We start from the raw sequence: 72,089 nt of genomic DNA on the forward strand, positions 1-72,089 counted from the left end.
TATATTTCAAATGTAGGTGTTTCCTGCCTTTTAAGTAACGACTGAGGACAACCTTTCTTATCTTAATAGATAATATTCGCTTGTCATTGGTTAAAATTTGTTTTCGGTTAAGGACACGTGTATGACAGCTACAACAGAAAAAACAAATTTTATATTTAGAACAAAGAGCAGAAAATAACATTTGTCTAAATATACTTTTTAGTATTTTATTTTTTCAAGATGTTGGAACATTAATGAATACACTGTCATAGCCTACTATAAAAAACAGGTTTTACAGGTACATTGGGAGGCTTCAAGACGTCATCAACACTATCTTTTATGTCCAGTAAAGGAAAGAGGCAGTAAGCTGAGTTTATCTTAGATCCCTTTAAATGGCCGCGTATCGTAAAGAAACATTGGGATGTTTGAAAATACCATTAACATCATGAGTGTGTAATTGATGAGTTAGTATGAATTCCTCTTTAGAAACGATATTTACCAAATTAAACAGAACTCTAATTAATTTCAATTTTAATGTTAAAGAATAATCCTTTAAACGAAACGTGTGTTGTTACCTCATAGTTATTATCCTTGATTTATATTGTTTTTGTAAGCTTAAATTATAGTTTCTTTCGATGGATTCCCATTTCTTGCAATGTTTTAGATTTTTGCATAAAACGAGCTTTTGTACATTTTTAAAAACCAATTTAAGACATACATAACAAAATATAGACCGATAGTAACACAGCAACACACATTCATTCAAAAATAATATACAGGTTTTAATATGATTTAAAGAAACGATATTTGAGCTAAACCACGTCCTTACTATCCACATTACCAGGTTTGGTCTCACTCTATCTGATGAGTATGCAGCATAGTTTCTTTGGCACAAGGCTCCATAGTAATTATATCATATCCACTCCTCCATGCTCAAGGACAATGGTTTTTCAACGCCTTTTAATAGCTCATTAGTAGAGAATTACATTATCAGTGTGTTAAAGTATGGAATAAAATAAATACCTGTTTCATTCTCCAACTAGTTAAGGGATGCGAGGGTTAACTGGAAGGTATGACTGGAAGCTTTATCTTACTGAATATTTTCCTTGTTTCCACAAAAAGATCCTTTATAGTTGTGATGTAAATTGTTGAATTGGACACTTGAATGGCTATTACGACTGTCTTTTGTGTCGATGAATTCCAATTCCTTACAAGGCTCCATAATTTGCCTAACTCAATTGGGGTATGACGTAGTTGCGAGTCTTATTCTCGATGTTGTTGGTAGCCCATGTTGATCCATATCACCTTATTTTTTAAATTTCATTGAGTGAAATGAACTTTCCCATCTTATAAAATTTTAATCACCTGAGTATATCTTTATTATTTGAATGAATGAATATTTCAACTTTACGTAGGGTGTGGTAGGTTCATCACTTGCTGATTTGCCTTTTCAAACTCGTTTTGATATAACGAATTCAGCCCTTAGTTAGATTACATAAACCTTGATAGGGCTTGAAAAAACTTTGAATTTCTTTATTCCTAGAAACGTGAGAATGTATGAAATTTACGTTGGGACAAGTGCAAACCATCACTCCGTGAAAGATCTCGTCAAAATGTACATCGTTTTCAATGTCTCGAACAGTTATTTTCCACCGTCCCGTTTCGTCAAAATCGTGATTTTGCGCTACTTTAAGAATGTCATGTCGAGACCTAATGTGTCGAATTAGATCAAAATTTTCAGCGTACATCTCAAAGTATTGAAGTAAGTAGCTATTATGCATATAAATAGGAAAATCCTTTGGTGGCGGGAAATCGCTAAAGGCGCTCATTTCTTTGCTATTATTTGTTATGGTAGACTTCATCACAGAGCCGACACCTTCAACACCATCCTCTCTGTAGCACCAAAGTCCCCCTATCTGGTCTGTCTTTTCAAAGCACATCGGAAGAAGATCTTCTTGGAAGCTTTGATAGATGCGAGTCCACTGGATTCAGCTCCAGCTATACAGATTCTTTTTGTTGCTTCTATAATTTACAAAGATGTAACTTCGCTTTTAGATGATTCTATCCTGTAACACAAGTAACCTATAAGATAAGTTAATATTTACTCTGTGCTATAAATAACGATAACGTTTCACATAAGCAGTAAAATGAAACGAAAAAGCAGCATTAAATATTTATTTCCTGGATATATTCTCAAACCCAAGTATTCGGACTATTAAGAAATTTTTCTCGATGGACTGTAATATATATCATCTGTTTTGTTATTCGATTTTTTATTATCCTTATTGATATTTGGTAGTTATTTCGTTATTTATTTAGCAAAATGCCGAATATAAATGATGTAGAAAATGTTTAGCTTCTGTGTTTCGTAATTGTTTTCTTATAATTACTTATTTTATATTTTTTAATAAATTTAGTTTATGAATTTAGCGGGGTTGCCAGATTGGGGAAAAAATTCTTATTTATAGGAAAAGAGAAACCAATATTTTTAAATGGGAATTCAGCTTAAAATGGAGAAATTGTTTTTTTGTGATTAAACTCTAAGAGACATTTTAATCATCTAATTTACTTTCTTACAATAAGTGATGTAGCAGTCAGTTGCATAGATTTAGTTTTAACTGTCACCGCGATGTTAGAAGTACAATAACCCTATTAAAACTGAATCATTAACATTGCATCACAAGTGTCTGTTGTGTTAACGCACTTAAAAAGCGTTATTCAACTGCATGAAATACAGTAAACAAACTTTCTACATAAAATTTAGTTTCTTCTTAAAATGTAATAAGTTGCTGTAGCATTTTCTTGTGAAGCATTATTTTTTATATATAAAAATACATCATTTTGTGTGTTTGATTATTGTAAGCTTAAAATCTTATAAATGTATGCAACAAATCTGTTTTGCATTAAAACTATAACTCTTGTTCCCTTCTTAGTTCTAGAAAAGGTACACTAATTTTTTGCCTTTTCAGACAGTCTCCGACATGAAATGAAAGTAGTTACTGAAAAATACGAACTTAAGAAGGAAGACTCAAAAAGTGGCGTTTCTCGAGCTTTTGTAACATTAGGCCTTAATTTAAAATTTGTTTGCGGACACCTAAACTTATCGAATTTTTTTTTGGTTTTAGAAAATTCGTGTGCATGAAAATTTGCCTTTCAAATTTAAATTTTTTACTTCATATAAACGTAATTTTATGAAAAATATTTTATTTTATAAATCGTATTTGTAATGTTTTAATGAAATTTTGAAAACGGCTAGCGAACACCTGGTATATTCGTTGATCTCTGTCTGAAACACAAGGGGCCTCGAAAGACCAATGAAGATTAAATACAGCGTAAAGTACTATTTGGAGGAGGCTGCAGGAGCTTCCAGCCAACAACAGGAATGCTGCACATGTTAAAGGACAACGATATATTCTCTACAATAAACAGAAATGGCCTGGAGTCTCTACTTTTAGAAACCAAAGTTTATAGAATCCCTACTCAAATATACATATATATGTAATAACTTTCCACTGATAATTTTAATTATATACTTCTATTTTATGTACATTTAAGTAGTAGTTTTTAGAAGTTTTTCGATTTTCATATTTTAACAATACCTTATGTTCATCTTTTTTTTATCTGTTTATTAAACAGCTGAAGATGGATTATGTATGATTTGAAATGACCAATAAACTTATGTTTAGATGTATTAAAAAAGAACTACACTGGATCTCACATCGCGAACACAGCTTAAAATAGTGAATTTTTTATTGACCGCTACGAGAATTTTGAGAGAAGCATCTGATGACTTTGGAATTTTGTTATTATTGTTAACACGTTGTAATATACAAAACTACCATTATTTACACGAAAATGAGTATGTTTGCCTTTAATATATAATGTTTGAGTGGCATTTGTTCGCAAAACAGACAAGTCTTAATGAGAGAGAGTTTGATGAGCTAGCTATGAAACTACCGAAAGGACAGAACGTCAATTTGCCAAAAAAAGTGTCAAAGATATACCTCGAAATATATCTTTGACAAGCGACAAATGAGCATAAAGTAAAAGTAACGATAGACTTACCCGGACGTTTGAGGATAAACCTAACAGAGCATACGAGTGAATGACTGTTTACACTGACTGCTAACAACGAAGAGAGTGAAGAAAACGAAGGTCACAACAAACACGTTAATCTAATACACGTACTTTGATAGAACGAGGTTGAACATAGTCGTCACAAAATCAGCTAATCTTATTTTAATATATGAATGAAGTTGCATTGTTTTTCTTAAATTTTCGGATTACTGCATTGCAATAGATGCCTTAATGTTTAATAACCATCAGCAACAGGTAGATGTTAATAATCATATAAAAATCAAAAACATCAGTCGTATGTTTTGTGTTAAAATAAAACTAAAATTACATTTTCACATGGCCCGGCATGGCCTAGCGCGTAAGGCGTGCGACTCGTAATCCGAGGGTCGCGTGGGGGGTGTATAATGTGACGGTCAATCCCACTATTCGTTGGTAAAGAGTAGCTCAAGAGTTGGCGGTGGGTGGTGATGACTAACTGCCTTCCCTCTTGTCTTACACTGCTAAATTAGAGACGGCTATTAGCCCTCGAGTAGCTTTGTGCGAAATTCAAACAAACAACAAAAAAAACATTTTCACACGGTCGGTTATTGTACTCTTTAAGTCATACTCGCTGTTCAAACTATATCATATTGTGGCTGGCCTCTGATATTTGTAATTCTCAAATTATTTAGTGGTGGGTGGGCATAGCACTGGTAGAGCATTATGTAGATTTGCGCTTAAAAACAAACAAATAAATTTTTAAATTTCTGTGAAATGCTTGTTTTTACTTCATTTTGGTGTCTAAAAACGATAAAAAATTTAGAGAAATAATTAAAATATCATCATGCTAGTGATATGATAGTTTGCTGCTTTAGCAGTACTCTTGTGTATTAATTAAATAGAAACTTGTGTAGAATCACCAAGTGAACGTAATGAAATCTTTGAAATTAAAAGAACAATGTGTGTCATTGTCGATATGTGAATGTGTGCTCGCTCACCTGGAAACCTAATACTGGTGTTGGCTAATTGTGAAGTTGTATTTTTACATTTATATGATTACAACGTGTATTTTTATACAGGAGTGCAAAACTGGAAAGTTTATAGCATTATCGTTAAAAACTATTACTCTTGTAAAATAAAGAAACAAGCAAGAGAACACATTAGGTTAATTATTTATCTTTCTGTGGCTTATAAATAACGAAATAACATAACACCTTCTTAATATAAATTCCAACAGCCTCTAAACATCGAAAACCAGACTTAAAGTTGTTGTTTTGGATATAAGTCAGATAAAGTCCCGATCCGATCAAGTCCTGAATTAAGTTTAAAATATTTATAAATTATTCTGTCGTAAGATAAACTACGACAAATGATCTATCTTTTGAGAAGTTGTGAGTTATGATTAAGCAGTGGTTTATTTTACAAACAGTGTACCTAACGAACAACTGATAACATGGTGTAAAAGTATGCTCTTTATTTAAGCTTGAATAAAACAAGACAGTTATTATCCAATTCATTCCACATGGTATTGCTACAGAGACTTGTACGAAAGGATTAGTGCAAACCTACAACATAGGCATTCGCTCCAGATTTTAGAGGTGTAAGTCTTTAAATTCACCACTGACCCACAGAGGTGCACGCAAGATCCAAGAACTTTTTACATAAAATGAGTGAACCAAAACTGACAATATTTTAAAACTGTTTTTAACTATCTTGGTTCGTCAGCTAATGTCACTTATTTCAACCAAGATTCTGAATTATGTTAAAACAGAAAAATTATTTTTAAAGTCTATCGGCAGTGACATACAGAAAACGATGCTCGGTTGGGACAAGAAAATATTGACAATTTAAATTTAGTTACAGCTTTGTCGTAATTCTTTATCACATAATCAGGCCCTCGATTCGTAATCAGAGGTTCGAGGGTTCGATTCCCCGTCAAACCAATCATGCTCCCCCTTTCACTTATGGATACGTTATAATGTTATGGTCAATCCCACTATTCTTTGGTAAAAGAGTAGTCCCAGAGTTGGCGGTGGGTGGTGATGAGTCGCCGCATCCCCTCTAGTCTTACATTGGTAAATGAGAGATGATTAGCGCAAATAGTTCTCGTGTAGGTTTCGCTAAATTCAAAGTAAACAAACATCACAGAACGGCTATGCTAAAACTGGATTGAGAATTGCTTCCTCAAAAAACAAATTCTCAAAGATATGTTTATGACATGGTTTATTTACAATTAGAAGTTGGTGTTTTAAGTAGAATTAAGTAAAATAACAATAAATAAATCATTGTCAATCAAAATAAAACTAGTGTCGTTTCAATCACTTCCTTGATTTGTTGGATTAGTCCTACGGGCTAGGAACGTCGTCTGTTCTATGGTGACTTAAACTTATCACCAATCAGATCAGTTTGTTTCTTGTACTTCGTTAGAATGTCTTCTTTGTGTCTTATGTGAGCTCCGAAATGAGGAAATTTCTGTACATACAAAACCAGCGTTAAACACTATATCTTTTAGGATAGCACATCACAAATTATCTAACTTTACATACAATAACACTGTGAGTGAAGAGGCTCAAACCCGTGACTAAACATCAGACAAGTATCTGAACCGGCTACAAAGAATGCAATTTGAAGAAACTTCATGGTGTTCTCGAAAAAAACCGCGCGTTTGCAGTTATGTAATATAACATATCTAATAGTGTACCTTGATATCACCTGAATTGAAGTTCAAGTAATTTTATTTTAGTTTATATATGATATAAATACAATCGTAAGGTTAATAAATTCCCATGATATTTATAATACACGAAACTGGGTAAACAAGTTTCAGTACTGCAGTGTTTCTGAATGTCCCAGATTTTGATGAAAAGGCATAAACTCCAAAAAGGATGAACGGGAAATGTTAAAATCTGCATAGAGTTCTGACTTGGTGTGGACAAAAAATAACTTTTAAGTTTTCATTTTATTAGTTGATGAGTGGTGTGAGCCAAAGTTCTGTAGCATGCCAATTTTCAAAGGTAATACATCAGACGAAATTCACAAACAGCTTATACTGAACATGTACAAGTATAATTATTCACAAGTGGGCTGCTTTTGGCGGTACGTGTGTAACGGCAGCTGCACCAACGGCGAGCGGCAACACATGCAAAGATTCCTTTAAGCAGGTGTTTGTGCTTTGTGATTGCTTTATTAATTATATTATTCACAGGTACATTCTGAATTATTTTCGTTCTTTTATTTTAGAAATTAATCCTAGTCATAATGCCCAAAGCTGGTAAAAGAAAGTTCACATTCAACAGTGAATTTGAAAAGAATATAAAAAGTCTTAAAAGTTTAAACATACAGCTAGTCTTTCAGTCGCTATTAAAAGATCGAGAGTTCATGTGTTCTTAAAAAAATTTGTGTCTGAAGAGAGTGACTTGTGAATAGTTGCCAAAAAAGCAGTCTTTGCTTATTACAGTGCTGTCCATAACATAAGCTTTAAAACAGCTGATTGTTTTTCCAAAATGAGAGCAAAGTTACTTGAACCAAAGTTCAGTTCTGCCAGAACGAAGAATGAATTATTATTTGAAGCAATTGTTCCTTTAGCAACAGATGATTGAAGAGAGACTTAATGGATGTCTAATTCGTTTCACTTACAGCAGATGTTTCAAATCGAAAAGATGCCAAAATAATATCTGTCAGGTGTGATATTTTTTGCCAGTGGACGGAGTGAAAGTAAAATTTTTAGACTTTCATTGGCATGAGAAGTTTTGACGAATTAATTTGTGTCCGCTTTAAAAAAAGATGGATTATCAAAAAAAATGTTGCTTATTGTTGTGGACTGCAAAATACATTTTAGAGATGTGGTGAGAAAGGAGAAAAACATTGTATATAGTAGATTGAAGAAGGAACTTGGCAGAAATATTGTGGGTGTTGGTTGTGGTGCTCATATTGTACATAACTGTCTCCGAGCTGCTGTTGATGTCCTTCCTATTGAAGTGGAATGCTTGATGGTCAAATGTTACGAGTATTTCAATATTTACACTGTGAACGTTAATACCTAAATTGAGTACTAGAAGGCTCTCCAATATAGAAATATGTAACTTTTGTCTTTGTTACCAGCTGTTGAGAGATTTATCCAAATTTATGAAGGATTGAAGTAATATTTTTGTTCATAAAAATAGTGGTCTTTTTTTATGAAAAGATTTCTTGAGAGTAAATGTGGAGAAATGTATCCATGGTTTGTTCATAGACAACTATAATGCACAAGAAAATTATTTTGACCATGGAGAAAACAAAATCAACTAAAAGTGATATTGTTTCAGAACTTAGTAAGTTGAAAACCAACCTGAAAAAAAGAAGAGATTATTACTTTATTCCCCTTGGTGCAAAAAAAAAACAAAAAACAATCAGTGTGCTAGAGGAAGAGGGAGGATGACAGGCAGAGTTGATTAGGAAGGAATTTACCAGTTCTTACGATTGCTGCCTGTCTTATATTGAACTGTGAGAAAACAGTTTTGGTGATGGGAAATACTTTGTTTAGATAAAACACAGTGTTTTAGTGTGGTCTGAAAGAATCAATAAAACGCTTGGAAATGCTGTAACCAATGTTGATGATCTGTTTGATGAAGTTGTTCTTGTCAAATCTTTCTTGTCATCAAAATGTGACGAATGGAAAGCAAAAGAAATAGGTTGCGAAGAAAAATGGTTAGAACTTTTCAACCACTTCAATGGTCAAAGTATTTCTGTACATAATCTCAGGAAAGTTATGGAGTACATTTTTTATTTACCAGGAACGTCGGACCCTGTTGAAAGAGAATTTTCAGTGATGAATAGCATTTGGTCTCAAGAAAGAGGTCTAATGAATGAATCACCAGTAAAAGTAATGTTGCCTTGTAAACTCAATATTGACTTGAGTTGGAGTGAGTTCTTTGAAAAGTAAGAACTAATAGGTTTTTGCAGAAAGTTCATTGAAGTGAAAAGATGTGAATCTTTACAAAAAAGTGTTTTGTGAAACATTTATGAAATTTTGATGTTCCTTGCCTTGCTGAATTCAAATAAATATTAGAGATATAAACTACCAGTATTTCTATTTATGTGTGGGCCAGGCATGGCCAAGTGTGTTAAGGCGTTCGACTCGTAATACGAGGGTTTAGGGTTCAAATACCTGTCGCACCAAACATGCTCACCCTTTAAGCCGTGGGTCAATCCCACTATTTGTTAGTAAAGAGTTGTGATGACCAGCTGCCTTTCCTCTCGTCTTACTCTGCTAAATTAGGGACGGCTAGCACAGATAGTTTTCGAGTAGCTTTGCGCGAAATTCAAAATAAACAAATAAATCCTCTTTTTGTGGCAGCATTAAAGCTAAAGTGAAGTTAGGTTATAAAAGCACTTCCTTATTATACCAGTGCTGGTATCTATAATAAAAATTGAAAACTGTCCCGGTTTGAGGTTTGGAAATTAAGGTAAGCCTACATGTAGGGCAAATTATTATTTTTTATTTTATAAGACAAACAATCGGAAAATGTTTTATCCACCCTAGTAAAATAGACCTAAGTAGAAAGAGTAATGATTTCTGAAGATAAGGATAAAAAAACATAAAACTTCTTACTTGGATCACTGTCGCTCCGCAATGAAGAAACTGTAGACCTACTTCAGCAAAATCTATACCCCCTGTAGCTAAGATTGAAACTCAGGTAAAGCCTTAGCTATAGCCGACAGTATTCGAAGAGCAATCGGGCGAATGGTATTTTCTAATACACCCCCATAGGATGTCTTATTTTCTATTCCCATGACTGGCCATCCAGTACCATCTCCTGTCAGACCATAAAGACCTGGCACAGTAGTTATTACTGTTACCCCGTCTGCTTTGCATAAAAAGAGAGAGAAGGAGAATAAAATAAGTTTTCTATCCAGTGTAGAAGTTACCTGAGTTCCGTCAAGGAGTCCCCAGTTTTAAAAACTCATACGACTGTACAGTAGTTCATTGTCTACCTGACAGTCATCACTAGAAACATTATCTACTCCGTAGAGTAGAACACGACATGACATACGAACTTCAAAAGTAAAAAATAAACATATTTGTTACCGTTAATTGTAGGTTTATTTACTCTTCAAACTAAACACTTTTGAAAACCCTGCGGAGGTACATATAGTGCACACAAAGAATGTAAAAAAAAAAGATATTTATTATACTGAAGAGAAGCAGTCTTTTTCGTATTCAATACCGAGCTTATGTATTACAGCTGTAAATTGGTGTACAATAAATTTATTAATTTATTTTCTTACACAATATGACGAAATACGTCTTTAAAATTGTATAAATATTATTGTATTGTTAAGGATATGAAATAATTAGTAAGTACATATTAACATATGTCATTAGAAAAATATCTTTTGACAATGATGAGATGTTATTAATCTGTGAGAAAATTTGATTTATCTTTCTCTGCAATCGTTTGTTTTTTTAATAAATATATGATGCTGAAACTCAGTGCGTTGTATATGATGCTTAGTATTCCAATGACAATACAACACTTCAAAACTGAACATTGATAATTTGATATTACTGGATTTAACTCTGCATTTTTTTTTCTGCACATGTTTAGTTAGATAATGATGGATTGTGACCTTCTATATTTTCATGTCTATTCAAAATCCTAGTGTGGTGTATCACAAATCTAGGCTACTTATAGTAATAGTCATTCTCGTCATAAATAATTAGTAGACTAGTTTGTATACGTCTCAATACCACCACAATATTTAGGTATCATTTACACTAGAAGGAAGAATGGCCATATGAGTACAAGCTCTATGAAATGCCATGTAGTTTGGAACTTTAGTCCATGACTGATCATTTATGAGGAATATTAAATTAATGTAAAACACATGTATAAAAACAAGCAGAAATAATATTTCTGTACATAACGAGAAGAAACCAGATGGTAACATATGGTAGTCTCAAATAGTACATTCCTATCTTTTCTTATATCAAGCTTTTATGGTCCAAAACTTTTAAAATTAAACTGAAATGAACGAATTTTAGTAATTGACTTGTATAGTCATAGTTTCCATTAATTACCTCTATAAACGAACGCATTACGTCACAACACTTACATAAGAACAACCTCATTGAAAAGTTTGAAGAAAGGGTTCAGGTTCACGTTTCACCATCAATGAAATCATTGGCAGATAAATATGCTTCACTTCGTCACCACAGTGAAGTACATGTGCAGACAGGAATTTTGTGCCAGTGTGTCTACTACTACTGTGTTACTGAGGCACTAAGGCGCTTGAGAAAAACCCACAACTCTATTTCCATGTGCTGCTACACAAGCAGCCAGTTAGAAACAAATTATTTTGCAGAACCGTGATGCACTGTGGGTTTGTTCCAAAGCTTACTGACAATCAAATCCCTGATATTAACTTGTTCTTTAATAAAGTGCTGTGGATTTTAGACCACTGAACCATACAAATTGTCACAGTGCTGTCCCTAAATCCAACCATTTTAGAAGGCAAACCACTTGAAACATTTGACGAAATATCCAGTTCCACTTTCAGCATCCCAAGAAACATTAGCAGGTTAACTTGATTTATTTCGCCACTATTGATAAAATATGGATCATTGTCTTCAGCATTTCTAGATCTATATAACTGAGATATTGTCACTACTTAAAATACACCATTCTTATCTTCATGAGTTTGGAGACCTGCATTCTCTGCTGCTGTGATATGTAAAGTTATATGTTATTTTTGCATTGCCTGTTCATTGGAACTGCTAGACTTAGTAACACAGGGTTGACCATGTGCTTTATTGGCCTGGAAGGTCCTAAGATCTGTAAGATAACGCTGAGATGATGACTACCTTACCTGGTAAAGTTGTGGATCATTGAGAGAGAATTAAGGATTCAATGACACAAGAAAGGAACATTATCTTACACTGTCCTTTATACAGTTTTCGTTTCATTAACTGGTACCCTCAACTAGTCTTTTAAGTTGTCTAGTAGGCTAGTTCCCCTATAAAAAGTTATGTCATAAGCTTGATATGTCCACAGGAAATTTAAATTCGTTTTAATATACTGCTTGAAAAATATATCTTATTATATATTTGTCCTAACTAAATTTATGTATGAAAAACATATTTGTTAGTCTTTTACTGTATTTTTTGAGCTTGCGTGAAAAGTTTGAAGCAACTGAATCGAAACTCAACTCACTCAAGGAAAATACAACTCAAGGTACCATATATAAAGCTGTCACGTGAAACTATGCATTCCTCATTAATTCTCGAAACAAACACCAAGATGGATCTTTTGCGGTTCGTTTTGTCAGTGGGTACCTTCATCTTGTGTATTCAAGTAGTCACGCGCTTCTGATAGAGAATAAGTTAGTCAGGGCAGTGCAGATTCTGGAGGATGTCCAAACCTAGAGGAGGGTGGTGTCACCAAGAGTCATCAGTCGACTTTGGCGACGCTTCCAGGAAAGGAAGTATTAGGGCAGGAGTCAAGGTAAAGGCCGTCATCGCTGCATAACAGTCAGAAGAGGCCGCTACATTATGAGAACCGCTATCCAGGACAGGTTAGCTACTCCTCGGTCACTGCGAAATGACCTTCAGCTTTCCACTGGAACCCGTGTGTCGACCCAAACAGTTCGAAATTGTCTGCAGGAAAGACGCCTTAGGATAAGACGACCGGCAAAAGGGTTTTTCTGACAGCGCGACACCGTGCAGAGAGGTTGTAGTTTGCTCGTCAGGACCTAGACTGGGAACTTCGTCAATGGTCCACCGTGGTGTGGACAGACGCGAAAAGGTTCATTATGTCTTGTGATGGTGAACGTGCTAGAGCGAGGAGACGCCGAGAAGAGCGATTTTCCTCCAGTAACATTATGCAAGTCAACCCTTATGGAGGAGGTTCTGTGATTATCTGGGCAGCCATATTCTTGGTTGACAGCCCGGACTTACTCATACTCGACAGGTGTATTCTAAACGCACGACGATATAGAGACGAAATTCGAGAAACACTTGTGAGGCCTTTTGCCGTTGCTGTCGGCGACGGGTTCATTTTCACGCAGGTTAACGAGCGAGCCCACGTCGCCAGGCTGTGCATCGACTTCCTTAACGAGGAAGGAATAAGACTTTTGTGTGGCCCGCCAGATCTCCATATTTAAATCAAATTGAATATTTCCAGGACATGTTGTCGAGGCATGTTAGTGGACTGCCATACCCCAAAAGAACTTCGATAGACTGATTTTAAGTGTGCCAAATCGGTGTCAGCAGCGTATCACAGCCCCAGGAGGTCACACTAGATATTGAATGTTTCAGAAATTTCTTAAATAAACACATGTAAACTGTTTAAAGTATTGTTTCATATGGGGTATCAGTTTTGGTAATATTGGTTATTTTTTAAACATTTTATTTCTCCATATTATACCGTTCATCACACATTAAAAAACGAATACAGATGGATCATAAATGAGGGAAATTACTATAAACATAAAAGTATTATCGCATTTTGAACACTGAGATTAATTATATAAGAAATCGCACTTGTTTTTTTAAATTTTGTGAGCAGTGTATAAGGTACTCAGTTTCCTGTAATAATACAACAAATACAGTTGTTGTGTGAAGACGTTGTATTAATTTTTATTTTTGCTAATAATATCAATTGAAGCATTTGAGAAACCTTTAAAATTTATCTGAGATATTAATATACTTTAAAACGTCGTTAGAATGTGTTTCTGTTTCACCATATACAAAAGTTATTAAATTATCTCAGTTTATTAACGGATATAGTGTGAAGATCATAAAATGTGGGCATATAATAAAAATATCTTCCCATTCTTATGGAACGGAACTTATTAAGGGAGAATAGTAACAGCTTTTGATTAGCGGTTAGAAGTTGCTAGAAAATGTGTTTTTGTTAATATCATTGTTTAAAACCTTTCATCTTTCTTCTTTCAAGTTGGGATGGTCACTATATTGTGGTTGTATTTGATTAGTGTTTAATAATTTAGTCAAGTGGTACATTATGTATTCCCCAGTAAATCGATGGGTTTCGATACCTATGATGGGCAGAGTACAGGTAGTCCATTGTGTTGCTTTTTGCTTATTTCAAATCAAACAAGCCCCCATGACAAAGTAGTATGTCTGTGGACTCTCACCCCTATAAACTGGGTTTCGATATCCGAGATGATCAACTCACAGTTAATCGATTGTGTAGCTTTGTGTTTAATTCTAAACATATAACCAAACAAATGCATTTATCAAGTTGAAGTAGTTTATTTATGTGATTAAAATGATGAAAATAGGTAAGATATGTATATTGTAGAAATTTACGTATATTATCTCCTACCCCAAGTATTATTCATTTGTAATATAATGGAAGGGAAATATGCTCGTTTAAACTCACCTTCGCTAACAGCTTTCGCGATAGAGACAGTATTAGTGACGATCGCTTTGAGTTACGCAAAAATGAATTTGAAAAGTTCTTGAACCCACGAACATATATTTCGAATAGATTCATGATCCTAAAACAATAACAATATTACTTTTATGTAGGTTTGTATAGGAAAGGTTTTATATTGTATTTTCACACCGTAGCAATATAATCGTAATGAAACAACTTATCACATTTAGAAGGTGTTTAAATATGTGTAATCAGAGTTGTGTAAATAATCGTAATTATATTAACTGATATTAAGAAGGTTGAGAAGGCATGTGTCACAATGGAAATGGTTTATTTTGGATAGAACCAATTTGTCTTTCTTAATGGTAACTTTCCATTCCTTGTTATCACCAAGTAAGGATGAAGCCTGACAAGCTGTTGGCAGGCGTTGTTAACTACGATACCACTAAAATCCTTAACCAAAAAATTAAACAGTGCTCTGAAGGGAAAGGAAGGTTTTTAGTTTACCGTATTCTACTACAAAAAAGTATGTTTAGTTTTAGTAATTTGGAAGAACTCAAAAATATGTTCTACAGCGAGTGGACAAAAGAAGTCACTCCTATCCCGAAAATGTTGTTAATTGGTGATATCTTTTATTAAATAACAGAATAAGTACACTGCCAGCCGAAATCTTAAGGGCAATGAACATAAAGAAAAAATATGTATTATGCGTTGTGAGACTCAACCCCTTGAAAGATGAAAATAAAATATGGTAAATAAAAAAAAATTAGCATTTAATAGGGAAGATGTGAACACTATGAAATGAGCTTAAATACTAGCTGGTCAAAAGTTTGAGACCATACCAAAAAGAAGTCCTAAACAGGAGAGGAAATGCCCAAAAAGAGTTCTGAGTAGTGAGTTGTACGGCAGTCATTGCGAATAACTGCAAATATTCGCTTTGACATGGTCGATATAAACGTTTGAAGAAGGCTGGCTGGAATGTTATTCCAGTGGTGAAGATGGCTTCACGAAGATCATGCACTGTTTGGAATTGACGTCCATTTCTATAGACTTCCCTTGCCACCCACCCCCCAAACATTTTCAGTGGTGTACAGTTCTGTCGAACTCGCCGGATGGTCCAAAAGAATCACGTTATTCGTCATGATAAAGTCCTTTGTTCCAGGAAATTGTGGATTGTAGCGTTGTCCTGCTGAAAGATCCAGTCATTTCCACACAAGTGATTGCCTTCAGTCAATAAGTATGCGCTCTCCAACATGCCAATGTAGCTAGCTGCTGTTTAACGCACCTGTATAACCTGGGGCTCTATTGTTCCATGGAAGGAGAAAGCACTCCAGATCATGATGGAATCTCCTCCACTGTGTTGTGTAGAAAATGGGTCCGGTGGGATATTTTTATCATGCCAGTAACGTTAGAAGCCATCTGGACCAAACAGGTTATTTTTCGTCTCATCAGAGAACAAAACATTCGTCCACTTTTCTACGTCCCATGTTTAGTGCTTCTGAGCAAAGTTTAACCGAGTTGTTTCGTGGTGTGGAAGGATGCGTCACCTTGGAAGATTTTTATGGTTTTAAAGTCTTTCTATCGTAGATGCCGTCTTATTTTCTTGAGATGCATTCTGCGTCCGTATGGGCCTTAATCTGGTTCGACGATCTAATGGTGTTTTGCCGAAGAACCCGTCGAATCTTCATGCTCAACGCCGGCGAAATTTTCTTGGGCTGACCGCTTGAAATTTTCGTTCCGTATCTTTCAGGGTCTTTTTATAAATTTGCAACAGCAGTTTTACTACGCTCAGTATCACCAGCAACGGCACGTTGATAAAAGATTTTGCTTTCACAGCTCGACAATGCTGTTACGTTCAAACTTTGTCAACGTTTTAGCTTTTGCATGTTTTTAACCAATGTAACACAGGAAATGCCAGTGGGAAATGTTGACAACGTTAATGCTTGAATACAAATGACTAAATTTCGTAACGTGTTTACCGATTAACGCTTCGTTTCAGTTTGGTCTTAAACTTTTGACCAGCTAGTATTTAGGCTAATTTCATAGTGTTCACATTTTTTCCATTAAATTCTAAAAAGTGTTTTATTTTTATTTTCCCTTTTCTTATTTTCATCTTTCGAAGCTTTACTCAAGTATGTGGTTGTGTCTAACAACGCAAAATGCATGGTTTTTCTTTATATTCATTGGACTTAAGATTTTGTCCAGAAGTGTATGTAAAACTATATCTTTTTTAGAACGTACTCAACGGAATTTTTTCAAATATGATATCAAATCTCAATTTTAACACTGGCTTTGGTAAATACCTGAATTTTCGTAATTTTAGTTACATTTTCTGATAAAAGGTGTCATGCACCTGCCGTAGGTTTTATATCTTTTTATTCCAGTTAGACTACAAAATGATCAGGTGATATTTATGGGCGTGTGCTTCGGGTTCTTGAATATTTCACGTTATAAGAATCAAAGTTAAGAATATTAACAAACCTTAAAAAAGGCTGTTTTGCTTTCTATAAGTTGGTAAAATACTTTTACTCAATTTATAAATAAATGAAACCGAAAACATTGAAATCACCTGCTTTACAGTTCCTTTAGAATATAGTACGTGAAGTGTGGAGTTTAGTATAGATTGTGAAAACACCTACTTAATTGAAGATATAATGTAGAAACGATCTATTAGTTAAGTATATTTCATGTTTTCCTTGTTTTAATGAGTTTCGCGGAGAGCTACTCGAGTGAAAGCAGTTACTACCCACCGCCAACTCTTGAGCCAATTAGGGATATAGTGTAGAGACGACATATTAGTTAAGTATATTGTAATAAAAAGTTAATTTCAGAATATATTGTGAAGACGATACACTAGTTTGGGATATAATGCGAAAAAGATGCATAAGTTAAGATGTAGCGTGGAAACGATACTTAAGGAAATAGTGTGGAAATTAGATATTAAATAAAAATATAGTGTGAAAATTATATATTATTTGAGTGTATAATGGGTAAACGGCATATATATATATACATACATATAACGTATGTGTTTAATGTGAAAACAATATAAAAAGGGAATGCGAAATCGTACTATAGTTAAGTAATAACATTGAACAAAAATAAATTAAACGTTGTTAAAATAGTTTTTAACTTTCATAAACGATCGATCACTTTCTTGATTGAAAATACTTAATTAAATAATATGCTATCAAATATCTGTAAATTAGATATATTGATGACTAGTAAAATGTCACTTCATAATACTTAGTAATGCGTGGTTAATTGATAATAACAGTTGACTAGTAATTAACTGGAATAAAAGCATGATTTTGGCTCTTGCCAGACATCATAATTAGATTTATAATTTACAATGTTGTGCATGAACCAACGTTTACTTCAGGATAGCATTTTGTTATCACAATGAATTAGACGTATTTTACCATTACTAAACATCTGATTTTGGTATAAAACCTGGTTGGTGTTGTCATCTTATATAATTACTTCTTTCAGATTTTAGAGGTGTAAGTCTTTAAATTCACCACTGACCCACTGAGGTGCACGCAAAATCCAAGAACTTTTTACATAAAATATGTGAACCAAAACTGACAATATTTCAAAACTGTTTTTAACTATCTTGGTTCGTCAGCTAGTGTCACTTATTTCAACCACGATTCTGAATTATGTTAAAACAGAAAAAAATATTTTTAAAGTCTATCGGCAGTGACATGCAGAAAACGATGCTCGGGTGGGACAAGAAAATATTGACATTTTACATTTAGTTACAGCTTTGTCGTAATTCTTTATCATATAACACGCCCTCGATTCGTAATCAGAGGGTCGAGGGTTCGATTCCCCGTCAAACCAATCATGCTCGTCCTTTCACTTATGGATACGTTTTTATGTAAAGGTCAATCCCACTATTCTTTAGTAAAAGAGTAGTCCCAGAGTTGGCGGTGGGTGGTGATGAGTCGCCGCATCCCCTCTAGTCTTACATTGGTAAATGAGAGATGATTAGCGCAAATAATTCTCGTGTAGGTTTCGCGAAATTCAAAGTAAACAAACATCACAGAACGGCTATGTTAAAACTGGATTTAGAATTTCTTCCTCAAAAAAGAAATTCTCAAAGATATGTTTGTGACATGGTTTATTTACAATTAGAAGTTGGTGTTTTAAGTAGAATTAAGTAAAATAACAATAAATAAACCATTGCCAATCAAAATAAAAGTAGTCTCGTTTCAATCACTACCTTGATTTGTTGGATTAGTCCTACGGGCTAGGAACGTCGTCTGTTCTTGGGTGACTTAAAGTTATCACCAATCAGATCAGTTTGTTTCTTGTATTTCGTTAGAATGTCTTCTTTGTGTCTCATGTGAGCTCCGAAATGAGGAAATTTCTGTACATATAAAACCAGTGTTAAACACTATATCTTTAAGTATAGCACATCACAACTTATCTAACTTTACATACAATAACACTGAGAGTGAAGAGGCTCAAACCCGTGAGTAAACATCAGACAAGTATCTGAACAGGCTACAACGAATGCAATTTGAAGAAACTTCATGGTGTTATCCAAAAAAACGGCGCGTTTGCAGTTATGTAATATAACATATCTAACAGTGTACCTTGATACCACCTGAATTAAAGTTCAAGTAATTTTATTTTAGTTTATATATGATATAAATACAATCGTAAGGTTAATAAGTTCCCATGATATTTATAATACACGAAACTGGGTGAACAAGTTTCAGTACTGCAGTGTTTCTCAGTGAAGGTAGTTACTTGCGTGCCACTTATTATTTTTTTTAATGAGTGAAGGAATATGTTAAGGGACGATATGTAATACACTGTGTACTCACTAAAATGCTATATGTGTTGTATTAATTACTTATTTTCATTAAAAACATTGGTACATTTCGGCCATTATTGTCCCTAAGTATTATGCTATATTAATATGACAAAATAGCGTTTCTTGCGCCTGTCCAAGCATGAGAACCTTGAAGTCGAAATTGGTAAGGTAAACAACGACCTCAGAAACATTTCCAAAAAAAAGAATAGGATCAGTGAAAATTAATTTTAGCAAGTTAGGCTTAGCGTTGATGAGACTAGCGGTCTCATCCATAAGAGGTATCCAATCAGCCACAATAGTGTAGCGAATGTTGTCCGGGTAGCCACGAGTTATCATGTCTATTTTCTTCTTGGTATCACTTAACATTTGTTTTACTGAGGGAAGACACACTTTCTTATTCATTAACAAAACAAACCATCGAGCTTGAATTTCAGCTATGGGGAACAAAGAACCTACAGGTTGAGCCAGAGCTATCATGCCAAGAGTGGGGAGTTTTAATCTGATGGGAACTACATACGTATACAATTCCAGTTTTTGTTTTCTAATAGAAACTATTTTCTGGTCTAAAAATGGAAACTTGATATCGCAACCAGTAGCTAAAATTACGATGTCGACTTCATACTCTGTTTCTTCTCCTTCAAAAAACTACTCTATTCTCCGTGAATTTTCGAATGTTTCCCTTCATTATGACAGCCCCACTCTGAATCACGTGTTGCAGCTCATAGTTGATTGTGGAACGTTGTTCCAGAATGGAACGTTTGCATCTAAGACAGTATGAAGAATGGACAGTTTCTTTGCCAACAAACGTATCAACAATGTAACGCAGTAGCTTATATGGTGTATAAAACGAAATCAAATTCCACCACCGTCGAAAAAGCGAAGCATCCAATTGTTTACCACCAGGACTAGTTCTGGGAATAATCCAACATCCACTCCTCACACTTAGATATACCTTGAGGTGAGAAAAATAGATCTTATTCAAGTATTCAGTGCAATTCTTAAAGTTTATAGAGTCACTAGTCTTATAGATATAAGATTCTAGATTCAAATGTGATGTCGTAAAAATAAACCCAAAAAATTTTGTTCCATAAATAAAATAGCTTGGACATCAAAACTAGATTTCAGTGAGTACGTTGTACGCAAGACAACATTTTCCGTATTTTTAAACATGCGTAAATTTAAGAGTACAGTATATCTTTATACTATAAACACTTATGTAACTGTTAATCAATAATTATTAATTAAACTTCTGAGTGAAAGCCAAAAAGAATGCCAGTGTCTTCTGCTGTTACCTTTTAAATAAAGGCTAATTTTCCAAACTACATGCTAAAATTGATTAAACTGCATAGTATTTTCTAAAAAAAACCTCTTTACTTACAATGAATTTCCAGTTAAAAGCAAGTGTATGATAGCTACAATTTCATATCTGGAACGAAGAGCAAAACATTATATTTCTCTAAATATACTTTTATCTTCTCAAGATGTTGGTATCCTAACGAATAGAATGCAACAGTCTACTACAAAAAAACAGGTTTTACAGGTACATTGATAGGTTTCAAGTTGTCATTTACAATGCATCTTTTATGTCCAATGGTGGAAAGTGGCAGAACCTGAGTTTATTTGAAATCCCTTTATATGGCTGGGTATTTTAAAGAAGCATTGGTATGTCTGAAAATACCATTAACAGCATGGGGGTGCAATTGATATGTTAGTATGCTTTCCTCGTTGGAAACGATATTTACCAAATTAAAGAGAACTCAAATTAATTTCAATTTTAATGTTAGAGAATAGTCCATTTAAATCAAACGTCAGTTGTTAACTCATATTTATCATGCTTCCTTTATATTATTTTGGTATACTTAAATCATAGTTTTCTTCAATGGATTCCAATTTCTTGTAAGTTTTCAGAATTGTTAGCATAAAGTGCCTATGTGCATCTCTTAAAAACAAACCCAAGCCATATATAAGAAAATATAGACCTATAGTAACAGAGCAACATACATTCTTTCAATGATAACATAGAGGTTTGAGTATGTTTTAATAAAACAATATTCGAGCTTCACCAAGTCGTTACTATTCAAGTCACCAGGTCTGGTCTTCCTCGATCTGATGACTATACAGTGTATTTTTTTTGGAATGAGGCTCCGTAGTAACTATATCACGTCAACTACTCCATGCTCAAGGACGATGGTTTTTCTACGCCCGTTTCAAGAGCTCATTTATACAGAAATACATTATTGTTGAATCCCGCGACTTTACCAGTATATTAAAGAAAGAAATAGCATCAATATCTGTTTCATTCTCCAAATAATTAAGAGTTCTAATGGTTGTCAATGAGGTATGACTGGATTTATCTTAATGAATATTTTCTTCGTTTTCAGACAGAGAACCTATTTAAATGTGAGGTATATTGTTGAATTAGGTACTTGAATGAATATTACGACTGACGTTAGATTGATGAATTCTAATTCCTTTAGTTGTAAGCAAAATTAAAAAACTATAAAGCCATGTAGTTTCTGAAAGTACGAAGTACGAAATTACAACAGGGTGCTACAAATTAAAGTGTGCAACAATAACACAAAGCTACAATACGGAGTGTATTCTCTTAAAAAGAGAAATAGCTCAGCGGTTATTGTGCTTGGCTGCGTATATAGGGTCTAAGGTCCGAGAGGTATTACCATTGAACAAATACCGCACTTACAGCTGTGGATATGTTATTAAAATGTCAGGCTATACATGAAGCCTTGGAGTATCTAACCTGGATATTTTCCGATGTGATTATAAAGTGACGGGCTATACCTAAAACCTAGATACTGCTAGCCTTAACATTTAGCTCAAGTGCTAATAGCGAGTCATTGAGGTTAGAAACTACATTTCCTGACTAAAACACGAATATGGATTTGAAACATAGAAAGACTCAATTTTCAATATCTGTAACACGAAAGAACCAGCAGGGTTGAAACAAAACTATAGTACATTGTAGTTCGCGTTGTTTTACTCTCGTATACATATATAGATTAAGAGAATACAGTGATTAAAAGAGTAAATTATGCCTAACCTGTTTAGCTATCTCACTTAGCTCCACAATCACGTCTTCTGCAGAGTTTCCTGCACCAACAATCACTGCCTTCTTGGCATCATACCCATCTGGTTTCTTGTAACTATGAGTGTGTAACACTTTGTTTTTGAATTTTTCTATTTCTAGAAACGTGGGGATGTACGGAAATACGTGGTGACCAGTGCAAACCATAACTCCGTCAAATATCTCATTAAAATGAACTTTGTTTTCAATCCTTCTAATAGTTATTTTCTACCGTCTCTTTTCGTCAAAATCGTGATTTTGCTCTACTTTAAAAATTTCATGTCGAAACCTAATGTGTCGAACGAGATCAAATTTCTCAGCGTACATCTCAAAGTATTTAAGTAAGTAGCTATTATGCATATGAGTAGGAAAATCCTTTGGTGGCGGAAAATCTCTAAAGGCGCTCATTTCTTTGTTATTATTTGTTATGGTAGACTTCATCACAGAGCCCACACCTTCAACATCATCCTCTCTGTAGCACCAAAGTCCCCTAACTGGTCTGTCTTTTCAAAGCACTCCGGAAGCAGATCTTCTTCTAGGCAAGCTTTGATGGATGTGAGTCTACTTGATCTAGCTCCAGCTATAGAGATCCTTTTTGTTGCTTCCATTATTTAGAAAGATGAAATTTCACTATTAGATGATTCTAACGTGTAACCTATAAGATAAGTTTTATATTTATTCTGTGCTATAAATAACGATCACGTATCACACAAGCTGTAAAATGAAACGTTAAAAACAGTATTAAATATTTATTTCCTGGATATTATCTCAAAATCCAAGTATTCGGACTATTAAACGATTTTTGTCGATCGACTGTAATATATATAATTATTTTGTTATTCGATTATTTATTATTTTTATTGACACTTGGTAGTTATTTCATTATTTCTTGTCGAAACTGCCGAAAATAAATTATGTTGAAAATGTTTAGCTTCAGTGTTTCGTCTTTATTTTTTCGTATAATTGCTTATTTTAGATTCTAAACTAAATTTAGTTTATGATTGTAGTGAAGTTTCCAGATTGGGGAAAAAAATCTTATTTATAGGAAGAGTAAAACCAATATTTGAAAATGGGGATTCAGCTTAAAATGGGGAAATTGGTTTTCTGTGATTAAACTCTTGAAAGAGATTTTAATTACTTTACCTACTTTCTAACAATACGTGACGTAGCAGTCTGTTGTATAGACTAGTTGTATATAATGAAAGTAGTTACTGGAAACTACGAAATAAAGAAGGAAGACTCAAAAATCGAACTTTAGTATTTTTAGGCCTTAATTTAAATTTATCGGACACTTAAACTTATCGAAATTTTTTTGTTTTGAGAAAATTCGTGAAAATTTGTCTTCCAATTTTAAAATTTTTAATTCATATAAAGGTTATTTTATGAAAAATATTTTTATTCCATAAATCGTATTATTTTTTTAATGTTTCAATGAAATTTTGCGAGTGGCTCGCGGATAACCGGTATATTCGTCGATCTCTGTCTGAGACTCGAGAGGCCTCAATTGACAAATGAAAAGGAAATACAGCGTAAAGTACTATTTGGAGGAGGCTGCAGGAGCTTCCAGCAAACAACAGGAATGCTGCACATGTTCAAAGACAACGATATATTCTCTACAATTAACAGGAATGGCCTGGAGTCTTTACTGCTAGAAACACCAGTAAAACATACATATATATACGAAATAACTTTCCACTAATAATCATATTTATTTACTCCTATTTTATGTATTTTTGCAGTAATAGTTTACAACAAAATGTTTTTCTATTTTCATATTTGAACGATACCTTACATTCAAACTCTTTATCTGTTCATTAAACATGTCCAATAAACTTACGTTTAGTTGTATTAAAGTTCAACAACACTGGAGCTCTAATAGTGAAAACAGCTTAAAAAGTGAAATTTTTTTGACCGCGAGGAGAATTTCGAGAGAAGCATCTGATGACCTTGGAATTTAGTTCTCATTATTGACACGTTGTAATATACGGAGCTACCAATATTTACACAAAGATGAGCAGGTCTTGCCTTTAAATATATAAAGTTTGAGTGACATTTATTCGCAAACAGACAAGTCTTAATGAGAGAGAGTTTGATGAACCAGCTATAAAACTACCGAAAGGACAGAACGTCAATTTGCCTAAAAACAGTGTCTATGATACATTTTGAAAAGGTAATTATGAGCGATACTTGAGCATAAAGTAAAAGTAACGATAGACTTACCCGGCCGTTTGAGGATAAACCTAATAGAGAATACGAATGAACGACTGTTTACCCTGCCTGATAAGAACGAAAAGACTGAAGGAAACCTAGGTCACAAGTTACACGTTATTCTGACACACATACTTTGATAGAACGAGGCTGAGTATAGTCGTCACAAAAAGAGCTAATCTTATTGTAATATATGAATGGAGTTCATTTTTCATGGTTATATGGAGAAACAAAACTAAAATTACACTTTGATACGGTCGGTTATTGCACTCTTAAAGTCGTACACGCTGCTCGAACTATCACATACAGAGGCTGGTAACTGATGTTTGTAATTCTTAAATTAATTCGTTGTGGGTAGGCATAGCAGGGATAACTTATTATGTAGGTTTGCGCTTAAAAACAAACAATTAGATTCTTAAATTTTGAATTTCTATGAAATGCTTGTTTTTACTTCATTTTGGTGACTAAAAACGTTAAAAATTTAGAGAAATAATTAAAATATCGTCATGCTAGTGATATTATTGTTTGCTGCTTTAGCAGTACGCTTGTGTATTAATTAAGTAGAAACTTGTTTAGCATCACCAAGTGAACGTAATGAAGACTTTGAAATTAAAAGAACAATGCGTGTGACTCTGTCGATATGTGAATGTGTGCTCGCTCACCTGGAAACCTAATACTGGTGTTGGCTAATTGTGAAGTTGTACTTTTACATTTATATGATTACAACGTGTATTTTTGTACAGGAGTGCAAAACTGGAAAGTTTATAGCATTATCGTTAAAACTGTTACTCTTGTAAAATAAAGAAACAAGCAAAAGAACACATTAGGTTAATTCTTTATCTTTCTGTGGCTTATAAATCATGAAATAAAAAACACCTTCTTAATATAAATTCCAACAGCCTCTAAACATTGAAAACCAGACTTAAAGTTGTTGTTTTGGATCTAAGTCACATAAAGTCCCGATCCGATCGTTGGCCGTCCCGATCAAGTCCTGAATTAAAGTTTAAAACATATATAAATTATTCTGTCGTGAGATAAACTGCGACAAATGATCTATCTTTTGAGAAATTGTGAGTTATGATTAAGCAGTGGTTTAGTTTACAAACAGTGTACCTAAAGAACAACTGATAACATGGTGTAAAACTATGCTTTGTATTTAAGCTTGAATAAAACAAGCCAATTAGTATCCAATTCATTCAACACGGTGTTGCTACAGAGAGTTGTAGAAGCGTACGAGAGTTGCATACATGAAAGGTGTCGTCATAATGCCTTTAGAATATTAAAACGTAATTTGTTCGTGCAAACCTACAACATAGGCATTCGTTACAGATTTTAGAGGTGTAAGTCTTTAAATTCACCACTGACCCACAGAGGTGCACGCAAGATCCAAGAACTTTTTACATAAAATAAGTGAACCAAAACTGAAAATTATTTTAAAACTGTTTTTAACTACCTTGATTCGTCAGCTAGTGTCACTTATTTCAACCAAGATTCTGAATTATGTTAAAACAGGAAAAAAAATATTTTTTAAGTCTACCGGCAGTGACATACAGAAAACGATGCTCGGTTAGGACAAGAAAATATTGACATTTTACCTTTAGTTACAGCTTTGTCGTAATTCTTTATCACATAATCACGCCCTCGGTTTTTAATCAGAGGGTCGAGGGTTCGATTCCCCGTCAAACCTATCATGCGCGCCCTTTCACTTATGGATACGTTATAATGTAATGGTCAATCCCACTATTCTTTGGTAAAAAAGTAGTCCCAGAGTTGGCGGTGGGTGGTGATGAGTCGACACATCCCCTCAAGTCTTACATTGGTAAATAAGAGATGATTAGCGCAAATAGTTCTCGTGTAGGTTTCGCAAAATTCAAAATAAACAAACATCATACAACGGCTATGTTAAAACTGGATTTAGAAGTGCTTCCTCAAAAAACAAATTCTCAAAGATATGTTTATGACATGATTTATTTACAATTAGAAGTTGGTGTTTTAAGTAGAATTAAGTAAAATAACAGCAAATAAACCATTGTCACTCAAAATAAAAGTAGTCTCGTTTCAATGATTACCTTGATTTGTTGGATTGGTCCTTCGAACTGGGAACGTCGTCTGTTCTGTGGTGGCTTAAACTGATCACCAAAAAGATCAGTTTGTTTCTTATATTTCGTTAGAATGTCTTCTTTGTGTCTCATGTAAGCTCCGAAATGAGGAAATGTCTGTACATATAAAACAAGCGTTAAACACTATATCTTTTAGGATAACACATCACAAATTATCTAACTTTAAAGAAGAGGCTGAAACCCGTGACTAAACATCACACAAGTATCTGAACAGGCTACAACGAATGCTATTTGAAGAAACTTCATAGTGTTCTTCAAAAAAAACGTGCGTTTCCATCTATATAATATAACGTATCGAACAGTGTACCTTGATACCACCTGAATTAAAGTTCAAGTAATTTTATTTTATTTTATATATCATATAAATAGAATCGTAAGGTTAATAAATTCCCATGATATTTATAATACACGAAACTGGGTGAACAAGTTTCAGTACTGCAGTGTTTCTCAGTAAAGGTAGTTACTTGCGTGCCACTTATTATTTTTTTTAATGAGTGAAGGAATATGTTAAGGGACGATATATGTAATACACTGTATACTCACTTAAATGCTATATGTGTTGTAGTAATTACTTATTTTCATTAAAAAAATTTATTAAAACGAGCCATTTTGCAATATCGCACATTTGATTGTATGTCATCGTCAGCGCCCCTCCCTTTAGGACACGCTGTTCTAACACTTTGTACGTCACATTTTGACATTAAAAGAAGTATTTTATAAGTGTTTGATGCTTGGATATTTTGAAACAAGTTGAAGAACTTTCTTCCACTTTTTATAACCACAAGTATACAAAGAATCTCCTAGAAGTCAGAATCTGAATAAACTGTTCATGCTCTTTAGTTTTATTCGCTTTGTCATAAGATTTTCAATCGTTGAAAACAAGATAAAAGCATTTAAAAAATTGACGACATTAAAAAGACTCTCGACTCTAACACAAGAAATGAACCTACTTACCGTGTCAAGTTAGTCAGTCCTTTCTCAGAAACTTAAGAGGTATTTATGTTTTACTTAACGTAAAGGTTAGCATGGTTTGGGTTTGGACCCTTAATAAGGATTTTGTGAGAGTTAAGAATGAAATATGTTAACCTTGAATGTAGCGTCAGGTAGAATACTTATAGGCTTTCCTCTTTGGTGACGAGGAGTTGATGGAGACTGAAAGTTCCATTTCATCCTAGTTTCCAAACGTTTTAAGTACATGTTCGCTTTTAGTCCTGTGACATAGTCATCAATGATGGTGAAGTTCTGGTTCTATAAAGCGCTGTAGACCTTTTTTTTTTTTCAAGCCACAAAAACAAACAACATTGTAAAACTGTAAGTACTTATCACATTGGAATATCACATAATATCAATACATTTCAAGAAATATTTTTGATCATCAGAATAATACCTTATGAATTACAATATGTTTTAACATTATTAAGCAAGCGAATCCATATTTCTCATTCTGATCACTAATTAAGGTTCTTGTAGGTAGGCTTACCATACGTTCCGGTGTACAGTCCGGTTTACTAATTTCTTGTGGTAAACACTGAATTGTCTCGGAATGTCCCAATTTTTGATAAAAAGGCATAAACTCCAAAAAGCATGAACGGAAAATGTTAAAATCTGCATAGAGTTCTGACTTGGGGTTGACAAAAAATAACTTTTAAGTTTTCATTTTATTAGTTGATGAGTGGCGTGAGCCATAGTGCTGTAGCATGCCAATTTTTAAAGGTATTACATCAGACGATATTCACAAACAGCTTATACTGAACATGTACAAGTATAATTATTCACAAGTGGGCTGCTTTTGGCGGTACGTGTATAACGGCAGCTGCACCAACGGCGAGCGGCAACATATGCAAAGATTCCTTTGAGCAGGTGTTTGTGCTTTGTGATTTCTTTATTAATTATATTAGTCATTGGTACCTTCTGAATTATTTTCGTTCTTTTATTTTAGAAATTAATCCTAGTCATTATGTCCAAAGCTGGTAAAAGAAAGTTCACATCCAACAGTGAATTGGAAAAATAATATAAAAAGTCTTAAAAAGTTTAAACATACAGCTAGTCTTTCAGTCGCTGTTAAAAGCTCAAGAGTTCATGTGTTCTTAAAAGAAATTTGTGCCTGAAAAGAGTGACTTGTGAATAGTTGCCAAAGAAGCAGCCTTTGCTTATCACAGTGCTGTCCATAACATAAGCTTTAAAACAGCTGATTGCTCTTCCAAACTGATAGCAAAGTTACTTGAACCAAAGTTCAGATCTGCCAGAACGAAGAATGAACTAGTATTTAAAGCAATTGTTCCTTTAGCAACAGAGGATTGAAGAGAGACTTAATGGATGTCCAATTCGTTTCACTTACAGCAGATGTTTCAAATCGAAAAGATGCCAAAATAATATCTGTCAGTTGCGATATTTTTTTCCCAGTGGACGGAGTGAAAGTAAAACTTTCAGTGACATGAGAAGTTTTGATAAATTGCTTGGTGTCCACTTTAAAAAAAAACATGGTTTATCCAAAAAAATGTTGCTTATTGTTGTGAACTGCAAAACAAGTTTTGGAGATGTGGAAAGAAAGGGGAAAAACATTGTATCTTGTAGATTGAAGTAACTTGGCAGAAATATTGTGGGTGTTGGTTGTGGTGCTCATATTGTACATAACTGTCTCTGAGCTGCAATTGATGCCCTTCCTATTGAAATGGAAAGCTTGATGGTCAAATATTTTTAAATAAATTTAGTTTATGAATTTAGCGGGGTTGCCAGATTGGGGAAAAAATTCTTATTTATAGGAAAAGAGAAACCAATATTTTTAAATGGGAATTCAGCTTAAAATGGAGAAATTGTTTTTTTGTGATTAAACTCTAAGAGACATTTTAATCACCTAATTTACTTTCTTACAATAAGTGATGTAGCAGTCAGTTGGATAGATTTAGTTTTAACTGTCACCGCGGTGTTAGAAGTACAATAACCCTATTAAAACTGAATAATTAACATTGCATCACAAGTGTCTGTTGTGTTAACGCACTTAAAAAGCGTTATTAAACTGCATGAAATACGGTAAACGAACTTTCTACATAAAATTTATTTCTTCTTAAAATGTAATAAGTTGCTGTAGCATTTTCTTGTGAAGCATTATTTTTTTATAAATAAAAATACATCATTTTGTGTGTTTGATTATTGTAAGCTTAAAATCTTATAAATGTATGCAACAAATCTGTTTTGCATTAAAACTATAACTCTTGTTCCCTTCTTAGTTCTAGAAAAGGTACACTAATTTTTTGCCTTTTCAGACAGTCTCCGACATGAAATGAAAGTAGTTACTGAAAAATACGAACTTAAGAAGGAAGACTCAAAAAGTGGCGTTTCTCGAGCTTTTGTAACATTAGGCCTTAATTTAAAATTTTTTGCGGACCCCAAAACTTATCGATATTTTTTCTTTACCAAAAACCACCTGCTACTACAGAGCTAAGTCTACGGATTTACAATGCCTAAATGAAGGGTTCGATTCCCCTGGGTGGGATCAGCATATACCCCGCTGTTGCTTCGCAAAAAAAAATTCGTGTACATGAAAAGTTGTTTTCTATTGTAAATATTTTAATTCATATGATCTCAATTTTATAAAAAATTGTTTTTTATTTGATAAATAATATTATTTTTTAATTTTTAATGAAATTTCGAAAATGGCTCGCGGTCACCCTGTATGTTCATCGATCACGGTCTGAGACACCAGGAGCCTCGAAAGACCAATGAACATCAAACAAAGCGTAAAAAACTATTCGGAGGAGGCTGCAGGAGCTTTCAGCTAATACTCGAAATGCTGCACATGTTCAAGGACATCGATATATTCTCTATAATGAACAGAAAGGGCCTGGAGTCTACTCCTAGAAACCTAAGCTTATAGAGCCCCAGTGAAACATACATATATATATGTATGTAATAACTTTCTACTGATAATCTTATTAATTTATTTCTATTTTATGTATTTTTAAGTGATAGTCTATAACAAGATGAGTATGTCTTTCCTTTGAATATATAAAGTTTCTCAAAAGAGATCAGTTCTAATAAGGGAGAGATTGATGAACTGGCTATAAAACTACCGAAAGGAGAAAACGTTAATTTGCCAAAAAAAAGTGCCTAAAATATATCTTGAAAGGTAATTATGAGCGACAAATGAGCATAAAGTAAAAGTAACGATAGACTTACCGTTTGAGGATAAACCGAACAGAGCATACGAATGAACGACTGCTTACCCTGCCTGATAACAACGTAAACACTGAAGAAAAGGAAGGTCATAACGTACATGTTATTCTGATACACGTACTTTGACAGAACGAGGCTGAACATAGTCGTTATAAAAACAGCTAATCTTATTGTAATATGTGAGTGGAGTTGTATTTTATCTTCTTAAATTTTCGGGACACTGCTGTGAGTTAAATGTTTAATGTTTAATAACATTAGCAACAGGTAGATGTTAATAATTATATGAAAATCAGGAACTTCTGTCATACGTTCTGTATATATTCTCTAGAAATGCTATAGACAGTTGATAACCTCTCCGATAAATTTTATTAAATAAAAAAGTTTAACCAATGAAATCGTACATGAAAACGGAATAACAAAGTTTAACCTACTAAATTTCATACAGCTAAATGGAACAAGAGTTTAACCACTCTTTGTAGATGAGTCTTTGGATTAATGACTATAGCTTGGTACCCAGCATCGTTGCAACTCATGTTACACTTCCCACAACTGATACACAGTTAGTGGGGTAGGTAAAAATGGATACGATTAATGGTGATTTTTTCCTTCATCTTATTATTTACAAGTTTCTACTCATGCTTTACTAGAGAGGCGTCTGTACGACCTTAAGCGATTTTAATGATAAATTTCTGTATTTTTATTACTGTCAAGGTCGTTGCATTCGTTAGTGAAAGTTGAAATTTTCGTTCATTGTTTTCTATAAATATTTTTATAACTAAATTAAAGTGCAAGCCGTGTAACCCCTAAGAACTTACGTACACAGAATTTATTTTATTTATCTTTCTGCAGCCAAAACAAAATCTTATTTTCCTTAACTTCCAAACTATACATTATTTGTGTTTCGTATAGAATGTTTCACAAAACATCTTCGAGCGAAAACATTTTTCGTAATAACTCCCTCCGCCAGTAGCGTGATAAGTCAACGGTTTACAACGGTAAAATCTTGTGTTCGATTCCACTCGGTGGGCTCAAAAGACAGCCCGATGTCGCAATGTTTTAAAAAAACACACCAAACACCAACTTGTGGTAAGTTAACGATGTCAGAGTATCCTTACGCTCATTAATTAGGTGAATGACGGTGACGTCGACTAATACAAACATTTATATTTCAATTCAAACAGAATATCCTTGTCATAATGTTGAACTAAGATATTTATGTCCATAGAAAGAGAAGAAAAGAAGAAACATTTCATTCTTTCACTTTAATACAACACATTCAAACAAAGAGATAATATTTATTTAATAACAGAGTATGATAGAGATACAATATTTGTCTTGGCAACACAGCAAAACAAAACTATGACATTTATGTGATAACACAACAACAAATATTATGTTTGTTTTAGCTACATAACATACGTAAAACATTTTGTTTTTGTTGGTAAAACAAAGCAACAGAAATAAATATAAGGTTTGTCTTGTTTCAGTCAATTTCCTACTTTCTATATTTACATCTACCTTTCAGAAGAATTATCACATTATTTGACTTCACTCGGCTTCTTTTGTTAGCTTGAAGATGACCTAGTAAGGTCGAAAGGTTGTTCTGTCCTTTTTAAGAAAAGTGATGATACCCATGCTAGCCGTTTGAAATACATTTTTACTAGGCTTAATAATTAGCATAAAGCAGTTTTCTAGCGTCATTGATGAACACATTGCAGCATGAATAATGAGATTAAGTGAAAGATTTAATGTTTGTCTGTGCAATCTCATTCAAATTTAGAAGAAAGTAGTTTCAAGGTAATAAGCTTCCTAGATCTATAGTTTCGTATTGATATTCTAAGGCATTTCAACAGCTGTGATTTAGTAACATATACATATATATGCAAATATATATGCATATACGCAAATATTCCGCGTCATGCGAAAGCGTTCAATTATACGTCAAAAGAAAATAAAGTCCAGAATGAACTTTTAATCTACAAGTAAGAAGTGGAACAGTGTGTACCTAATATTAATATGTTTTTAGTATTTATAATATCTGGTGAAAACTCCTGCTGATTAAGTTTGTCAGACTTAAATTTCATTTTAGTACCACATAAAGATACATTGTAAAACATTGAACACTTTTCATGATGATGAAAAAACCACTTCAAGTAATTGACGTGATTGAAGAAACTAATTTTGTGTTCTGGAGATGTGAATTCAACAATGGTATCGCCAACATATCTGTACCAATATATTGATGGGTGCAAAGCTGAATTTCTGACTAGAGATTCAATCTGTGTCATGAAAATGTAAGCGAGAACCGGTGTGACCGGATTACCCATACTTAAGCTATATATTTGTGTGTGGGTTTGGTGATTGAACTTAAATTTAGTTTTGGTGGTAGTGAACTCTATAACAGTTGCTATTGGTTTATTGAGGTGTGTATTAATAGGTATTAACACTATTGACAAAAATAAGAGTTAGAGGGATCTCACTAAGATGTTTAATGAGAAAACCAATAAAGTTTATCTTATTAGCCGCAGTGACATTGAGGCTAATTTTGAGTTTCACTTCAAGTAAATATCTTACCCTGATTGGGAGTTATTGTAATTATTGCATCACCTTTTTATGCAATTGATAATGAAAATGGTAAGACTAAGAGATACAAATATAAATTTTATCAAGAAACAAATGTTCTTCAGCTACGAAAGTTAAATTTTCCATACAGGATGGTTGCGCTTTGGAACTAGTGACCTTCAGATGTTGTGGGTGAGTAATTAATGAAAGTTTGATAGATAGGTATGCGAACCACTATGATACTTGACAATAAAAAATTCCAAGATAAGGATCCTGTTGACTTCCAAGGCTGTCACATTCACTAATTTAAAAATACGTACAATATCAATAATAAGAAATTAACACACAACACTCAATACCATTTCTTATCAGATAAAAAACTACCCTGTAGAATGATGCACTTAGAAGTTTTTGTATAATAATTCTCTGTCAGCTTTTATTTTTAATTCAAGTTTAACATGTCTTAATATTTACTTATTCAACAAGAATGTTCCTCTCCTACTGTCTCAGTGGTAAAGCTTGAGTGTCTATAACATTAAAATTCGAGGTTCGATTTCTTCAATTGTTTCTACACAGATATCCCCTTATACATATTCGCGCTTAATAATAAACAACGAAACTTGAAAACGTACTACTGGAAGTCGTAACATACATTATGCTTTTAACCATGTGTTATCTAAAGATAAAATTATTGCTTTGCCATCTTTGTTGGTTTGCTGTTAAGTACAAAACTGTGCAACAGACTATCTGTGGTGTGGCCTCCACGGGTATGAAAACACTGAATTATAAGCTGCAGAATTGTCGTTGACACGATTGAGAGTAGTTTAGGTTTCTGACAATTATTATAATAAAGTTTGTATTTTTAACAAAATAACTTTGGGCAATCTGCCGATTCCAGCGAAGTGATCTAACCCATAATTTTAGTGTTCTACCGCTGTTCTACCTGAGGACTATTACAATATTAAAATATATTTATAATTGCCACGCTATAGACTAATTGTCACTGAAAATGGTCCACGATCGCTATTGAAAAATGTTTTTATTTTAGTTTTCGATGTTAAAAAGATTTGCTTATCAAACATTATTATTAACATTTTTAGGACGAAACTCTAACGTTGAGGTCCCTAACATTTCCAGCAGAGACACCTACATGGTCTTATTAACATCATTTATATTATTTCATTGTTTTTGTTTGTTTTTATCATCAGTAGTAACCGGTCATAGCTTTCATCTTACTAGTAAACAGTGGCAGATTTTTAACACTTATCGATGTTTTCTAAAGTTCATTCTGTCTAACATCATCTGTAAATCCAAACATTTACAATTATGCATGCGCTTGAAGACTAACCCTGGGAAGATTCAATTAGAATACTCATTGTGAGCTTCTCACAGAACCGTTCGCACGACATTAGTTTTCATTCTATCATCCGATTTTAACGTTTGTTAAAAATCGTCAATATTCAGCAGACAGCTCAATGTTACTTTATAAAGAGAAAAACACAAGCACACAAAAATCGTTACTACCGCAAGATAAATTATAAGGCTCTTATGAATAATGCAAGAAATAAAATAGTCACACATCATAAGTATGGAAGAGTTTTAGATGTCTTGTTCAATTACCAAATTATATATATAAACATGTGTGTAAATACTGTTATTACAAAACGTACTTTAATTGAAGAAAAATCACTCAATTTTACGTTTCATGGAACAAAATTTTTATTTGATATTTATGTAAGATATAATCCAATTATTATATAAAAGTTTTAAGGGTATGATAGATAAAAGCTAATGTTAAGTTCGAGTGTAAATTGATTAATAGTAAATATACATTTATATATTCCATATTTTAAAATAAAATACATGATTTATTCCACGTCTTTTAAATTACACAAGAAATATTCTCCTAAATCATCAAATATGAATATTACTTTGTCTGGAAAACCAAATTTAGAAAAGAAATGTACCAACATTTTGATAGAGTTTTTTTTGGTTTTTTTTAGGAAGGTATTTTAAATCCAGTTTTAACATAAACTACACGAGGGCTATATGCGCTAGCTACCTCTATTTCAGCAGTGTAAGACAAGAGGAAAAGAAACTAGTCATCACCACCCACCGCCAACAATTAGGCTATTCTTTTACCAAAAATAGTGCAAATGACCGAAACATTATGACGCCCCTCTGGTTGAAACGGCGATAATGTTTGGTGTGACATAAACACGAATACAGGTCCCTAGATTACAAATCCAGTGCTTTAACCACCTGTAAATCCGGGCAGATTATAAAGTAAAAAATAATTTCTATGTGGGATGTGTTTCAGTTTAATCAAATGTCATGAGCAAAGTAATAAAATCTATAAATCTGAAACAAACATTTAGGTCTGCAAGTTTTTTATCTGTTTCGCAAATATCTTATTGTCATTAGTAGACGACAGTATTATAGCTTACTTTTCACCGTGGTTTCTTTCTCTATCTTTTATTTTCCTCTGAAACTTGAACTCAAAACCAAAACGAACTCGAACAATTTTCTAGTGAAATGTGCGTAAAACTTTAGGAATTGAGGCTTTTAAAGAAAAAACGTAAAACAGTTGTAACTTGGTCCATTTATGAGATAAAGTTACATGTGATGAAAGTATAAGTTTATCAAATTCTACATTGAAATCAGAAAATTATGAAAATAAGGCGTGTATCAAGTTTAAATGTAAACTAGAAAAAGAGACACACGCATGGTTAACGAAATGTAAGTACATTCAACGAAAACTCGAGATATATGTTGAAGATATATTTCAACCTTGTTTACCTGAATCACCAGCAAACTATATTTGATTACAGAAAATAGATGAGTGAGGAAACATTGGTCCATTTCGGCCATTATTGTCCCTGAATATTATGCTACATTAATATGACAAAATAGCGTTTCTTGCGCCTGCCCAAGCATGAGGACCTTGAAGTCGAAATTGGTAAGGTAAACAAGGACCCCAGAAACATTTCCAAAAAAGAATAAAATCGGTGAAAATTAATTTTAGCAAGTTAGGTTTAGCGTTGATGAGACTAGCGGTCTCATCCATAAGAGGTATCCAATCAGCCACAATAGTGTAGCGAATGTTGTCCGGGTAGCGACGAGTTACCATGTCTATTTTCATCTTGGTATCACTTAACATTTGTTTTACTGAGGGAAGACACACTTTATTATTCATTAACAAAACAAACCATCGAGCTTGGATTTCAGCTACGGGGAAAAAAGGACCTACAGGTTGAGCCAGACCTATCATGCCAAGAGTGGGGTGTTTTAATCTTATGGGAACTACATACTTATACATTTCCATTTGTTGTTTTTTAATAGAAACTATTTTCTGGTCTAAAAATGGAAACTTGATATCGTAACCAGTTGCTAAAATTACGATGTCGACTTCATACTCTGTTTCTTCTCCTTCAAAAACTACTCCATTCTCAGTGAATTTCCGAATGTTCCCCTTCACTGTGACAGCCCCACTCTGAATCACGTGTCGCAGTTCATCGTTAAATGTGTAACGTCCTTCTAAAATGGAACGTTTGCATCTAAAACAATATGGAGAATTGTCAGTTTGTTTTTTAGCAAACGTATCAACAAAGTAACGCAGTAGCTTATATGGTGTATAAAGCCAAATCAAATTCCACCATCGTCGACAAAGGGAAGCATCGAATGGTTCATCACCAGCACTAGTTCTGGGAATAATCCAACATCCACTCCTCACACTTAGATATACCTTCAGGATAGAAAAACAGATCATGTTCAAGTATTCAGTGCAACTCTCAAAGTTTATAGAGTCACTAGTCTTACAGATATAATATTCTAGATTCAAATGTGATGTCGTAAAATCATCAAGTATTTTCTAAAAAAAACCTCTTTGCTTACAATGAATTTCCAGTTAAAAGCACGTGTATGATAGCTACAATTTCATATCTGGAACGAAGAGCAAAACATCATATTTCTCTAAATATACTTTTATCTTCTCAAGATGTTGGTATCCTAAGGAATAGAATGCAACAGTCTACTATAAAAAACAGGTTTTACAGGTACGTTGGGAAGTTTGAAGTTGTCATTTATAATGCATTTTTAGGTCCAATGGTGGAAAGTGGCAGTAACCTGAGTTTATCTGAGATCCATTTATATGGATGGGTATTTTAAAGAAGCATTGGGTTGTCTGAAAATACCATTAACAGCATGGGGGGTGCAATTGATAAGTTAGTATGCTTTCCTCTTTGGAAAGGATATTTACTAAATTAAAGAGAACTCAAATTAATTTCAATTTTAATGTTAGAGAATAGTCCATTTAAACCAAACGTCAGTTGTTAACTCATAGTTATTATCCTTGCTTTATATTATTTTGGTAAACTTAAATCATAGTTTCATTCAATGGATACCAATTTCTTGTAACTTTTCAGAATTGTTAACATAAAGTGCCTATGTACATCTCTTAAAAACAAACCCAAGCTATATATAAGAAAATATAGACCTATAATAACACAGCAACATACATTCATTCATTCAATGATAACATAGAGGTTTGAGTAGCTTTTAATAAAACAATATTCAAGCTTCACCAAGTCGTTACTATTCAAGTCACCAGGTCTGGTCTTCCTCGATCTGATGACGAAACAGTGTAGTTTTTTTTGGAATCAGGTTTCGTAGTAACTATATCACGTCAACTCCTTCATTCTCAAACTCGATGGTTTTTCAACGCCCATTTCAAGAGCTCATTTGTACAGAAATACATTATTCTTGAATTCCGCGACTTTACCAGTATATTAAAGAAAGAAATAGCATAAATATCTGTTTCATTCTCCAAATGATTAAGAGTTTTAATGGTTGACAATGAGGTATGACTGGATTTATCTTAATGAATATTTTCTTCGTTTTCAGACAGAGAACCTATTTAGATGTGAGGTATATTGTTGAATTAGGTACTTGAATGGATATTACGAGTGACTTTACATTGATGAATTCTATTTCCTTTCAAGACTGAATTGGGTACGATGTTCTCGCGAGTCTTATTCTCGATGATGTTGGCACCTTATGATGATCCAAACCACCTTATTTTTGAAAAATTCATTGAGTGAAAGTAATATTCCCGTCTTATAAAATTTTAATCACCAGAGTATATCTCAATGATCAAAATAAATGAATATTTCTTGTCGAAGAAAGTTGTTACGTATTGTATCTTTAAATCGGGGGTTGTTTTCACATGAGTTACTGATTTGCCTATTCAAATACGTTTTGATATAACGTATTCAGCCCTTTGTTAGGTTACGTAAGCTTTGATAGGGCTACAAAAGCTGTGATATTCAAGTCACAATATTTAAACAACCAAATAACCTAGTTTCTTTACATTGTATTTTGTTTGATAAAAATATATTATTACATAATTTTATTAGTTACACAGTAAACAAATATTGCATGGCACTATTTTCTAAATATTTGTTGAATTATTGTATTTTAAAGTTTCAAACACATATTTCGCAAATGTAAAACAATGTTACAATTTGACCTCAAATATTTTAATATAGTTGCATTCACAACTGTCAAACTATAACACTATAGTCGTGTCGTAGTACAAGTAACATAGAGCTGCAGTTCTAACTCACAAATTGTAAAACCTATATTCAAAGTACGGAAGAATAATTAACTGTGACGTAAGCAGCTATCACAAGTAGATTATCACGATTAGAATTTATGTTATAGTGAGCTTTATTCTGAGCTTTAAAAAAAGCAAAATTCAAACTACTGTAACTTATCATAATTGTAAGAAAAATTAAGAAACTATAAGGTCATTTAGTTTCTGGAAGTGCGAAGCACAAAATTACACCAGGAAGCTACAAATCAAGCCATGCAACTATAAAACAAATTGACAATACGGAGTTTGTACTATTAAATGGAGAAATAGCTATGCGGTTAGTGTGCTGGGCCGTGTGTCCAGTGTCTAAGATCCGAGATGTATCACCATTGAACAAATACCGCACTTACAGCTGTGGATATATTATAAAAATGTCAGGCTATACATGAAGCCTTGGAGTACCTAATCTGGAAATTTTCCAATGTAATTACAAAGAGAGGCACTATACCTGAGACCTAGATACTTCTAGCCTTGACATTTAGCTCAAGTACTAATAAAGTATCACTGAAGTTAGTAACCACATTTACTGAGTGAAACACGAATACAGATTTGAAACTTAGCATGATCAATTTTCAATATCTGTAACACGAATAAACCAGTACAGATAAAAGAAAACATTAGTACACTTTAGTCCGCGTTGTGTCATTCGCTTGTATACTTATATAGCTTAAGAGAATATTGTGATTAAAAGACTAACTTAAGACTAACCTGTTTAGCTCTTTGACTTAACTCCACAGTCACGTCTCCTGCAGAGTTTCCGACACCAACAATCACCACCTTCTTGCCATCATACCCATCTGGTTTCTTGTAACTATGAATGTGTAACACTTTGCCTTTGAACTTTTCTATTCCTAGAAACGTGGGATGTATGGAAATACGTGGTGACCAGTGCAAACCATCACTCCGTCAAAGATCTCGTCAAAATTAACATCGTTTTCAATGTCTCGAACAGTCACTTTCCACCGTCCCTTTCGTCAAAATCGTGGTTTTGCGCTACTTTCAGAATTTCATGTCGAAACCTGATGTGTCGAACGAGATCAAATTTTTCAGCGTACATCTCAAAGTATTTATGTAAGTAGCTATTATGCATATAAGTAGGAAAATCCTTCGGTGGCGGGAAATCGCTAAAGGCGCTCATTTCTTTGCTATTATTTGTTATGGTAGACTTCATCACAGAGCCCACACCTTCAACATCATCCTCTCTGTAGCACCAAAGTCCCCCTATCTGGTCTGTCTTTTCAAAGCACACCGGAAGTAAATCTTCTTCTTGGCAAGCTTTGATGGATGTAAGTCCACTGGATCCAGCTCCAGCTATACAGATCCTTTTTGTTGCTTCCATTATTTACAACAATGTAATTTCACTATTAGATGATTCTAACCTCTACCACAAGTAACCTATAAGATAAGTTAATACTTATTCTGTGCTATAAATAACGATAACATGTCACACAAGCAGTAAAGAGAAACGAAAAAAGCAGCATTAAATATTTATTTACTGGATATATTCTCAAAACCCAAGTATTCGGACTATTAAATAATTCTTCTCGACTTCTGAATTATATATCATCTGTTTTGTTATTCGATTATTTATTATGCTTATTGACACTTGGTAGTTATTTCATTATTTGTTGAGCAAACTTGCGAATATAAATGATGTAGAAAATGTTTAGTTTTAATGTTTCGTTTAAATTTTGTAATAATAACTTATTTTAGATTCTAAAATAAATTTAGTTTATGAATTTAGCGAGGTTGCCAGATTAGAGAAAAATTGTCATTTGTGGGAAAAGTCAATCAATATTTTTAAATGGGAATAAGACAAATATGGGGAGAGGCTAGGCATGTTAAGGCGTGCGACTGGAAATCTGAGGGTTGCGGGTTCGCATCTCCGTTGCGCCAAACATGGTCTCCCTTTCAGCCGTGAGGACGTTATAATGTGACGGTCAATCCCACGATTCGTTGGTAAAAAAGTAGCCCAAGAGTTGGCAGTGGGTGGTGATGACTAGCTGCCTTCCCTCTAGTCTTACACTGCTAAATTAGAGACGGCTATTAGCCCTCGAGTAGCTTTGTGCGAAATTCCCAAAGAAACAAAAAAAAACATTTTCACACGGTCGGTTATTGTACTCTTAAAGTCATACTCGCTGTTCAAACTATATCATATTGTGGCTGGCCTCTGATATTTGTAATTCTCAAATTATTTAGTGGTGGGTGGGCATAGCACTGGTAGAGCATTATGTAGATTTGCGCTTAAAAACAAACAAATAAATTTTTAAATTTCTGTGAAATGCTTGTTTTTACTTCATTTTGGTGACTAAAAGCGATAAAAATTTAGAGAAATAATTAAAATATCATCATACTAGTGATATGATAGTTTGCTGCTTTAGCAGTACTCATGTGTATTAATTAAATAGAAACTTGTGTAGAATCACCAAGTGAACGTAATGAAATCTTTGAAATTAAAAGAACAATGCGTGTCACTCTGTCAATATGTCAATGAGTGCTCGCTCACCTGGAAACCTAATACAGGTGTTGGCTAATTGTGAAGTTGTACTTTTACATTTATATGATTACAACGTGTATTTTTATACAGGAGTGCAAAACTGGAAAGTTTATAGCATTGTCGTTAAAAACTATTACTCTTGTAAAATAAAGAAACAAGCAAGAGAACACATTAGTTTAATTCTTTATCTTTCTGTGGCTTATAAACCATGAAATAACAAAACACCTTCTTAATATAAATTCCAACAGCCTCTAAACATCGAACACCAGACTTCAAGTTGTTGTTTTGGATCTAAGTCAGATAAAGTCCCGATCCGATCAAGTCCTGAATTAAGTTTAAAATATTTATAAATTATTCTGTCGTGAGATAAAGTACGACAAATGATCTATCTTTTGGGAAGTTGTGAGTTATGATTAAGCTGTGGTTTAGTTTACAAACAGTGTACCTAAAGAACAACTGATAACGTGGTGTAAAACTATGCTTTGTATTTAAGCTTGAATAAAACAAGACAGTTATTATCCAATTCATTCCACATCAGAGGGTCGAGGGTTCGATTCCCCGTCAAACCAATGATGCTCGCCCTTTCACTTACGGATACGTTATAATGTTATGGTCAATCCTACAATTCTTTGGTAAAAGAGTAGTCCTAGAGTTGGCGGTGGGTGGTGATGAGTCGCCGCATCCCCTCTAGTTTTACATTGGTAAATGAGAGATGATTAGCGCAAATAGTTCTCGTGTAGGTTTCGCGAAATTCAAAGTAAACAAACATCACAGAACGGGTATGTTAAAACTGGATTGAGAATTGCTTCCTCAAAAAACAAATTCTCAAAGATATGTTTATGACATGGTTTATTTACAAATAGAAGTGGTGTTTTAAGTAGAATTAAGTAAAATAACAATAAATAAATCATTGTCAATCAAAATAAAACTAGTCTCGTTTCAATCACAACCTTGATTTGTTGGATCAGTCCTACGGGCTAGGAACCTCGTCTGTTCTATGGTGACTTAAACTTATCACCAATCAGATCAGTTTGTTTCTTGTACTTCGTTAGAATGTCTTCTTTGTGTCTCATGTGAGCTCCGAAATGAGGAAATTTCTGTACATATAAAACCAGCGTTAAACACTATATCTTTTATGATAGTACACCACAAATTATCTAACTTTACATACAATAATACTGAGAGTGAAGAGGCTCAAACCCGTGACTAAACATCAGACAAGTATCTGAACCGGCTAAATCAAATGCTATTTGAAGAAATTTCATGGTGTTCTCCAAAAAACCGTGCGTTTGCAGCTATATAATATAACATATCAAACAGTGTACCTTGATATCACCTGAATTGAAGTTCAAGTAATTTTATTTTAGTTTATATATGATATAAATACATTCGTAAGGTTAATAAATTCCCATGATATTTATAATACACGAAACTGGGTGAACAAGTTTCAGTACTGCAGTGTTTCTCAGTGAAGGTAGTTACTTGCGTGCCACTTATTATTTTTTTTTTAATGAGTGAAGGAATAAGTTAAGGGACGAAATTTTATACACTGTATACTCACTAAAATGCTATTTGTGTTGTAGTAATTACTTATTTTCTTTAAAAAAATTTATGAAAACGAGCCATTTTGCAATATTGCACATTTGATTGTATGTCTTCGTCAGCGCCCCTCCCTTCAGGAAACGCTGTTCTTACACTTTGTACATCACATTTTGACATTAAAAGAAGTATTTTATAAGTGTTTGATGCTTGGACATTTTGAAACAAGTTGAAGAACTTTCTTCTACTTTCTATAACCACAAGTATACAAGAAATCTCCTAGAAGTCAGAACCTGAATGAACTGTTTATGTTCATTAGTTTTATTCGCTTTGTTATAAGATTTTCAATCGTTGAAAACAAGATAAAAGCATTTAAAAAATTGACGTCATTAAAAAGTCTTTCGACTCTAACAGTAGAAATGAACCCACTTACCGTGTCAAATTAGTCAGTCTTTTCTGAGAAACGTAAGAGGTATTTATGTTTTACTTTACTTCATTTCAACATCGGATTTTCAACAACTTAAAGGTTAGCATGGTTTGTGTTTGGACCCTTAATGAGGAGTTGGTGAGGTTTAAGAATGAAATATGTTAACCTTAAATATGGCTTTAGGTAGAATACATATAGGCTTTCCTTTTTGGTGACAAGGCGTCGCTGAAAGTTCCATTTCATCGTTGTTTCCAAACTTTTTAAGTACATGTTCCCATTTAGTTATGTGACATAGTCATCAATGATGGTGAAGTCTTGGTTCTGTAAAGCGCTGGAGACCTTTTTTGTTTTCAAGCCACAAAACAAACAACATTGTAAAACTGTAAGTACTTATCACATTGGAATATCACATAATATCAATAAATTTCAAGAAATAATTTTGATCATCAGAATAATACCTTATGAATTACAATATTTTTTAACATTATGAAGCAAGCGAATCCATATTTCTCATACTAATCACCAATTAAGGTTCTTGTTGGTAGACTTACAATACGTCCCGGTGTCCAGTCCGGTTTACTGATTAACAGTCCTGGTTAACACTGAATTGTCTTGGAATGTCCCAGATTTTGATGAAAAGGCATAAACTTCAAAAAGGATGAACGGGAAATGTTAAAATCTGTGCAGAGTTCTGACTTGGTGTTGACAAAAAATAACTTTTAAGTTTTCATTTTATTAGTTGATGAGTGGTGTGAGCCATAGTGCTGTAGCATGCCAATTTTCAAAGGTATTACATCAGACGAAATTCACAAACAGCTTATACTGAACATGTACAAATATAATTATTCATTAGTGGGCTGCTTTTGACGGTACGTGTGTAACGGCAGCTGCACAAGCGGCGAGCGGCAACACATGCAAAGATTCCTTTAAGCAGGTGTTTGTGCTTTGTAATTGCTTTATTAATTATATTAGTCATAGGTACATGCTGAATAATTTTCGTTCTTTTATTTTAGAAATTAATCCCAGTCATAATGTCCAAATCTGGTAAAAGAAAGTTCACTTTCAACAGTGAATTGAAAAAATAATATAAAAAATCTTAAAAAGTTTAAACATACAGCTAGTCTTTCAGTCGCTGTTAAAAGCTCAAGAGTTCATGTGTTCTTAAAGCTTATTGCTCTTCCAAACTGATAGCAAAGTTACTTGAACCAAAGTTCAGTTCTGCCAGAACGAAAAATGAACTGTTATTTAAAGCAATTGTTCCTTTATCAACAGAGGATTGAAGAGAGAATTAATGAATGTCCAATTCGTTTCACTTACAGCAGATGTTTCAAATCGAAAAGATGCCAAAATAATATCTGTCAGGTGCGATATTTTATGCCAGTGGACGGAGTGCAAGTAAAAGCTTTTGACTTTCAATGACATGAGAAGTTTTGACGAATTAATTTGTATCCACTTTAAAAAAAACATGGTTTATCCAAAAAAATGTTGCTTATTGTTGTGAACTGCAAAACAAATTTTGGAGATGTGGAGAGAAAGGGGAAAAACATTGTATATAGTAGATTGAAGAAAGAACTTGGCAGAAATATTGTGGGTGTTGGTTGTGGTACTCATATTGTACATAAGTGTCTCCAAGCTGCAGTTGATGTCCTTCCTATTGAAGTTGAGAGATTTCTCCAAATTTATGAAGGATTCAAGTGATATTTTTGTTCATAAAAATAGTGGTCTTTGTTGATGAAAAGATTTCTTGAGAGTAAATGTGGATAAATGTATCCATGGTTTGTTCATAGACAACTATATTGCTCAACAAAATGATTTTAGCCATGGAAAAAACAAAATCAACTACAAATAATATTGCTGCAGAACTTAGTAAGTTGAAACCCAACCTGAAAAAAAGAAGAGATTATAACTTTATTCCCCTTGGTGCAAAAAAAAAACAAAAAACAATCAGTGTGCTAGAGGAAGAGGGAGGATGACAGGCAGACTTGATTAGGAAGGAATTTACCAGTTCTTATGATTGCTGCCTGTCTTTTATTGAACTGTGAGAAAACAGTTTTGGTGATGGGAAATACTTTGTTTGGATAAAACACAGTGTTTTTATGTGGTCTGAAAGAATCAATAAAACGCTTGGAAATGCTGTAATCAATGTTGATGATCTGTTTGATGAAGTTGTTCTTGTCAAATCTTTCTGGTCATCAAAATGTGACGAATAGAAAGCAAAAGAAATAGGTTGCAAAGAAAAATGGTTAGAACTTTTCAACCACTTCAATGATCAAAGTATTTCTGTACATAATCTCAGGCAAGTTATGGAGTACATTTTTTATTTACCAGGAACGTCGGACCCTGTTGAAAGAGAATTTTAGGTGATGAATAGCATTTGGTCTCAAGAAAGAGGTCTAATGAATGAATCACCAGTAAAAGTAATGTTGCATTGTAAACTCAATATTGACTTGAGTTGGAGTGAGTTCTTTGAAAAGTAAGAACTAATAGGTTTTTGCAGAAAGTTCATTCAAGTGAAAATATGTGAATCTTTACAAAAAAGTGTTTTGTGAAACATTTATGAAATTTTGATGTTCCTTGCCTTGCTGAATTCAAATAAATATTAGAGATATAAACTACCAGTATTCCTATTTTTGTGTGGGCCAGGCATGGCCAAGTGTGTTAAGGCGTTCGACTCGTAATACGAGGGTTTAGGGTGCGAATACCTGTCGCACCAAACATGCTCGCCCTTTAAGCCGTGGGTCAATTCCACTATTTGTTGGTAAAGAGTTGTGATGACCAGTTGCCTTTCCTCTCGTCTTACACTGCTAAATTAGGGACGGCTAGCACAGATAGTTTTCGAGTAGCTTTACTCAAAACAAACAAACGAACAAATCCTCTTTTTGTGGCAGCATTAAAGCTTAAGTGAAGTTAGGTTATAAAAGCACTTCCTTATTATACCAGTGCTGGTATCTATAATAAAAATTGAAAACTGTCCCGGTTTGAGGTTTGGAAATTAAGGTGAGCCTATATGTAGGGCAAATAATTATTTTTATATTTTATAAGACAAACAATCGTAAAATGTTTTATCCACTCGAGTAAAATAGATCTAAGTAGAAAGAGTAATGATTTCTGAACATAAGGTTCCAAAAAAATGAAACTTCTTACTTGGAGCACTGTAGCTCCGCAATGAAGAAACTGTAGACCTACTTCAGCAAAATCTATACCCCCTGTAGCTAAGATTGAAACTCAGGTAAAGCCTTAGCTATAGCCGACAGTATTCGAAGAGCAATCGGGCGAATGGCATTTCCTTATACTCCCCCATAGGATGTCCTATTTTCTATTCCCATGACTGGCCATCCAGTACCATCTCCTGTCAGACCCATAAGACCTGACATTGAATTTATTACTGTTACCCCATCTGCTTTGCATAAAAAGAGAGAGAGAGAGAATAAAATAAGTTTTCTCTTCAGTGTACAAGTTACCTGAGTTCCCTCAAGGAGTCCCCAGTTTTAAAAACTCATACGTGTTTGTGTTTTTCTTATAGCAAAGCCACATAGGGCTATCTGCTCAGCCCACCGAGGGGAATCGAACCCCTGATTTTAGCGTTGTAAATCCGGAGACATACCGCTGTACTAGCGGGGGGCAAAAGCTCATACCACTGTACAGTAGTTCATTGTCTACATGACAGTCATCACGAGAATCATTATCTACTCCTTAGAATAGAACACGACATAACATACGAACTTCAAAAGTAAAAAATAAACATATTTCTTACCGTTAATTGTAGGTTTATTTACTCTTGAAACTAAACACTTTTGAAAACCCTGCGGAGGTACATATAGTGCACACACAAAATGTAACAAAAACCGATATTTATTATACTGAATAGAAGCAGTCTTTTTCGTATTCAATACCGAGCTTATGTATTACAGCTGTAAATTGGTGTACAATAAATTTATTAATTTATTTTCTTACACCATATGACGAAATACGTCTTTAAAATTGTATAAATATTATTGTATTGTTTAGGATATGAAATAATTAGTAAGTACATATTAACATATGTCATTAGAAAAATATCTTTTGACAATAATGAGATGTTATTAATCTGTGAGAAAATTTGATTTATCTTTCTCTGCTATCGTTTGTTTGTTAAAAAATATATGACGCTGAAACACAGTGCGTTGTATATAATGCTTAGTATTCCAATGACAATACAACACTTCAAAACTGAACATTGATAATTTGATATTACTGGATTTAACTTTGCATTTTATTTTTCTGCACATGTTTAGTTAGATAATGATGGATTGTGACCTTCTATATTTTCATGTCTATTCAAAATCCTATTGTGGTGTATCACAATCCTAGGCTACTTATAGCAATAATCACTCTCGTAATAAATAATTAGTAGAATAGTTTGTATACATCTCAATACCACAACAATATTTAGGTATCACTTACACTAGAAGGAAGAATGGCCATATGAGTACAAGCTTTATGAAACGCCATGTAGTTTGGAACTTTAGTCCATGATTGGTCATATCATTTATGAGGGATATTAAATTAATGTAAAACACATGTATAAAAACAAGCAGAAATAATATTTCTGTACATAACGAGAAAACCAGATGGTAACATATGGTAGTTTCAAATAGTACATTCCTATCTTTTCTTATCTCAAGCTTTTATAGTCCGAAACTTTTAAAATTAAACTGAAATGAACGAATTTTAGTAATTGACTTGTATAGTCATAGTTTCCATTAATTACCTCTATAAACGAAACGCATTGCGTCACAACACTTACATAAGAACAACCTTATTGAAAAGTTTGAAGAAATGGTTCAGGTCCACTTTTCACCATCTATGAAATCATTGGCAGATAAATATGCTTCACTTTGTCACCACAGTGAAGTACATGTGCAGACAGGAATTTTCTGCCAGTGTGTCTACTACTACTGTGTTACTGAGGCACTAAGGCGCTTAAGAAAAACCCACAACTCTATTTCCATGTGCTGCTACACAAGCAGCCAGTTGGAGACAAATTATTTCGCAGAACCGTGATGCACTGTGGGTTTGTTCCAAAGCTCACTGACAATCAAATCCCTGATATTAACTTGTTCTTTAATAAAGTGCTGTGGATTTTCGACCACTGAAATATACAAACTGTCCCAATGCTGTCCCTAAATCCAACCATTTTAGAAGGCAAACCACTTGAAACATTTGACGAAATATCCTGTTCCACTTTCAGCATTCCAAGAACCATTAGCAGGTTAACTTGCTTTATTTCGCCACTATTGATAAAATATGGATCATTGTCTTCAGCATTTCTAGATCCATATAACTGAGATATTGTCACTACTTAAAGTACACCATTCTTATCTTTATGAGTTTGGAGACCTGCATTCTCTACTCCTGTGAAATGTAGAGTTATATGTTATTTATGCATTGCCTGTTCACACAGGGTTGTCCATATGCTTTATTGGCCTGGAAGGTCCTAAGATCTGTAAGATAACGCTGAGATGATGACTACTTTACCTGTTAAAGTTGTGGATCATTGAGAGAGAATTAAGGATTCAATGACAAAAAAAGGAACATTATCTTACACTGACCTTTATACAGTTTTTGTTTCATTAACTGGTACCCTCAACTAGTCTTTTCAGTTGTCCAGTAGGCTAGTTCCCCTATAAAAAGTTATGTCATAAGCTTGATATGTCCACAGCAAATTTAAATTCGTTTAAATATACTGCTTGAAAAATATATCTTATTATATATTTGTCCTAACTAAATTTATGTATGAAAAACATATTTGTTAGTCTTTTACTGTATTTTTGAGCTTGCGTGAAAAGTTTGAAGCAACTGAATCGAAACTCAACTCATTCAAGGAAAATACAACTCAAGGTACCCTATATAAGGCTGTCACGTGAAACTATGCATTCCTCATTAATTCTCGAAACAAACACCAAGATGGATCTTTTGCGGTTCGTTTTGTCAGTGTGTACCTTCATCTTGTGTATTGAAGTAGTCACGCGCTTCTGATAGAGAATAAGTTAGTCAGGGCAGTACAGATTCTGGAGGATGGCCAAACCTAGAGGAGGGTGGTGTCACCAAGCCTCATCAGTCGACTTTGAGGACGCTTCCAGGAAAGGAAGTATTAGGGCAGAAGACCAGGTAAAGGCCGTCATCGCTGCATAACAGTCAGAAGAGACCGCTACATTATGACAACCGCTATCCAGGACAGGTTAGCTACTCCTCGGTCACTGCGAAATGACCTTCAGCTTTCCACTGGAACCCGTGTGTCGACCGAAACAGTTCGAAATTGTCTGCAGGAAAGACGCCTTAGGATCAGACGACCGGCAAAAGGGTTTTTCTGACAGCGCGACACCATGCAGAGAGGTTGGAGTTTGCTCGTCAGGACCTAGACTGGGAACTTCGTCAATGGTCCACCGTGCTGTGGACATACGCGAAAAGGCTCATTATGTCTCGTGATGGTGAACGTGCTAAAGCGAGGAGACGCCGAGAAGAGCGATTTTCCTCCAGTAACATTATGCAAGTCAACGCTTATGGAAGAGGTTCTGTGATTATCTGGGCAGCCATATGCTTGGTTCGCAGCCCGAACTTACTCATGCTCGACAGGTGTATTCTAAACGCACGACGATATAGAGACGAAATTCTAGAAACCCTTGTGAGGCCTTTTGCCGTTGCTGTCGGCGACGGGTTCATTTTCACGCAGGTTAACGAGCGAGCCCACGTCGCCAGGCTGTGCATCGACTTCCTTAACGAAAAAGGAATAAGACTTTTGTGTGGCCCGCCAGATCTCCATATTTAAATCAAATTGAATATTTCCAGGACATGTTGTCGAGGCATGTTAGTGGACTGCCATACCCCAAAAGAACTTCGATAGACTGATTTGAAGTGTGCCAAATCGGTGTCAGCAGCGTATCACAGCACCAGGAGGTCACACAAGATATTGAATGTTTCGGACATTTCTTGAATAAACACATGTAAACTGTTTAAAGTATTGTTTCATATGGGGTATCAGTGTTGGTAATATTGGTTATTTTTAAACATTTTATTTCTCCATATTTTACTGTTCATCACACATTAAAAAATGAATACAGATGGATCTGAAATGAGGGAAATTACTAAAAATATAAAAGTATTATCGCATTTTGAACACTGAGATTAATTATATATGTAATCGCACTTGTTCCTTTAAATTTTGTGAGCAGTGTATAACGTACTCAATTTCGTGTAATAATACAACAAATACAGTTGTTGTGTGAAGGCGTTGTATTAATTTTTATTTTTGCTAATAATATCAATTGAAGCATTTGAGAAACCTTTAAAATTTATCTGAGATATTAATATACTTTAAAACGTCGTTAGAATGTGTTTCTGTTTCACCATATACAAAAGTTATTAAATTATCTCAGTTTATTAACGGATAGTGTGTGAAGATCATAAAATGTGGGCATATAATAAAAATATCTTCCCATTCTTATGGAACGGAACTTATTAAGGGAGAATAGTAACAGTTTTGATTATGGTTTAGAAGTTGCTAGAAAATGTGTTTTTGTTAATATCATTGTTTAAAACCTTTCATCTTACTTCTTTCAAGTTGGGATGTTCACTATATTGTGGTTGTATTTGATTAGTGTTTAATAATTTAGTCAAGTGGTACATTATGTATTCCCCAGTAAATCGATGGGTTTCGATACCTATGATGGGCAGAGTACAGGTAGTCCATTGTGTTGCTTTTTGCTTATTTCAAATCAAACAAGCCCCCCATGACAAAGTAGTATGTCTGTGGACTCTCACCGCTATAAACTGGGTTTCGATATCCGAGATGATCAAATCACAGTTAATCGATTGTGTAGCTTTGTGTTTAATTCTAAACATATAACCAAACAAATGCATTTATCAAGTTGAAGTAGTTTATTCATGTGATTAAAAATGATGAAAATAGGTAAGATATGTATATTGTAGAAATCTACGTATATTATCTCCTACCCCAAGTATTATTCATTTGTAATATAATGGAAGGGAAAAATGCTCGTTTAAACTCACCTTCGCTAACAGCTTTCGCGATAGAGACAGTCTTACTGACGATAGCTGTGAGTTACGCAAAAATTGGAATTTGAAGAAGTTCTTGAACCTTCGAACATATATTTCGAATAGATTCATGATTCTAAAAGAACAATAACAATATTACTCTTATGTAGGTTTGTATAAGAAAGTTTTTTTGTATTTTCACACCGTAGCAATATAATCGTTATGAAACAACTTATTACATCAAGAAGGTGTGTAAATATGTAAAGAGTATTCAGAGTTGTGTCAAAATCGTAATTACATTAACTGATATTAAGAAGGTTGAGAAGACATGTGTCACAATGGAAATGGTTTATTTTGAATAGGACCAATTTGTCTTTCTTAATGGTAACTTTCCATTCCTTGTTGTCACCAAGTAAGGATAAAGCCTGACAAGCTGTTGGCAGGCGTTGTTAACGACGATACCACTAAAATCTTTAACCAAAAAATTAAACAGTGCTCTGAAGGGAAAGGAAGGTTTTAGTTTACCGTATTCTACTACAAAAATAGTATCTTTAGTTTTAGTAATTTGGAAGAGCTCAAAAATATGTTCTACAGCGAGTGGACAAAAGAAGCCTCTTCTATCCCGAAAATGTTGTTAATTGGTGATATCTTTTATTAAATAACAGAATAAGTAAACTGCTGGCCGAAGTCTTAAGGCCAATGAAGATAAAGAAAAAATATGTATTTTGCGTTGTGAGACTCAACCCCTTGGAAGATGAAAATGAAATAGGGTAAATAAAAAAAAATTTAGCATTTAATAGGGAAAATGTGAACACTATGAAATGAGCTTAAATAATTGCTGGTCAAAAGTTTAAGACCATACCAAAAAGAAGTCCTAAACAGGACAGGAAATGCCCAAAAAGAGGTCTCAGTAGTGAGTTGTACGGCAGTCATTGCGAATAACTGCAAATATTCGCTTTGGCATGGTCGTTATAAACGTTTGAAGAAGGCTGGCTGGAATGTTATTCCAAGTGGTGAAGATGGCTTCAAGAAGATCATGCACTGTTTGGAATTGACGTCCATTTCTATAGACTTCACTTGCCACCCACCTGGTGTACAGTTCTGGCGAACTCGTCGGATGGTCCAAAAGAATCACGTTATTCGCCATGATAAAGTCCTTTGTCCCAGGAAATTGTGGATTGTAGCGTTGTCCTGCTGAAAGATCCAGTCATTTCCACACAAGTGATTGCCTTCAGTCAATAAGGATGCTCTCTGCAACATGCCAATGTAGCCAGCTGCTGTTTGACGCACCTGTATAACCTGGGGCTCTATTGTTCCATGGAAGGAGAAAGCACTCCAGATCATGATGGAATCTCCTCCACTGTGATGTGTAGAAAATGTCTCCGGTGGGATATTTTTATCATGCCAGTAACGTTAGAAGCCATCTGGACCAAACAGGTTACTTTTTGTCTCATCAGAGAACAAAACATTCGTTCACTTTTCTACATCCCATGTTTAGTGCTTCTGAGCAAAGTTTAACCGACTTGTTTCGTGGTGTGGAACGAGGCGTCGCCATGGAAGATTTTTATGGTTTTTAAAGACTTTCTTTCGTAAATGCCGTCTTATTTTCTTGAGATGGATTCTTCGTCCGTAAGGGCCTTAATCTGGTTCGACGATCGAATGGTGTTTTACCGAAAAGCCCGTCGAATCTTACTACTCAACGCCGGCGAAATCTTCTTGGGCTGACCGCTTGAAATTCTCGTTCCGTCAGGGTCTTTTAATAAATTTGCAACAGCAGTTTTACTACGCTCAGTATCACCAGCAATGGCACGTTGATGAAAGACCTTGCTTTGACAGCTCGACAATTCTGTTACGTTCAAACTTTGTCAACGTTTTAGCTTTTGCATGTTTTTAACCAATGTAACACAGGAAATGCCAGTGGGAAATGTTGACAACGTTACTGCTTGAATACAAATGAATAAATTTCGTAACGTGTTTACCGATTAACGCTTTGTTTCAGTTTGGTCTTAAACTTTTGACCAGCTAGTATTAAGGCTAATTTCATAGTGTTCACATTTTTTCCATTAAATTCTAAAAAGTGTTTTATTTTTATTTTCCCTTTTCTTATTTTCATCTTTCGAAGCTTTACTCAAGTTAGTGGTTGTGTCTCACAACGCAAAATGGATGTTTTTTCTTTATACTCATTGGCCTTAAGATTTTGGCCAGCAGTGTATGTAAAACTATATCTTTTTTAGAACGTGCTCAACGGAATTTTTTCAAATATGATATAAAATCTCAATTTTAACTCTGGTTTTGATAAATACCTGAATTTTCGTAATTTTAGTTACATTTTCTGATAAAAGGTGTCATGCACCTGCCGTAAGTTTTATATCTTTTTATTCCAGTTAGACTACAAAATGATCAGGTGATATTTATGGGCGTGTGCTTCGGGTTCTTGAATATTTCACGTTACAAGAATCAATGTTAAGAGCATTAAGAAACCTTAAAAAGGCTGTTTTGCTTTCTATAAGTTGGTAAAATACTTTTACTCAATTTATAAATAAATGAAACCGAAAACATTGAAATCACCTGCTTTACAGTTCCTTTAGAATATAGTACGTGAAGTGTGAAGTTTAGTATAGATTGTGAAAACACCTACTTAATTGAAGATATAATGTAGAAACAATATATTAGTTAAGTATATTTTATGTTTTCCTTGTTTTAATGAGTTTCGCGGAGAGCTACTTGAGAGAAAGCAGTTACTACCCACCGCCAACTCTTGAGCCAATTAGGGATATAGTGTAGAGACGATGTATCAGTTAAGTATATTGTAATGAAAAGTTAATTTAAGAATATATTGTGAAACGATACACTAGTTTGGGATATAATGTGAAAAAGATGCATAAGTTAAGATGTAGCGTGGAAACGATACTTAAGGAAATAGTGTGGAAATTAGATATTAAATAAAAATATAGGGTGAAAATTATATATTATTTGAGTGTATAATGGGAAAACGGCATATATATAAAACGGCATATATATATACATATACATATAACGTATGTGTTTAATGTGAAAACAATATAAAAATGGAATGCGAAATCGTACTATAGTTAAGTAATAACATTGAACAAAAATAAATTAAACGTTGTTAAAATAGTTTTTAACTTTCAAAACGATCGATCACTTTCTTGATTGAAGATACTTAATTAAATAATATGCTATCAAATATCTGTAAATTAGATATATTGATGACTAGTAAAATGTCACTTCATAATACTTAGTAATGCGTGGTTAATTGATAATAACAGTTGATTAGTAATTAACTGGAATAGAAGCATGATTTTGGCTCTTGCCAGACATCATAATTAGATTTATAATTTACAATGTTGTGCATGAACCAACGTTTACTTCAGGATAGCATTTTGTTATCACAAAGAATTAGACGTATTTTACCATTACTAAACATCTGATTTTGGTATAAAACCTGGTTGGTGTTGTCATCTTATATAATTACTTCTTTTACTTCAGGATAGCATTTTTTTATCACAATGATTTAGACTATCTCATCATTATTAAAATGTTGATTTTGTTGCCATCTTATATATTATGCACAGCTGTATAAAACATTTCTTCAATAGCTCAAGTAAGACGTTTTTATACTTAAAATATCTCTAAAGTTTATATGTAACATTTCTTACTGAAATGTTCCTTTCTGTGACAGACACAAGTTCATTTAAAATGATATAATGTAGAACAATTAATCCTCACCTCTGTCATTTTTGTGAACATAACCCAGTTGTCTTTGTTGAAGGTACAGGTTATGCTAGCTGACACCAGCATAAGTTTTTCAAGTTTGACACTAGAAAAATCTGAACAAATCTTATATGATCGAACGTTTTGAAAATCATTCAAAGACAAATGTAATCCAGAATGTTGAGATATTTTTAATTAATGACAGCTCCGAGTGATTTATAAGTAACTGACTTTTTGCCTTTAAATTGTTATTAATATATAATAGAAAACCTTATTAAAATTACGATTTGTATCAAAGTGAAAGGATAGCCAGCCGTAGTTAACGTGTCTTACATTTTCCTTCCATTTGCTGGTACATTAAAGTCATATGTTTTTCTGTACTTATAACATACACATAAAAAACAAAAATACTTAAGTGATACATTAGTCTGTTACCAGTGTACAAACAGTAAAATCTTAGTTGTACCCGAATCTCTGAAAAATTAGTCTATGTCAGAATCTTTTATGGAATAAGATATTTAATTTTCAAATTATCATATTTTTACCACTGTAGTTATTTTAGATATCCAATAACAAAGCTTTAGAAAAGTATTATTGATTTTTGAACATTTTCTGACAGCAATGTAATAAGAGTTCAATATGAAATTTTATTTTACACTCTATAGTGTTAAGGTTTAGCTCTCCATTCTACCATCTTTGAAAAAAAATTGCTGTGATCTAGTAACTTGTCCTCAAATAATAGAAGAGAATGTTTGTCTCCGGAGAAACACCTATTCAAGACTTCCTCCTAAACGTAAGTTCTGTCAGTTTGAATAAACAATCAAAACAGTGTAAATAAGATTATAGAGTTTTTATCGTCAGCTATTTGTGAGTTTATCCCTGCATAAAAGGAAAGAAACTATTATCAAGTAGATGGGCGAACATGAGAAACACAAAAAATTATACTTCACATATACACAAAACTGGGAATTGTGATATTCATCACAGAAACATTTTAATGAGTATTTTATCATAAAAATACAGTGGGAAAATCTCAATCAACGTTATAAGTTTCTTTTCTATATAAATATTCTTATAAGAATAATATTTATTGATTTATTGTCGTATCTGCAGATGACCCCGCAATGCTGGTGGTATTTTCATCAGGCAAGAACCCTCGTAATAGAATATTTAGCGTTTACTACCTAAAACGTATAATCTTACCTTCTGTCTTTGAAGGTAAATATATTGATATTGTGGACTATTTACTTGCTAGTAAATGACTTTACTCGACTTCTTTTGTTAGTCTGAAGATGACCTAGTAAGGTCGAAAGGTTGTTCTGTCCTTTTTAAGAAAAGTGTTGATACCCATGCCAGCCGTTTAAAATACATTTTTACTAGGCTTAATAATTAGCATAAAGCAGTTTTCTAGCGTCATCTATGAACACATTGCAGCATGAATAATGAGATTAAGTGCAACATTTAATGTTTGTCTAGGCATCTGTGTAAATTAAAAATTAAATTATATAAATTATAGAACAACGTTTCAATCTTCTTAGATCATATTCAGGTTGATAAAGAAAGTTTTCAACTGAACATTTCCGGCCACATGTCTCAGGGACCAGAAAGAGAACATGTGCGGCTGCGCTTGTTTGGTTTATTAATATGTTGAGTTTTTGTTGTTTTTATGTGCTGTGTCCCAGAGAATGTATAGTCCAGTATTGGTGATATTTCTGTGGATTTCCGTTTTGAATTGTGTATCAGCTCTTGTGATCTAGAGGTTAAGAAATGGTATTTTGTCAGTTTTTTTGTGTTCATAGGTGAACTTAATGTTGGGATATATGGAGTAAACGTGGTTGAAGAAACTAATTTTGTGTTCTGCAGATGTGAATTCAACAATTGTATCGCCAACATAACTGTACCAATATAGTGGTGGGTGCAAAGCTGAATTTCTGACTATAGATTCAATCTGTGTCATGAAAATGTCAGCCAGAACCGGTGTCACCGGATTACCCAAACTTAAGCTATTTATTTGGTGATTGAACTTAAAATTAGTTTTGGTGGTAGTGAACTCTATAACAGTAGCTTATTGGTTTCTTGAGGTGTGTATTAATAGGTATTAACACTATTGACAAAAATAAGAGTTAGAGGGATCTCACTAAGATGTTTCATGAGAAAACCAATAAAGTTTATCTTATTAGCCGCAGTGACGTTGAGTCTAATTTTGAGTTCTACTTCAAGCAAATATGTTACACAGATTGGGAGTTATTGTAATTATTGCATCACCTTTTTACGCAATTTAAAATGAAAATGGTAAGAATAAGAGAAACAAATATAAATTTTATCAAGATACAAATGTTCTTCAGCTACGAAAATTGAATTTTCCTTACAGGATGGTTGCGCTTTGTAACTAGTGACCTTCAGATGTGGTGAGTGAGTAATTAATGAAAGTTTGATAGATAGGTATGCGAACCACTATGATACTTGACAATAAAAAATTCCAAGATAAGGATCCTGTTGACTTCCAAGGCTGTCACATTCCTGATTTAAAAATACGTATAATATCAATAATAAGAAATTAACACACAACACTCAAAACCTTTTCTTATCAGATAAAAAACTACCCTGAAGAATGATGCACTTAGAAGTTTTTTGTAAAATAATTCTCTCTCAGCTTTTATTTTTAATTCAAGTTTAACATATCTTAATATTTACTTATTCAATGAAATGTTCCTCTCCTACTGACTCAGTGGTAAAGCTTTAGTGTCTATAACATTAAAATTCGAGGTTCGATTTCTTCCATGGTTTCTACACAGATATCCCCTTATACGTCTTCGCGCTTAATAAAAACAATGAAACTTGAAAACGTACTAGTGGAAGTCGTAACATGCATTACGCTTGTAACCATGTGTTATCTTAAGGAAAATTATTGCTTTGCAATCTTTGTTAGTTTGCTGTTATGTACAAAACTGTGCAACAGACTGCTGTGCTGTGGTTTCCATGTGTATGGAAACACTGAATTATAAGCTTTCAGAATTGTCGTTGACACGATTGGGAGTAGTTTAGGTTTCTGACAATTATTATAATAAAGTTTGTATTTTTAACAAAACAACTTTGGGCTATCTGCCGATTCCACAGAAGTGATCTGACCAATAATTTTAGTGTTTTACCGCTGTTCTACCGGAGGACTATTACAATATTAAAATATATTTATAATTGCCACGCTATAGACTAATTGTCACTGAAAATGGTCCACTATTGCTATTGAAAAATGTTTTATTTTAGTTTTCGATGTTAAAAGATTTGCTTATCAAACATTTTTATTTACATTTTTAGGACGAATCTCTGACGTTGAGGTCACTAACATTTCCAGCAGAGACACCTACAGCGTCTTATTAACATTATTTGTATTATTTCATTTTTTTTGTTTTTATCATCAATAGTAACCGGTCATAGCTTTTATGTTACTAGTAAACAGTGGCAGACTTTTAACACTCATCGATGTTTTCTAAGGTTCATTCTGTCAAACATCATCTGTGAATCCAATCATTTACAATGAAGCATGCGCTTGTAGACTAACCTTGGGTGATTCAATTAGAATACTCATTGTGAGCTTCTCACAGAACCGTTAGCACGAGATTAATTTTCATGTTATCATCCAATTTTAACGTTTGTTAATGGTGTGGTGTGGTTTTTCGTATAGTAAAGCCAAAAAGGGCTATCTGTTCAGCCCATCGAAAGAAATCAAACCCCTGCTTTAAGCGTTGAAAATCCCGAGACATACCGTTGTACTAGCGGGGGGCGCAACGTTTGTTAAAAGTCATCAATATTCAGCAGACAGCTCAATGTTACTTTATAAAGAGAAAAACACAAACACACACAAATCGTTACTACCGCGAGATAAATTATGAGGCTCTTATGAATAATGAAAGAAATAAAATAGTCACACATCATAAGTATGGAAGAGTTTTAGATGTCTTGTTCAATTATCAAATTATTTATATGCACTAGTGCGTAAATACTGTCATAACGAAACGTACTTTAATTGAAGAAAAATCACTCAATTTTACGTATAATTAAAAAATTGTTTATTTGATATCTATGTAAGATATAATCCAATTATTATATAAAAGTTTTAAGGGTATGATACATAAAAGCTAATGTTAAGTTCGAGTGTAAATTGATTAATAGTAAATATACATTTATATATTCCATATTTTAAAATAAAATACATGATTTATTCCACGTCTTTTAAATTACACAAGAAATATTCTCCTAAATCATCAAATATGAATATCACTTTGTCTGGAAAACCAGACAAAAAAGAAATGTACCAACATTTTGATAGAGTTTTTTTTTTTTTTTTAGGAAGGTATTTTAAATCCAGTTTTAACATAAACTACACGAGGGCTATATGGGCTAGCTACCTCTAATTCAGCAGTGTAAGACAAAAGGAAATGAAACTAGTCATCACCACCCACCGCCAACTATTAGGCTACTCTTTTACTTTGTCTGGAAAACCAAATTTAGAAAAGAAATGTACCAACATTTTGAGAGAGTTTTTTTCTTTGAGGAAGGTATTTTAAATCCAGTTTTAACATAAACTACACGAGGGATATATGCGATGTATACCTTTATTTAGCAGTGTAAGACTAGAGGAAATAAAACTCGTCACCGCCAACTATAAGGTTATTATTTTAGAAATGAATAGTGGGAATGACCGTCACATTATGACGCCCATCTGGCTGAAACGGCGATTATGTTTCGTGTGATGTTGACTCGAACACAAGTACCCAGATTACAAATCCAGTGCTTTAACCACCTGTTAATCCGGGCAGATTATAAAGTAAAAATAAGTTTATGTGGGATGTGTTTCAGTTTAATCGAATGTCATGTGGTAAGTAATAAAATCTTAAAATCTGAAACAAACATTTAGGTCTGCAAGTTTTTTATCTGTTTCGCAAATATCTTATTGTCATTAGTAGACGACAGTATTATAGCTTACTTTTCACCGTGGTTTCTTTCTCTATCTTTTATTTTCCTCTGAAACTTGAATTCAAAACCAAAACGAACTCGAACAATTTTCTAGTGAAATGTGCGAAACACTTTAGGAATTGAGGCTTTTAAAGAGAAAACCGTAAAACAGTTGTACCTTGGTCCATTTATAAGATAAAGTTACATCTGATGAAAGTATAAGTTTATCAAATTAGAAAATTATTAAAATAAGGCGTGTATCAAGTTTAAATGTAAACTAGAAAAGAAACACACGCAAAATTAACGAAATGTAAGTACATTCAACGAAAACTCGAGATATATGTTGAAGATATATTTCAACCTTGTTTACCCGAATTTACTCCAGCAACCTATATTTGATTACAGAAAATAGATGAGTGAGGAAATATTGGTACATTTTGGCCATTATTGTTCCTAAATATTATGCTATATTAATATGACAAAATAGCGTTTCTTGCGCCTGCCCCAGTATGAGGACCTTGAAGTCGAAATTGGTGAGGTAAACAAGGACCCCAAAAACACTTGCAAAAAATAATAGGATCGGTGAAAATTAATTTTAGCATGTTAGGCTTAACGTTGATTAGACTAGCGGTCTCATCCACAAGAGGTATCCAAACAGCCACAACAGTGTATCGAATGTTGTCCGGTAAGCGACGAGTTATCATGTCTATTTTCTTCTTGTAATTGGTTCAGTGCAATTCTTAAGTTTATAGAGTCACTAGTCTTACAGATATAAGATTCTAGATTCAAATGTGATGTAAAAACAAACCTAAAAACTTTTATTCCATAAATAAAATAGCTTGGACATCAAAACTAGATTTCAGTAAGTACGTTGTACGCAAGACTACATTTTCCGTATTTTTAAACATGCGTAAATTTAAGAATACAGTATATCTTTATACTATAAACACTCATGTAACTGTAAATTAATAATTATTAATGAACTTCTGAGTGAAAGCCAAAAAGAATGCCAGTGTCTTCTGCTGTTACCTTTTAAATAAAGGCTAATTTTCCAAACTACATGCTAAAATTGATTAAACTGCATAGTATTTTCTAAAGAAAACCTCTTTGCTGACAGTGAATTTCCAGTTAAAAGCACGTGTATGATAGCTACAATTTCATATCTGGAACGAAGAGCAAAACATTATATTTCTCTAAATATACTTTTATTTTCTCAAGATGTTGGTATACTAACGATTAGAATGCAACAGTATACTATAAAAAACAGGTTTTACAGGTACATTGGGAGGTTTGAAGTTGTCATTTACAATGAATCTTTTATGTCCAATGGTGGAAAGTGGCAGTAACCTGAGTTTATCTAAGATCCCTTTACATGGCTGGGTATTTTAAAGAAGCATTGGGATGTCTGAAAATACCATTAACAGCATGGGGGTGCAATTGATAAGTTAGTATGCTTTCCTCTTTGGAAACGATATTTACCAAATTAAAGAGAACTCAAATTAATTTCAATTTTAATGTTAGAGAATAGTCAATTTAAACCAAACGTCAGTTGTTAACTCATAGTTATTATCCTTGCTTTATATTATTTTGGTAAGCTTAAATCATAGTTTCTTTCAATGGATTCCAATTTCTTGTAAGTTTTCAGAATTGTTAACAAAGTGCCTATGTACATCTCTTAAAAACAAACACAAGCCATATATAAGAAAATATAGACTTATAGTAACAGAGCAACATACATTCTTTCAATGACAATATAGAGGTTTGAGTATGTTTTAATAAAAAAATATTCGAGCTTCACCAAGTCGTTACCATTCAAGTCACCAGGTCTGGTTTTCCTCGATCTGATGACTATACAGTGTAGTTTATTTGGAATCAGGCTCCGTAGTAACTATATGACGTCAACTCCTCCATGCTCAAGGACGATGGATTTTCAACGCCCGTTTCAAGAGCTTATTTGTACAAAAATACATTGTTGTTGAATTCCGCGACTTTACCAGTATATTAAAGAGAGAAATAGCATAAATATCTGTTTCATTCTCCAAATGATTAGGAGTTCTAATGGTTGACAATGAGGTATGACTGGATTTATCTTACTGAATATTTTATTCGTTTTCTGGCAGAGAGCCTATTTAGATGTGAGGTATATTGTTGAATTATGTACTTGAATGGATATTACGACTGACTTTACATTGATGAATTCTATTTCCTTTCAAGACTGAATTGGGTACGATGTTCTCGCGAGTCTTATTCTCGATGATGTTGGCACTCCATGATGATCCAAACCACCTTATTTTTTAAATTTTATTGAGTGAAAGGAATATTCCCGTCTTATAAAATTTTAATCACTAGAGTATATCTTTATGATCTGAATAAATGAATATTTCTTGTCGAAAAAGGTTTTCACATGAGTTACTGATTTGCCAATTCAAATTCGTTTTTATATAACGTATTCAGCCCTTTGTTAGATTACGTAAGCCTTGATAGGCAATGATATTCAAGTGACAATATTTAAACAACTAAATAACCTAGTTTGTTTACATTGTATTTTGTTTGATAAAAATATTTTATAAGATATTTTTATAAGTTAGACAGTAAACAAATATGGCATGGTACTATTTTCTATATATTTGTTGAATTCTTGTATTTTAATGTTTCAAACACACATTTCGCAAATGTAAAACAATGTTACAATTGAACTTAGATATTGTCATATTGTTGCATTCTGATCTAACAAACTATAATACTACAGTCGTATCGTAGTACAAGTAATATAGAGCTGCAGTCCTACCTCACAAGTTGTAAAACGTATAGTCAATGTACGGCCTGAATAAGTAACTGTAACGTAAGCAGATATCACAAGTAGATTATCACGATTAGAATTTATATCACAGTGAGCTCTATTCTGAGGTTTAAAAGAAAGCAAAGTTCAAACTACTGTAGCTTATAATAGTTGTAAGCAAAATTAAAAAACTATAAAGCCATGTTGTTTCTCGAAGTACCAAGTACAAAATTACAACAGGAAGCTACAAATCAAACTGTGCAAATATAATACAAAGCTACAATACGGAGTGTATTCTCTTAAAAAGAGAAATAGCTTAGCGGTTATTGTGTTTGGCTGCCTATGTAGGGTCTAAGGTCCGAGATGTATTACCATTAAACAAATACCGCACTTACAGCTGTGGATATGTTATTAAAATGTCAGGCTATACATGAAGCCTTGGAGTATCTAACCTGGATATTTTCCGATGTGATTATAAAGTGACGGACTATACCTAAAACCTAGATACTTCTAGCCTTAACATTTAGCTCAAGTGCTAACAGAGTGTCATTGAAGTTAGAAACTACATTTCTTGACTAAAACACGAATATGGATATGAAACTTAGAAAGACTCAATTTTCAATATCTGTAACACGAATAAACAAGCACGGTTTACACAAAACTATAGTACACTGTAGTTCGCGTTGTTTTACTCTCGTATACTTATATAGATTAAGAGAATACAGTGATTAAAAGAGTAAATTAAGCCTAACCTCTTTAGTTATCTGACTTGTCTCCACAGTCACGTCTCCTGCAGAGCTTCCTGCACCAACAATCACCACCTTCTTGGCATCATACCCATCTGGTTTCTTGTAACTATGAGTGTGTAATACTTTGGCTTTGAATTTTGATATTTCTAGAAACGTGGGGATGTACGGAAATACGTGGGGACCAGTGCAAACCATCATTCCGTCAAATATTTCATCAAAATGAACATTGTTTTCAATGTCTCGAATAGTTAATTTCCACCGTCCCTTTTCGTCAAAATCGTGGTTTTGCTCTACTTTAAGAATTTCATGTCGAAACCTAATGTGTCGAACGAGATCAAATTTTTCAGCGTACATCTCAAAGTATTTAAGTAAGTAGCTATTATGCATATAAGTAAGAAAATCCTTTGGTGGCGGAAAATCACTAAAGGCACTCATTTCTTTTTCTTTGCTATTATTTTTTATCGTAGGCTTCATCACAGAGCCTACCTTCAACATCATCCTCTATGTAGCACGAAAGTACCCCTATCTGGTCTGTCTTTTCAAAGCACACCGGAAGCAGATCTTTTTCCACGCAATCCTTGATGGATGCGAGTCCACTGGATCCAGCTCCAGCTGTACAGATCCTTTTTCTTGCTTCCATTATTTACAAAGATGAAATTTCAATACTAGATGATTCCAACCTGTAATACAAGTAACCTATAAGATAAGTTAATATTTATTCTGTGCTATAAATAACTATAACGTATCACACAAGCTGTAAAATGAAACGTTAAAAACAGTATTAAATATTTATTTCCTGGATATATTCTCAAAACCAAAGTATTCGGACTATTAAACGATTTTTCTCGATCGACTGTAATATATATAATCTGTTTTGTTATTCGATTATTTATTATGTTTATTGACAATTGATAGTTATTTCATTATTTGTTTAGGAAACTGCCGAAAATAAATTATGTTGAAAATGTTTAGTTTTAGTGTTTCGTCTTTATTTTTTCTTATAATTGCTTATTTTAGATCCTAAAATAAATTTAGTTTATGATTGTAGCGAAGTTGCCAGATTGGGGGAAAAAAAAATTGTATTTATAGGAAAAGTAAAACCACTATTTTAAAATGGGGATTCAGCTTAAAATGGGGAAATTGGTTTTCTGTGATTAAACTCTTAAAAGATATTTTAATTCCTTACCTACTTTCTAACAATACGTGACGTAGCAGTCAGTTGTATATACTTCAGTTTTAACTTTCACCCCGACGTTTGAAGTACATTAATAATTTTCTCTGTGTTTGGTTATTGTAAGCCTGAAATCTTATAAATGTATGCAACAAAACTGTTTTTCATAAAACTATAATTCCTTGTTTGTTCTAGAAAATGTATACTCAGACAGTCTCCAAAATGAAATGAAAGTAGTTACAAAATAAAAAAGGAAGACTCAAAAATCGAACTTTAGTATTCTTAGGCCTTAATTTAATTTTTTTTTGGGGACACCTAAACTTATCGAAATTTTTTTGTTTTGAGAAAATTCATGAAAATTTGTCTTCCAATTTTAAATTTTAATTCATATAAACGTAATTTTATGAAAAATATTTTTATTCCATAAATCGTATTATTTTTTAATATTTCAATGAAATTTTGCAAGTGGCTCGCGGACAACCGGTATATTCGTCGATCTCTGTCTGAAACTCGAGGGGCCTCAAAACACAAATGAAAATTAAATACAGCGTAAAGTACTATTTGGAGGAGGCTGCAAAAGCTTCCAGCCAACAACAGGAATGCTGCACATGTACAAGGACAACGATATCTTCTATACAATTAACAGGAATGACCTGGAGTCTCTACTCCTAGAAACCCCAGTAAAACATACATATATATACGTAAAACTTTCCACTGATAATCATATTTATTTACTCCTATTTTATGTATTTTTCAGTAATAGTTTACAACAAAATGTTTTTCTATTTTCATATTTGAACGATACCTTACATACAACCTCTTTATCCGTTTATTAAACATGTTCAATAAACTTACGTTTAGTTGTATTAAAGTTCAACGACACTAGAGCTCCAATAGTGAAAACAGCTTAAAATAGTGAAATTTTTATCGACCGCGAGGAGAATTTTGAGAGAAGCATCTGATGACCTTGGAATTTAGTTCTCATTATTGACACGTTGTAATATACGGAGCTACTAATATTTACACAAAGATGAGCAGGTCTTGTCTATGAATATATAAAGTTTGAGTGACATTTGTTCGCAAAGAGACAAGTCTTAATGAGAGAGAGTTTGATGAACTAGCTATGAAACTACCGAAAGGACAGAACGTTAATTTGCCAAAAAAAAAAGAAGTGTCTAAGATATAAATAGAAGGGTAATTATGAGCGATAAAGTAAAAGTAACGACAGACTTACCCGGCCGTTTGAGGATAAACCTAATAAACGACTGTTTACCCTGCCTGATAACAACGAAAAGACTGAAGGAAACGAAGGTCACAACGTACACGTTATTCTGACACACATACTTTGATAGAACAAGGCTGATTATAGTCGTCACAAAAAGAGCTAATCTTATTGTAATATATGAATGGAGTTGTATTTTTCTTGAATTTTCGGACCACTGCAGTGCATGTTCTATGGTAAAACAAAACTAAAATTACACTTTGATACGGTCAGTTATTGCACTCTTAAAGTCATACACGCTGCTCGAACTATCACATACAGAAGCTGGTATCTGATGTTTGTAATTCTTAAATTAATTGGTTGTGGGTAGGCATAGCACGAATAACTTTATTATGTAAGTTTGCGCTTAAAAACAAACAATTAGATTCTTATATTTTAAATTTCTATGAAATGCTTGTTTTTACTTCATTTCGGTGACTAAAAACGTTAAAAATTTAGAGAAATGATTAAAGTATCATCATGCTCGTGATATGATAGTTTGCTGCTTTAGCAGTACGCTTGTGTATTAATTAAGTAGAAACTTGTGTAGAATCACCAAGTGAACGTAATGAAATCTTTGAAATTAAAAGAACAATGCGTGTCACTCCGTCAATATGTCAATGTGTGCTCGCTCACCTGGAAACCTAATACTGGTGTTGGCTAATTGTGAAGTTGTACTTTTACATTTATATGATTACAACGGGTATTTTTATATGCGAGTGCAAACTGGAAAGTTTATAGCATTATCGTTAAAACTATTAGTCTTGTAAAATAAAGAAACGAGCAAGAGAACACATTAGGTTAATTCTTTATCTTTCTGTGGCTTATAAATAACGAAATAACATAACACCTTCTTAATATAAATTCCAACAGCCTCTAAACATCGAAACCCAGACTTAAAGTTGTTGTTTTGATCTAAGTCAGATAAAGCCCCGATCCAATCGTTGGCCGTTCCGATCAAGTCCTGAATTAAGTTTAAAATATTTATAAATTATTCTGTCGTGAGATAAACTACGACAAATGATCTATCTTTTGGAAAGTTGTGAGTTATGATTAAGCAGTGGTTTAGTTTACAAACAGTGTACCTAAAGAACAACTGATAACATGGTGTAAAACTATGCTTTGTATTTAAGCTTGAATAAAACAAGCCAGTTATTATCCAATTCATTCCACATGGCATTGCTACAGAGATTTGTACGAACGCATTAGTGCAAACCTACAACATACGCATTCGCTCCAGATGTTAGATGTGCAAGTCTTTAAATTCACCACTGACCTACTGAGGTGCACGCAAGATCCAAGAACTTTTTACATAAAATAAGTGAACCAAAACTGACAATTATTTTAAAACTGTTTTTAACTATCTTGGTTCGTCAGATAGTGTCTCTTATTTCAACCAAGATTCTGAATTATGTTAAAACAGAAAAAAATATTTTTAAAGTCTATCGGCAGTGACATACAAAAAACGATGCTCGGCTTGGACAAGAAAATATTGATATTTTACATTTAGTTACAGCTTTGTTGTTATTTTTTATCACATAATCAGGCCCTCGATTCGTAATCAGAGGGTCGAGGGTTCGATTCCCCGTCAAACGAATCATGCTCGCCCTTTCACATATGGATACGTTATAATGTTATGGTCAATCCCACAATTCTTTGGTAAAAGAGTAGTCCTAGAGTTGGCGGTGGGTGGTGATGAGTCGCCGCATCCCCTCTTGCCTTACATTGGTAAATGAGAGATGATTAGCGCAAATAGTTCTCGTGCAGGTTTCGCTAAATTCAAAGTAAACAAACATCACAGAACGGCTATGTTAGAACTGGATTGAGAATTCCTTCCTCAAAAACAAATTCTCAAAGATATGTTTATGACATGGTTTATATACAATTAGAAGTTAGTGTTTTAAGTAGAATTAAGTAAAATAACAATAAATAAACCATTGTCAATCAAATTAAAAGTCTCGTTTCAATCGGTACTTTGATTTGTTGGATTAGTCCTACGGGCAGGGAACGTCGTCTGTTCTATGGTGACTAAAACTTATCACCAATCAGATCAGTTTGTTTCTTGTACTTCGTTAGAATGTCTTCTTTGTGTCTCATGTGAGCTCCGAAATGAGGAAATTTCTGTACATACAAAACCAGCGTTAAACACTATATCTTTTAGGATAGCACATCACAAATTATATAACTTTACATAGAAGAACACTGAGAGTGAAGAGGCTCAAACCCGTGACTAAACATCAGACAAGTATCTGAACAGGCTACAACCAATGCAATTTGAAGAAACTTCATGGTGTTCTCCAAAAAAACAGCGCGTTTGCAGTTATGTAATATAACATATCGAACAATGTACCTTGATACCACCTGAATTAAAGTTCAAGTAATTTTATTTTAGCTTATATATGATATAAATACAATCGTAAGGTTAATAAATTCCCATGATATTTATAATACACGAAACTGGGTGAACAAGTTTCAGTACTGCAGTGTTTCTCAGTGAAGGTAGTTACTTGCGTGCCACTTATTATTTTTTTTTAATGAGTGAAGGAATATGTTAAGGGACGATATGTAATACACTGTATACTCACTAAAATGCTATACGTGTTGTAGTAATTACTTGTTTTCATTAAAAAAAATTATGAAAACGAGCCATTTTGCAATATTGCACATTTGATTGTATGTCATCGTCAGCGCCCCTCACTTTAGGACACGCTGTTCTAACACTTTGTACGTCACATTTTGACATTAAAAGAAGTATTTTATAAGTGTTTGATGCTTGGACATTTTGAAACAAGTTGAAGAACTTTCTTCTACTTTCTATAACCACAAGTATACAAAGAATCTCCTAGAAGTCAGAATCTGAATAAACTGTTTATGTTCATTAGTTTTATTCGCTTTGTTATAATATTTTCAATCGTTGAAAACAACAGAAAAGCATTTAAAAAATTCACGACATTAAAAAGACTCTCGAAACTAACAGTAGAAATGAACCTACTTACCATGTCAAGTTAGTCAGTCCCTTTCTGAGAAACTTAAGAGGTATTTATGTTTTACTTTACTTCATTTCAACATCGGATTTTCAACAACTTAAAGGTTAGCATGATTTGGGTTTGGACCCTTAATGAGGATTTGGTGAGGGTTATGAATGAAATATGTTGACCTTAAATGTGGCGTTAGGTATAATACATATAGGCTTTTCTTTTTGGTGACAAGGCGTCGGTGAAAGTTCCATTTCATCTTTGTTTCCAAACTTTTTGAGTACATGTTCGCTTTTAGTTCTGTGACATAGTCATCAATGACGGTGAAGTCATGGTTCTGTAAAGCCCTGAAGACCTTTTTTGTTTTCAAGCCACAAAAACAAACAACATTGTGAAACTGCAAGTACTTATCACATTGGAATATCACATAATATCAATAAATTTCAAGAAATATTGGTGATCATCAGAATAATACCTTATGAATTACAATATGTTTTAACATTATCAAGCAAGCGTATCCATATTTCTCATACTAATCACTAATTAAAATTCTTGTTGGTAGACTTACCATAAGTCCCGGTGTCCAGTCCGGTTTACTAATTTGTACTGGTTAACAATGAATTGTCTTGGAATGTCCCAGTTTTTGATGAAAAGGCATAAACTCCAAAAAGCATGAACGGGAAATGTTAAAATCTGCATAAAGTTCTGACTTGGGGTTGACAAAAAATAACTTTTAAGTTTTCATTTTATTAGTTGATGAGTGGCGTGAGCCATAGTGCTGTAGCATGCCAATTTTCAAAGGTATTACATCAGACGATATTCACAAACAGCTTATACTGTACATGTACAAGTATAATTATTCATAAGTGGGCTGCTTTTGGCGGTACGTGTATAACGGCAGCTGCACAAGCGGCGAGCGGCAACACATACAAATATTCCTTTGAGCAAGTGTTTGTGCTTTGTGATTGCTTTATTAATTATATTAGTCATAGGTACATGCTAAATTATTTTCGTTCTTTTATTTTAGAAATTAATCCCAGTCATAATGTCCAAAGCTGGTAAAAGAAAGTTCACATTCTACAGTGAATTGGAAAAATAATATAAAAAAATCTTAAAAAGTTTAAACATACAGCTAGTCTTTCAGTTGCTGTTAAAAGCTCAAGAGTTCATGTGATTAAAAAAAAAATTGTGCCTGAAGAGAGTGACTTGTTAATAGTTGCCAAAGAAGCAGTCTTTGCATATCACAGTGCTGTCCATAACATAAGCTTTAAAACAGCTGATTGCTCTTCCAAACTGATAGCAAAGTTACTTGAACCAAAGTTCATTTCTGCCAGAACGAAAAATGTCCAATTCGTTTCACTTACAGCAGATGTTTCAAATCGGAAAGATGCCAAAATAATATCTGTTAGGTGCGATATTTTTTGCCAGTGGACGGAGTGAAAGTAAAACTTTTAGACTTTCAGTGACATGAGAAGTTTTGACGAATTAATTTGTGTCCACTTTAAAAAAACATGGTTTATTCAAAAAAATGTTGCTTATTGTAGTGGACTGCAAAACAAATTTTGGAGATGTGGAGAGAAAGGGGAAAAACATTGTATATTGTAAATTGAAGAATGAACTGGCAGAAATATTGTGGGTGTTGGTTGTGGTGCTCATATCGTACATAACTTTCTCCGACCTGCAGTTGATGTCCTTCCTATTGAAGTGGAAGCTTGATGGTCAAATGTTACGAGTATTTCAATATTTAGACTGTGCACGTTAATACCTAAATTGAGTACTAGAAGGTTCTCCAATATAGAAATACGCAACTTTTGTCTTTGTTACCAGCTGTTGAGAGATTTATCCAAATTTATGAAGGATTGAAGTAATATTTTTGTTCATAAAAATAGTGGTCTTTGTTGATGAAAAGATTTCTTGAGAGTAAATTTGGAGAAATGTATCCATGGTTTGTTCATAGACAACTATATTGCTCAACAAAATGATTTTGGTCATGGAGAAAACAAAATCAACTAAAAGTGATATTGTTGCAGAACTTAGTAAGTTGAAAACCAACCTGAAAAAAAGAAGAGATTATAACTTTATTCCCCTTGGTGCAAAAAAAAAAAACAATCAGTGTGCTAGAGGAAGAGGGAGGATGCCAGGCAGACTTGATTAGGAAGGAATTACCAGTTCTTATGATTGCTGCCTGTCTTATATTGAACTGTGAGAAAACAGTTTTGGTGGTGGGAAATACTTTGCTTGGATAAAACACAGTGTTTTTGTGTGGTCTGAAAGAATCAATAAAACACTTGGAAATGCTGTAATCAATATTGATGATCTGTTTGATGAAGTTGTTCTTGTCAAATCTTTCTGGTCTTCAAAATGTGACGAATAGAAAGTAAAATAAATAGGTTGTGATGAAAAATGGTTAGAACTTTTCAACCACTTCAATGATAAAAGTATTTCTGTACCTAATCTCAGGCAAGTTATGGAGTACATTTTTTGTTTACCCGGCACATAAGTCCCTGTTGAAAGAGAATTTTCAGTGATGAATAGCATTTGGTCTCAAGAAAGAGGTCTAATGAATGAATCACTAGTAAAAGTAATTTTGCCTTGTAAACTCAATATTGACTTGAGTTGTAGTGAGTTCTTTGAAAAGTAAGAACTAATAGGTTTTTGCAGAAAGTTCATTCAAGTAAAAAAATATGAATCTTCACAAAAAAGTGTTTAGTGAAACTTTTATGAAATTTTTATGTTCCTTGCCTTGCTGAATTCAAATAAATATTAGAGATATAAACTACCAGTATTCCTATTTTTGTGTGGGCCAGGCATGGCCAAGTGTGTTAAGGCGTTCGACTTGTAATACGAGGGTTTAGGGTTCGAATACCTGTCGCACCAAACATGCTCGTCCTTTAAGCCGTGGGTCAATCCCACTATTTGTTGGTAAAGA

The 72,089-nt window shown here is 33.6% G+C and overlaps 2 protein-coding genes and 2 pseudogenes across 2 annotated transcripts in view; all 4 read right to left on the reverse strand.

Annotated features, from left to right (window-relative positions):
* The window catches only part of LOC143228581 (flavin-containing monooxygenase 5-like), a 2,892-nt gene extending 973 nt beyond the window's left edge, over nt 1-1,919 (reverse strand). The window contains exon 1 of the mRNA XM_076459813.1: nt 1,548-1,919. Coding sequence (XP_076315928.1) covers nt 1,548-1,919 — 372 coding nt within the window. The remainder of the gene's footprint in view (nt 1-1,547) is intronic.
* A 17,960-nt stretch (nt 1,920-19,879) lies between these two features.
* On the reverse strand, nt 19,880-22,932 carry LOC143228582 (flavin-containing monooxygenase 5-like). Its single transcript, XM_076459814.1, has 3 exons — nt 22,769-22,932; nt 22,301-22,403; nt 19,880-20,194 (listed from the first exon to the last, which is right to left on the reverse strand). Exons 1-3 carry the CDS (start codon nt 22,930-22,932, stop codon nt 19,880-19,882), a joined length of 582 nt encoding a protein of 193 aa, XP_076315929.1.
* Nucleotides 22,933-36,095: 13,163 nt separating this feature from the next.
* LOC143228583 (flavin-containing monooxygenase 5-like) lies at nt 36,096-40,411 on the reverse strand (annotated as a pseudogene).
* A 22,414-nt stretch (nt 40,412-62,825) lies between these two features.
* Nucleotides 62,826-69,935, reverse strand: LOC143228268 (dimethylaniline monooxygenase [N-oxide-forming] 2 pseudogene; annotated as a pseudogene).
* Nucleotides 69,936-72,089: the final 2,154 nt, after the last annotated feature.

The sequence above is a fragment of the Tachypleus tridentatus genome, chromosome 10, assembly GCF_004210375.1.
Source record: "Tachypleus tridentatus isolate NWPU-2018 chromosome 10, ASM421037v1, whole genome shotgun sequence".
In the NCBI taxonomy this organism is placed as follows: Eukaryota; Metazoa; Arthropoda; class Merostomata; order Xiphosura; family Limulidae; genus Tachypleus; species Tachypleus tridentatus.

Excerpts from the sequence above, each read along its gene's own strand:
- LOC143228582 (XM_076459814.1), bottom strand. The coding sequence starts at position 22,932 with ATGGAAGCAACAAAAAGGATCTCTATAGCTGGAGCTAGATCAAGTAGA. Across the intron at positions 22,404-22,768 it reads ATGTTGAAGGTGTGGGCTCT|TTACAAGAAACCAGATGGGT; the intron begins GTGATGAAGTCT and ends ACACACTCATAG. Across the intron at positions 20,195-22,300 it reads TAAGTGAGATAGCTAAACAG|GTATATCTAAGTGTGAGGAG; the intron begins GTTAGGCATAAT and ends TCTCACCTCAAG.